The 72,089-nt window shown below is 37.7% G+C and overlaps 1 protein-coding gene across 2 annotated transcripts; it reads right to left on the reverse strand.

Moving 5' to 3' along the window:
- Positions 1 to 2,972: 2,972 nt before the first annotated feature.
- Positions 2,973 to 57,568, reverse strand: nAChRalpha2 (nicotinic acetylcholine receptor alpha2). 2 transcript variants are annotated; one of them, XR_012452648.1, is made up of 9 exons: positions 57,074 to 57,568; positions 28,865 to 28,909; positions 26,940 to 27,049; positions 17,002 to 17,182; positions 16,391 to 16,544; positions 6,634 to 7,204; positions 5,951 to 6,143; positions 4,988 to 5,379; positions 2,973 to 4,956 (listed from the first exon to the last, which is right to left on the reverse strand). XR_012452648.1 is itself a non-coding variant. In XM_074104256.1 (8 exons), the coding sequence occupies exons 1-8, from the start codon at positions 57,269 to 57,271 to the stop codon at positions 5,182 to 5,184; spliced, it is 1,650 nt and encodes a 549-aa protein (XP_073960357.1). In that variant the 5' UTR covers positions 57,272 to 57,568; the 3' UTR covers positions 2,973 to 5,181. The 2 variants fall into 2 exon arrangements, 1 of the variants encoding a protein (XP_073960357.1); XM_074104256.1 differs by having other exon boundaries at positions 2,973 to 5,379.
- Between the last annotated feature and the right edge of the window lie 14,521 nt (positions 57,569 to 72,089).

Genomic DNA, 72,089 nt, shown 5'->3' on the forward strand with positions numbered 1-72,089 from the left:
CAATTTATCAAAGCCTTCACCCTGTTCTTGGATATTTTTTCATCATTTTGTTTGGAAAGTTTCGCTTCATAATTGGTACAGCCTTTAGTGTAAGGAGGCGATATGAGAGGACAAGTCAAACTTCCGAATGATGTATAAATACTGTCTATTCTAAAGTCTTGTATCTAACTTATATAGTTTAAGTTGTTTAGTGTGTTGGCAGAGTGTGTGTGTGAGTCGCAACTCACACTACATTCGTATAGTTGACGTGTTTCATCTTAATATTATGGAGAACTAGCTGTTGGTCGCGATTTCGTCCGCGTAGAATTCTTTTATCACTATCCAGATTCGAGATAAAAACTATCATAAGTCCCTGGCGGACTCAAGAAATGAAATGAAATGATATTTATTTTATTTGCAAAACATCATGTTCATGTTGGTTGAGATGTTAAAAGTATAATATAAGATTGATAGTCTCAATGACAAGAATTACCTTATAAGAGTGAGTAGGCATGCAAAAAATATTGAAGCTTACTTAAATACGCTCTCCTCCTTTATTAGAATCTGTTAAAAATCCGCGTATAAATAAAAAAGACGCCCTTCAAGGATCCCAAGGATTCTCAGCCGAGCAAACACTGGGCCATTAATGTAGTTGACATTAGCTGTTCGTGTGCTGAATTGGAAAACGGGATCAAGAGAAATTTCCCGCTCGGAGTGCATGCCACTTGCATTTAAGATTTTTTTAGAGGTGGGAATGGGGTTTGAGACGTGTACTTTAATAATGATTCTTTAAATGGCCTTAGCAGTTTTTAATTGGTTTATTTATTTATTTTAAAAGCAAACTGCACGCAATGGCAATTTCCCTACTGTTATAAAAATGTAACTATGTCAGCCGATAACTATGCAAACGATCTGAAACTTCAGAGCCTTCTAGGACTTCGTAATGGACTAAAAGGGTACTTTATTCCAACTATCCAGGTAGTAAGACTGTCTAGGCTTGTCGGATATATCTGTGCACTTTGCTTTCCAAAAGGTAGTTCCGCACGCCAAGCCACATTCCCTATTTTGTGTTTGTAATCATAGTAACAATAAAAACTTAAAACGATAAACTTGTGATATTGTAATTTTGTTTTAATGTTGCATGTTGACCCGTTACTTTCAAATAAGTCATGCTGAGCTGAGTCCTTTTGGCATCACACTACAGCACAACGTCTCTAATTTTTCTCTCTTCTTCTATTTATGTTTTTGTTGTGATGTAGTGTGTTTTTTATGTCAATAAATGTTGTGAGTTTGAGTTTGAAGACAAATAGTTAGGTGCACAGATATTTCCGTCGAGGTAAGTCGGTTCTATAACTTGGAATACTTTTTTCTCCCAATCCCCAAGTATCTGGACCGTTTCTGGAAGTTTGTTGGGAAAGTTTTCATTTGGATCGAACTAATTTTGAAGTCAATACCGCGAATTAAGCGGCGATCGGTGCTGATGAATAATTCAACGTTTGTTCGCATCACTTTGATGATGTGGTTGTTTTAGCATTTGCTGTTTTAGTTGTGGGATGCTAAACATTGACAGTTTTCATATTTTAGCGTTTCAATTCACAGTTTAATTGCTTATTAGACAATTCATATGTTTTAAATGATATTGCAGAGCTTGTCTAATTTAAAATGATGCGTCAATCACTAATTAGGTACTAAGAATTTTTGAGCTGGTCACGATTTGAATGGGTCCCGACTGTTGAACTTTTAGTTAGCTACTTAACAGTTGTAGCCCACTAGACTTGTTTTTTTTTTAGTTTTTTTAAGGCAGTCGGGTTTTTTGATTTTTTAAATTTATTGTTTGTTATTGTTTTTTGAAATTTCTGAGAAAATAGTGGATAAAAAAATTATAACCCGTATAATATTTAGAATGGGCTAGTTATTAGCTTCCATTTAATACCCTACTCGATAGATTTGAATAAAAAAATATATATTTGAAAACTCACAATTTGGCGCCAAAAATCCGCCATTTTGATTTTTCAAGAATTTCATGTGCCCAGTGTCACTGGCGTCATCAAGACGAATCCAATGACGTATCATTTACCTACCAAAATCGGTTCAGCCGTTGAGTAGTTACGAGAGGACATAGGAATAGACATACATTCGCGCAGTCGGGTAAACATAACCCTCCTTCTTCGCAGTCGGGTAAAAAAGTTTAGTCTCGCCTTGCCTACACATCATCTTTACCATCATCATCATATCAGCCGTAGGATATATAGAGCTCCAGTAGTTCCTTTGGTTGTAAGTGGCCTGCATCCACCGTCAGAACCCAATCATTGAACTATATTATACGAGTATTCTTAGTCTGTGATTTTTACCCAACTGCTACAAATTAACTTTTTTACATAAAAAAAAACGGCCATGAGCGCGTCATAGACACCCGAAATAGGGTTCCGTAGCCATTACGGAAAAATTAAGTAATATTTTTCTAAGGATTTCGTATTTTGTACGGAAAATCTTAACCATCATAGTTTTTCTTGTAAGTTTGATATACTTCCTACCATCCTGATTTTTATCAAATTTTTACACCCACCCGTTTAGATTTAAGAGGGGGGGGGGGAAGGCGATCAATTTAAATGAAAATTTGCACTTTAAAGTTGAATATTTTGCAAACAAATCACTGAATCGAAAAATCGTAGTAGCAACTCCCTAATGGTTTTAAAATACCTATCTGACAATACCCCACACTATAAGGTTGGATGAGAAAAAAGAAATCACCCACACTTTAACGTCTATGGGAGGTACACTAGAATTATTTTTTGATTTTTTTATTGTACCATTTTGTCGGCATAGTTTACATATATATTCGTACAAAATTACAGTTTTCTAGCATTCATAGTCCCTAAGCAAAGCCGCGGACGGACAGACAGACAGACAGACATGGCGAAACTATAAGGGTTCCGTTTTTGCCATTTTGGCTACGGAACCCTAAAAAAGTCTCTATAGTGAATAAAACAATATTAATTTTTATTATTTATTATAGCATCAGTACAACGTTAAACCGCTACGCCATAAACACCTGTTATAACTAGGTATTCGGTTAGACAATCATTTATTATAAAACGATCACTTACAAATACTTATTACTAATAATATGTAGCATTTTGTGGATAGGTGGTTTCAAGACTGAGGCAGTAACTATAAATTTGGTGCCAGGTTAACTAAGCTCATACTAATTGATTGAATCAGGCGTTACTTGGCGGAGGTCCATATAAATGAACTAAAAGAATTTCTTTGCTCACCCGCGAATAGACGCTGTCAATGTGCCAAGTATAATTGCTTTTTCTAAAACTTCCACTTGAGGGTCTTCTCTATGTAGTATACGATTGAAACGGCTGATGAAAAGTTTATAAAGAATAGTATAGAAAATTCTTATCCTACTAAATTCATTAATATTACAAGCGGTACTACAAACATTAAATCTAACACAGCCATATTATGGAATAAAAATGCTTAATTTTAAAACGACTTACAAAAAAAAAACAGATACATTTAAAAAAAGAATATCGAGATCAAATAATTAAAACAACATTTTACAATGTCATCTACATAGACGTGTAATTGTAACTTGTACCGAAGAAAATTTTCGTAAATGTTATTTGAATAATTACGTCTAATAACTTGCCATCTAAATTTTGAGCTCATTGCCTCAACTTTTTTGTTGTTAACAATTTTATTTTAAACACAGCGATCACTTTTGATTGTTTCTTACAGATCGTAGCATCACCAGGTATATTATATACCTAGTGCCATCCACGAAGACGCGTGACTTTGTCAAAATTACACATTAACGACATTGTAATAAGAACCGCGGCACGCGTCATCGTGAATCACTCTACCGTCCTTAATAATTATTTAACATTACACAGAGCACTTGGTTCACAGAATTAACACTAGCAGGTATATAAATGCTATCGTTCGTGTTTTCGTCCATAAGTGTCATCGCTTTTTTTTTTATTCATCTGGATGGCAAAACACAGACAGACAGACATGGCGAAACTATAAGGGTTCCGTTTTTGTCATTTTGGCTACGGAACCCTAAAAAGTCATTTTTTACCCTTACGTTGATATAGGCACAATAGTTGCCAGTCTGTGTTTTCAACTCAAGCTTATGGCTCGAATCATGTGAAATTACCTACTATACTTACATCTTAATATTAATTCTGTGATCTTATGAGAAGAAATTCAGGAGGCTTATCTTATATTAACGTGAACTTGTCAACTACATAATAACGAATCACAGCCTCAAAAACTTTGGCTTGATAATAAATACTACTTAATATCGCTACAACATGCACATTATACTAGAATTATTTGTCAATTTGAATGATTTGAGTTTGACACTTTTTTTGAGCTGTATCTGTGAGACAAATGAATTGTGCGATAAAATCTGATATTCCAAGTCGTACAGTCACCAGCACCAATATCTGACACAACAAGCGTGCATAAATATCTGATAGGACTCTATTTCTAGGGCCGGAAGGACGTGTCAGATTTTTGCACGATCCGCTGTGGCAGATATTAACGCTGGTGACAAACTGTATGTAGCATAGAAATTTAAGTTTCGAAGTGGAACATTATAAATTCCTTACCCCTTATCCCAGTAGCTTCTATAATGAGTACAGTGATGGCTTGGGTACTGTGATAATGATAATGTTACATTGCGGGTCGAACATGGAATTTTATCTACGGTATGGTATGGAGTAACCGCTCATTGACTTTGCAACCCGGCATTTTGACGTTCGACATTTGACGTTTATCCATGAACCAGTTATTTTACCTACTACTCCGCGATCATACATTTGAGACAGCTATTATATATCTGTGTGTAACTTGCATGCAAAAACCACACCGTCGCGTCACAGACAAAGCACGGTACGCGAGGTACAGGTTCAGACAGGCATCGTCGCCAAACTTGTGCTTGCAGGCTCGAACGTGTTGTACCTCATTATGATATAAATTCATTCATATGTACCGCTTCCATAATAGACCAACATGTCATATAGACTTATCTATTACCAAATAACACACAAAACGCTAACACGTTTCGAACTCTGCTTGAGTCCCAACGAATGACGTGTCACTGAAACTTCACATGATTTTGTAACTGTCCACGGATCTCATTAAAAAAAGGTCTTAAATGAAACAAAAGATGAAGTAAATAATGATCTAAGGGTCGCCACTGTCAACGGGAAGAAACTGCTGTTGAGCCACTGATGATAATATCATGTCGATTGGTTTGGTGTCATCGTAGAGGGACGGGGCTTCGCAGAGGATAGCAAAGGTGCCAACGATGGAGGCTATGGTGAAGATCCAGAGGAACAGACGGTCTAGTACCATGGCGACAAAGCCCCAATCTTGGTCCTCCTGCAGAAAAAAGAATAGAATATTGCATAGGTGGGTTGACTAAATAATTCAAAAAATATTCAAAGAGCTTATCCAAGTACTGAATGAGAATGTGAGTGTGTTAGATGTGTTTGTTAGTAGGTAAAAAGATTACAATTAAAAATAGGTAAAACAAATTAAACTAATAACGGTTAGCAATGTTAGTAATTAAAACAACAGACTTCACATACACGACACTTTCCACGAAATCTTGTAAAGTTGATTTTGAAGGGCTCACAGCATGGTTGCTTCTGAATTGTGCTGATTCAGAGTGCTTCCAAATTATTGTCTAATCTAAATGTATTTCTTATAAATAGTGCACTTCTATGTATGATCCTTATATTTATAAAATGTTAAGCCTCTAGCTCCAGTGGTTAAAGCTGTGTGTTGTCTATCAGCCAGTCAGTCTTTTGTCGTTATAAATGTACCTACTGTGCATTTTTTTTACCACTTATAACCCGATAGGAAACGGCTATATTACTTGGCTATTTTAAAGTATCAATATAAGCAGGGACCATTACTAAATCTCTCTTATCTTCGTCTTTATACTCACCGCGTTAAACTCATCCTGCCTCTGCATGTGGTGCTGAATAAACATGACGTTGTGAATCGCCTTTTCTAGTTCAAATGGGTACTTCTTACGGGGGGCAACGTCGCTCAGTGAATCGTCGAGACCAGACATGACTGAGGGTAGACCATTGTAGCCGGCGCCCAGGCTGCCAAGAGCACCGACAAGCCCACTGAATCTGTTAAAAAATAAATTTTGATTTGCAATTCATAGTAATGAAGAAGACTGCAGGGCAGTTCGTAGTCGACAGAACTGGTTTCTATGAAGGTTGGCGATAACTGCAACGATAGTCACTTTCCGAATGAACTTCATACAAATTTACAAAAACCAGTACCAGTTCGTCTTTTGCTGCTGCATCTACATTTTGTGGTCGCTTTGGAATCATACCTTTAATTATGCTGATCGGATGAGAGTTTTTGTGCACAGCATCATTTCTTTAATTGAGTACAGAAGGATTCTAATGTTCATTGGTTGCCTCTAAAAATTTATGACATGTCTAAGGCGTTTTTAACTGTAATAACAAATAATAATTATAATAAATATCATAGGACATTTGACACTAACTGACCTAGTAAGTTTATAATAATAATGATGACGTGACTGATTCCACACATCTAAACATAACTCATGATATTTATTAATATAAAAAAGACAGCGATGGCGTGTACCTGTTGGTGGCGGTAGTTGAATGCAACCCATTGCATCCTCCAGGCAAATGATGTCTCAACGAATCCGGGCTCGACGCATTCGAATTGGTCTGCTCAGCCGCGGCCAAAGCATCTTTAAACTTGTTCTTCTTCATGCTTCTCCCAGCAATTTTCTGCGCTGCCAAATCCCTCAGCAAGTCTTTGGGAACCCTCATCAGCAACAATTTCGGCAATTTCGTTATAAAAAACTTTCTAACCCAAGGTGCCATTTTGTGCGTACTAGGCTTTCGGTAGTGGACGTTCAGTATTATAATTGTTATGACAACTGACAAACCTACTAGCAACATAGTGAAGAGCAAGTACTTTCCCAGTAATGGTAACGCTAGAGATGTTGAGGGGATGATTTCGGATATTAGCAAGAAAAACATGGTCTGTGAGAGCAGAATGGAGATGCTCAGAGCTATCTTCTCTCCTGAGTCTGCTGGTAAGTAGAAGACAAGGACAGAGAGATAAGAAATGCCGACGCACGGCACGATTAAGTTGACTGTGTAGAATAAGGTCTTTCGTCGCAGGGTAATGTTGAAGAAGATATCTGAAACAAAAAAAAATTATTGAAAGTATTGCTGATGGCATGAGTGTAATTAAAGTAAATGAATCTTGCAGAGTCTTACCATTATAAATTAATCTAGCAAAGTTATGTAAAACCACTAACATTGTCACTTCAAACTTCAATATTATATCTAAACTGACGTTAATGAATCTTAGCTAAAATCAATTTTAATTAAACAAATTTTTGGTTAAATAAGCGACTTCATAATTAGTCCATTCGTATGGGAGCTATGATGCCACATGCCACAGACAGACACGCACACAGATAGTAGTCAAACTTATAACACAACAACCAGGTGTAACAAATAATACCACGAAAAACCTTCCAACACCAACTTCTGCCAAAATCCTCAGCACCTAACCTCGCTCCGCTTTATTTCTATTTCTATTTACTCTCAATCCTTAAGACGCTATTCTTATGCAGTCCACTAACAAATGATTCCAGTCGTATTTTAGCTTGATCATGATTAAAGACATGCCTTTGCGGGACAAATTGTCCCTTACACGTATTTACGTACACCATGTGTGAGCCGACTATTAGAGAGCGCTGTCACACCGCAGCGAATGTACGAGTATTTATTGCTAGGTAATTTAATCTTATTTATGAGTCGTTTACATTTAAATGTGGTAGATTTGTTAGGACGAAATGCAAAGTTGTTTTGGCGAAAAGTTTCGTGGTGACAGCGAATGTTCATTTGTTTACTGGAAATAATTCTACACTTATACAATTTTTAGTTATATTAGAAAAACTAATCAGTAGTAATATTTTTGAATCACATCAGATTAACTTGACTTATGGCATAGCAAGCTTAATACGAAATAAAAAAACTTTAGGAGACTTATTTTTTTATTTTTATTGAACTATAATATTACCTACTAATTTTTATATGTTCAAAAAAATGGTTTCGGAAATAAGTGTGGGAAAGAGTTAAGGTAGAAATTCCCTAAAGATATAAGTTCGCCATTGGACACGAATATCAATGTTCTTTAAACTATAAAGCAGGGGTGGCCAAATTGATTAGACCCAAGATCTACTGTTTACTGACGAAACCCTGTGCGATTTACCAATTACATACTTCTTGAGATCTTAAATAGCAGCATAGTTCAGTATTTATATTTTTGCCTTGCCACGATCGACTGGAAATAGTCGCGACCGACCGGTTGGCCACCCCTGCTGTAAAGTGTGTACACATACACTTCTTTCGTATTGTTACCGCTTTTGTTTGGTTGGCTTAAGCGTTCTTAGGGCCTACGGTAGCTGACGCTGTTTGCACGGAACTGGTGGACAAAAAAATTGCATGAACACATGAACAGCGCTAACTGCACGCATCTCGTGCATCGGATTGTACCAGCAGGGCTACTACGAAACTCGAAACTCGAAGTTCGTATCGTACCGTCCCTCGCTCTCTTATTAAATAGTATAAGTGTCATATCGCACGACACGAACTTCGAGTTTTGAGTTTCGTAGTAGCCCTGCTGCACCTGCACCCGCAGGCGTGCGATCGCTCCGTGCACCCGCGCCATCTAGCGTAGGCCCTAACTTGTGTTACAGCACCCGTTACAGCTCGGTGCCACCGATGCCAGCATTACAAATAAATTGCGTCGGCTTGCGCCGTCCCGACCGCACTCGCCTCACAAACTGCGCGCAATTTGAGTCGCGCCGTAATGCCGACGATACGCGTAATTGATACTTAAATGCGAATTACGTTTTATCTCAACCGGAGATAAATGGTGGAACGAAACGTTGAAACAGAATTTGGAAAAAGGTAAGTTACCTTTGAAGCCTTACTTTAAATGAGTTGCAGACGTCTTTACCAAGGGAATTAGCTCGTTGAAGTGGCAACGGGCAGGCCGAATAGCACAGGGAACAGATGGCCGTTGGGGCCGAAAAGTTCTCGAATGGAGACTGCAGAAGCGTAGCGTAGGAAGGAACACCATCGAGATTGACGGAAAGCCGCAGGTTCACAGTGGATGCAGGACGCTTCCAACGAAAACAACTGGAGATCTATGGGGGAGGTTTATGTCCAACAGTGGACGTCCTACGGCTGATATGACAATGACGATGATGACTATTAAAAGACTACTCATTTCATCTTAAAATATTACACTCCAAACTTTGTCGAACTTCATTGAGCATTAGACGACCCATTTCATTTCGAGCTTGTATTCTAAGATTTCTTTCATCATTGTCATCATTATCTTTAGCAACCAGAAGACGTCTCCTGGAACCTTCACGAGTATTGGCTTTGTGTTACCCCAGCCTAGCGCCGCGCGGTATACTAGATCGTCCGTTAACCTTCCGGGTGGCCACACAGCACTTTGTCTTCCGGTATACAGACTCTACTTTAAAATCTCAGATCCCCATCATCTATTCTAGGATTAAATTATCTCTAATATGATAGGTACGTGGGAGTTGAAAAGCGTTAGCGTTTTGTGTGTTTTTTTGTGATGGTTGGGCCTGCGTGATATAATTTTGTTTTATGTAGAAGAGAAGGAATCAGTTCCATATCCTACTAATTATACTAATACTAGCCGTTACCCGTTCAATGCAAATAAAAGAATTTCATTTCATTTCATTTCATTTAGAACTGAAACTCAAAAATGTTTTTTTTTTTCATCAAACCCATACGTGTGGGGTATCTATGGATAGGTCTTCAAAATGATAATGAATAGAATAGTTTGCGCGAGAGACACTTCCAAAGTGGTAAAATGTGTCCCCCCCCCTGTAACTTCTAAAAAAACTAAAAAATATATAATGATGTACATTACCATGCAAACTTCCACCGAAAATTGGTTTGAACGAGATCTAGTAAGTAGTTTTTTTTAATACGTCATAAATCGTAAAGTAAAGGTAACTTTTATATTATGTTACTTGCTGCTACGGAACCCTTCATGGGCTAGTCCGACTCGCACTTGGCCGCTTTTTATGTCAATAAATGTTGTGAGTTTAAGTTTGATGTAGCAGTGGTGCGTGGAGAAGTTAGGTATAAATATCTTATTTAGTTGATCCAGGTTCCGAACAGCAAACTTTCAATTCATTTAAGAGGTTCACTAGGTATACTAAAATTAAGTTATCTCCGATATACCCTCTTCCCGCCGAAACTAAGTTCACGTAATTAATCTACTTCATGTCCATGTCTTGCGTAATTAATGTCTGTATCCTGTATCGTACCTCTACGCGCCACAATCTTAGAATCCAATATAACGTACCTAATCTAGCCGGGACTTTACTAAACCGCTTGTAATTACTACCAAACCCCGTACAGCCCTCCACCGACCCCTAAATGCCATTGAGCCTTAATCCATTAGACATTAGAGCCAAATCGTGGACAACTTGCCGGGCTAGGTGTACTTTGGGAAGGAATTAAGCGCTTCAAATTAGAACTGTCCTTCGATAGTACGACGGAAAACAGTTGTATTATTATTACGGGTCCGTTCGGAAGTTAAGCGATTAATGTTTTACAGGTGTAGTAAAGTTCTAGCCAATAGACATTCGTATTCACATATAGGTATTATAATAGTACATTGTGTCTTAAGGGCGGTAAATAATAAATTACGAACGAGAGTCTATTAAAAGCCCGAAGTCGAAGAGCAGCTATATTATAGAAATTAAATAAAGACAAAATAATTACGAGACGATTGCCGGCGGGTGACAGGTGCAGAGAGAGAAGAAAGTAGTGGGGGAAGCCCACAGATTGTACAACTTCTAGATATAATTAAATATTATGCTTTTGTTGGTGTTGCCAACATCGATGTTCGTAATTCTAGTACCGCCCGTGCGACATCGTGTGTGTTTTTCATCACATTTGCGAGTAAAATTGTATATTTAGAAAAGAAAAACTAATATTTATACAAAAATTGCCGATACCGGTCCCCTTCCCGCAGCTGCTTGACGCGCGTGCGCAGGTCCTCCAGCAGGCCGTGCAGCAGCAGTAGTATTAGTACGCGCAATGACTCATTTACCGACCTTACCTACCGACAAGAACAAAAGGTCGAGGGTTTTATTTGGGGGGTTGCAACCAAGGTAGCCTGCATGTTACGACACTGTTTACGAACAAGTGTGATGAAAAGAATATTGTAGGAACATTGTGAATAGTGCTCTTGCTGAAGGGCAATTTTGGTTCTCTCTTCCTCTCTCAAAAATAATCTGACTACTTACTTCTACTACATCTTCTTCTATTCTTACTGTACCGAACAGAAAAAAAAAGAAATTGGTCGTAAAGTTTTGAGTCTAATGAAAAGTATATGTCCAGTAAATCTGGGACTATAGGAAAACGGATAAACATACCTAAATAAATACATATTAAACACCCAAGACCCGAGAACAAACAATTGTATTATTCATACAAATATTTGCACCGGCCGGGAATTGAACCCAGGACCTCAAGCTTCGTAGTCAGGTTCTCTAACCACTTGGCCATCCGGCCGTCAAATAAACTCTACTTGCGATGACTGTGCTGCATGCAAATTACAATTCATTTAATTACCCGTACAGAACATGCATCAAACAAAGCGACCACGACAAACACATTCTGATGAGACGCTGGAAACGTTCAGTTTTAAAGTCACACTCATAATGAAATGGCAGCGGAACGAAAGTTAGCTTAATTACGAGAAAGATACGCGCTCGAACGCTCAAAGTACTATACTAGCTCATGCAGACAAACAAATAAGAGACGAAACGCCGCAATTCTTGCTCTCAAACAAACAGCCATTCGCTTTGGACAACGATCCCATTCATTCCACGTCGGTTACCCCGTAAGTAATATAATAAACAACATAATTCACGTCTCTGTTAACACATTTTGAGTTCCTAACGACTCTTTTTATTCAACGCACCTTCATCCCAACGGCCCTCGTGTGCTCAACTTTTTTGTGGTCTCACCGGTTCCACCTTTTCATATGTTTTCGTTAATAGGCGTCGGGTTGAATGTTGATCAAAATTAAATGATTTTGTTGAATTTTGTTGCTGCTGTTGTTTGGGGATGTGCTTTTGTATCTTTGTTCTTTCATATATTATTAATCGATGTTGGCTCCAGCCTAGTGGATAGGAATGAAAATAGAATATCTTACTAATATTATAAACGCGAAAGTTTGTATGGATGGATGTTTGTTTCTCTTATACGCAAAAAATACTGAACGGATTTGCATGGAATTTAGCATACAGGTAATAAATATATACCTTGGATTAACATATATAATACTTTTTCTCCCGAAATAATGTATGGTTCCTGTGGGATCAAAAAAGGTTTAAGCTACATAACAATTCTGCGCGAACGAAGCCGCGGGCAAAAGCTAGTAAATAATAAGAATGGTTGAATGTTCACCCATATTTTCCTTACAGAATCTTTTTGAGTTTGACCACTATCATCTTCTTTTAGTCACTTGTCAACTATTGGAGATAGCTTAAGCTTTCATTAGTATCTTACGGCTAATGTTATCAAACTCAAACTCACAACATTTATTGACATAAAAAAACACACCACATCACGACAAAAACACAGTAAAAGCATAAATAGAAGAACAGAGAAAAATTAGAGACGTAATCTTATTAAAATGTAAATGACTGTTAATCAGCATTCTTTATGCTAAATATATTGACCCGGATAACTCACGTCTTAAATCTAACTCGTCGTTAACCGGCAAACTTAATATGAATGTTTCGTGTTAACTTTTAGCTATTAAAATGTAGGATTTTACTAAAACGTAACTGAATGAGTAAAAATAAACATTACGTTAAAGTTTATCCGAAAATAAGGTTTAAATAAAAACAAAGTCAGGTTAGAACCATTATTATAAATTATTCAAAATTTATATTGTGGTTTTCACTGTGAGGTTTTGTTATGAATGTGAACAATACGGTATTTACTATTGTATATGGTATTAATAAATATTAACAACTATGATCAGATACCGAAAATAATTTAATCTAAACCTTTTTCAAAATAACACTTTTAAAATTTTAAAGGTTTGAAATTCAAGATTAGACAGAGAAAGACATACTGGCATGTGACGTCACACGCCAGTACCGTCATACTTGCTGCATAGAGAAAAGCGTTTGAAAAAGAGACATGTATATAGATTTTTCAAAAATCACTTTAAATCCTATTTTCAACCGATTTAAATTTTCTCTTCGCTAAACACTATCTGTATATCTATATTTTCATAATAATATTAAGATATGGCAAAATCAGGAGTTGTCAAATACCGTATTGTACAAATTCAAGACTCTCAACCCAGTGCTGAAATTTCAAGATTTTTCCCTATCCCGTGAGAATATCGGGATAAAAAGTAGCCTATGTGTTATTCCAGATGTCCAGCTACCTACATACCAAAATTTCATGACTCTAAGCCTTGCGGTTATTATTTCGAGATTTTATCTCTATTGTACCTTTTTTGACAAATTTTAAACTTAAAATTGCTAAAAGTGGCTCCGAAGCGGTAACGTTTCGTGTGCTCTGCCTTCCCCATTTGGGAATACAGGCGTGGTGTTTGTGTGTGTGTATCCTATCCCGTGGGAATATCGGGATAAAAGTAGCCTATGTGTTGTTATTCCAGAGGTCCAGCTACCTACATAACCAAATTCATGGCTCTAAGCCCCGAGATTGTTATTTCGAGATTTTATCCTAGGTATCCCGTGGGATAGCGGGATAAAAAGTAACCTATGTGTTATTCAGACGACCAGCTACCCACATACCAAAATTCACGGCTCTAAGCTCAGCGGTTGTTATTTTGAGATTTGATCCTATCCCGTGGGAATATCGGGATAAAAAGTATTCTATGTCCGTCTCCTGGCTCTAAGCTACCTCAACTACCAATTTTCAGCCAAATATGTTCTGCGTTCTTGAGTTATAAGTGGTGTAAACTAACACACTTTTCTTTATATATATAGATTGACCCTGATAACTCACGTCTTCAATCGAGTTTAGCTCGACATGTTTCATGTTAAGACGTGAGTTATCCGGGTCAATAAAGTTAATATGAGTGAGTCTCACGGTAGTTTCACGTTCAGCATTCTATATGCTAAATTTTAGCCACTTTATTAATAAACTGTATGTCGCAATAGGGCCAGGTTTTTTGCCGCACAGTCAAACAGCCTCTCTTTACCTATGCAACCAAACCACACCTGTTCCTACCGACATTCATCTATCCCGTCTCAGCCCGGTCCGCTTATCCGCGGCGGTAAATTACTTGAAGCGTTCCTCGAAGCTTATCTATGCTAAAACACTATGTTTACTATGCTGTGAAGAACCAGTAAATGCACTGCTTTAAAAACCGCCGAGTAAAAAATTAAGACAATAAACCCCTGTTTTAACTGATATCCGTGAAATTGGATTTGACAAATATCTGTGATGCCGTCAATTTTATGTTTATTTGACTGAACAGAGATAATTAGCAAAAAGATATATAGCAGATAAGGTAACAAAAATCACAAAGGTAAAACTTAATAAATATTTTCAACAAAAATTGGTTTCAATATGATCAGAATACCGTTTTAGAGTTATTGACGAAAAACTATGCTTCTCATCAAATTCAAATTTAAATCATTTATTCAGTAAATAGGCCGCAATGGGCACTTTTATACGTAATTTTTTAAACTACCATCGCTTTCGGAAAAACCATCATTGCCAAGAAGAATGCGCCGCAAGGAACATGGCAGAAAGTCATTTTTTCAAAATAAAATAATTACAAATATAAAACTTAAAAACTGCAGTATCAAATTAAACAAAAAAATACAAAAAAATATTAAATAATACGGGGATGTATGGGGTCCCTTAGTTACAAAACTAAACACAAACTATATCAAAAGTAAGTGCCTAATACTCTATTGCTGGTAAACCTTTTCACGTCTAATTTATTTACTAACGCCTACGGTTTTGAGGGGGGTCATTTTACCGCTTTACAATATACAGATATGAAATTGGCATCGCTTTGCACCTAACCCGCTTTTTTACGCGTGTGGCTCAGCTGTTTTAATCTGTTCGGTTATATTGCTAATGCTCGCCTTGCGCACGGGTTTTGTGTTGTTTTATTACCGCTTGATTTAAACCGAAAGCAGTGATAGTGCTTTTACGACCCTCAATGCGAATGAACCAACTACTTGTGCAGCAGTTCCACGCCGTTAAAATTGCATTTGGAAGCCATTTCTGTTGTTAACTGAAATTTGGAATTTTAGTTATTAAGTATTGTCTATTTTTAGAAAGAAAAAAAGAGTAACATTTATTTACATATGTTCGATACACAGAAAAAGATATTAGAAAGAGAGAATGAATGTCCATCTCGTTGTTGGACGTCCTACACTGCGCTTACCGATTCACAGTCCCGTTCATTCTACTTTACAACATTCCACTATTGATTTTTGCTTTGGGGAAAGTCCACAATTTGTTGTATGAAAATGGAAAAAAAATCAAAGATTACTTTTCATTGCTGATATTCAAAGGTATATACAAGATGCTAATTTGAATTAAAACCATTAATGTTTTAATCAAAATAACCCTCTCTCAAGTTATATTTATACCTACTTAATGATTAAGCCTCTATGCGACCTAAAGTGTTAGTTATTATAGCTTGACAAACCACAAGCTTGTGCCGAATGCCTGGCCACGGCATGTGGATGCCGCGAGAGCTCGCCGCAGGTTCTCTTTGACTTGTGCGCTGAATACCGGCTGGCTAGCAGACATTTAGGCGTTAATGTTCACAACGAGAATAATTCTGCAGCAAATTTTGGAAAATCGATCAGGACGAATACTAATCAACTGAGGTAATTAAATAACAAATTGTTTTATAGCAACAAATATGTTTTTTTGCCTGCAAGCTAGACACCCTGAACTGGAAGCCTCAAACTTAGTAATACCAACCTTTAACACAACTTTTGACATTCATAAGTGCTTGTATAGCCTAAATTGAATAAAGATATTTCCTTTCTTTGACTTTGACAATAAAAGTCTTTGATTTCGCTGAATAAACGATTTGCTAATAAAAAACTTTATGTGATTAAGTTAAGACTTGTCGTCAGTGAAGTCCATCCTATTCCATGATTTATGGCTTACCGAAGATCCATAAGTTTAATTAGCCTCTGAGACCCATTATGTGCCAGATGTGACATCCCGTTATCAAAGTTGCAGTCTTTGTCACACCTTTAGGCCTATCCAATATCCTTCTCACTCACCAGGGTAAGGTTCTTGGCAGCACGGGTAGTAGCGCTCGTGCCTCTCGGCAGGCACCCCCAGGATGTCCCACTCTACAGAAGGATAGTACTCCCGGAGGTCAATGCCCACTTCCACCATGTCGCCTTTCTTTTGGTTGATGTGCTTCAAGTCGATCTGTGTGAAAAAAAAATCGATAGGTACTCTTTTTTCTTTGAATAGTCTTGTAATAAATTGACATTGCCACTTTTTCAAGTAGGCATTGACTTGTTTCCACAAGTAAGATACATATTTAAAAAATATTGTTATTTTTACTAGTCTGTACCAGTTGAATAAAATTCCGGGAATTTACTAACCCCGGAATACTAATTTGCTCATTGCTAGGGAACAGCAAATTTTTTTTTCAGGATGAAGGTTATTTTATTCTAGTCTTCTAATATAGTGTATGCAGTGATCACAATGGATACATGGTGACATTTGGAACACATGGATTTTAATGTTGATGTTAGCCACCCATTAGGTACAAAATTAGGCCCTCTCTACATAAAAAATACCTATTGCTGCTGCATACATTTGAGGGCCAGATTTTTGCTGCTCGTATATTACTGGCCAAAAATATAAACAGTTTGCTCACCTGGTCACCATCGTAGCTCCAACTCCCAAACTTCAAGAAGCACGTTTGCTGGTCAAACGGGAAGTACCGCACGTCGATTTCACACGAAGACTTGAAAATGGCTGGTGGCGTCCAGAGGACTTTGCCGGAGTGATGCAGCACTGCCTTCGTCATCGTGGTAACCACGTATTCGCCGTCAGCACTGGGAAAGCATTCAGCTATTAGTAAGTATGAAGCCGTGGTGGCCTAGTGGTTTGACCTATGGCCCAGAGGCAGAAAGCAGAGGATCGTGAGTTCAAACCCTAGCTCGCACCTCTTGAGTTTTTCGAAATTTATGTGTGAAATTATATTTGAAATTTACCACGAGAGAAGAAAAACATCGTGAGAAACCTGCACAAACCTGCGAAGCAATTCAATGGTATGTGTGAAGTTCCCAATCTGGAGTAGACCCGCGTGGGAACTACAGTCCAAGCCGGCATTTTGAGAGGAGGCCTGTTACCAACAGTGGGACTTTTTATACATTATTGTTTTTATCGCTACAATTTATTTGCGAGCAACGTTCGTTAACATTTATTTTAAGAACACCTGATTTTGTCAAGTGGATACACATTAAGTTAAGCTATTGCTAGTGTGTTTACAAATTTTGTTTAACTTTTAATTATGGAAAAAGACTCATAAAATTCAGCAAATGACATTGTATTTTTTTTCCAAACTACTACACAAGACGAGAAGACGAAGCGTTGGCAGGCCTCCCACCAGGTGGACTGACGACATCATGAGAGTTGCGAGAAACCGGTGGATGCAAGTGGCGAGTTGTCGTTCATGTGCCGTTCTAAGGGGGAGGCCTTTGTTCAGCAGTGGACGTCTTCTGGCTGATGATGAAGATGATGACTACACAAGCTTCAATAGTACAGGTGTATTCATTGTGTTAAATTTTTGTCCTACTTTTGTACTACTTGGATCCTTTAAAATCTCATTTTACCAATCTTAATTAGTTCACGAACGATTACTCGTAGTCATAAGCATAGGGTTTATTAAACACGACATGTTCAAAGTGTGCGGTGGAAAGGGGCCGAATCACTTTGCGGGCCCGCACTTTGTGTCCGTGACATATAGTTAATGCTTTCCTAAACTCTGATTTGCAGAACCCTTTGAGTCATAAGAATATGATTACGATAAAATGGTTTATAATTATCTCAAATGTGTCTCGGCCTTTGTTCATGTCCTAGTTTAGAGCTTAGGCTTGGGCTGCAATTGGGTACCTTAAGTTTTCAGGGATGGTCCATATTATATTTTTAATTGATAGCAGACTTATAATGTAGCTCACTCCTGTAGATAGTTTTTTTTTTGCGGGCAACCGGTTGATACAAGCGGCGAGTTTTCTATCATCGTGATTTCCGAAAGCGCTGCCAGTTATTTTATACAAAAAAAATAACTTAAATTACCTATTAATTTAGTTTAATAATAGAGGTGTGAGCCCAGGCCTAAACCCACGACCCTATGCTTGAGAGAGGCTAACTCAGTAATGTAGAAACGCGGCACCTACATCCAACAAGATTTATTAGGAGATAAAGTAATCCAATATTTATTAGGTCAAGTGCCCGAGATAATTAGGTGAATGGTCGACAGACGAATCTATCATAGTTCTCACGCTATAGTTCCGAAATGACGGATCGAGTTAATATTTTATGAAAAATGAATCATTTCGCGAAGGAACAAGCGATGTTAGGTCGTTTATGACAGTTCCCATAAACCCGTCAGGAGCTAACTCACTCGTAAAGGTCGGACATACGGACCGGTGGCTGACGCGATGGATGAGAGGTGAGCGGGTATTCATTAAGATCATATGACAATAGTTTGCACAATTTAGTAAAAATGGTCTGCACTGCAACTCATTTTTAGTCATAATTTAATTCACGACGGTGGAAGCATTCTAAATTTCCACTGAGCGTAGATATAGTTACTTACATTTTTAGTTTTAGTTTTGTAATTAAGTGACCTATTCATCCAGGGGTATTATTATTGTTCTTTTCATGTAATTTTTTCTTAAATTTTATACTGTAGTTTTTAAGTATTTTATTTGTAATGATTTCATTTTGAAGACAATTACTTTCTGCCAAGTTTCTTGCAGCGCATTCTTCTTGGCAATGACGGTCTTTCCGAGAGCGCGTAGTATTAAAAAAAAGACGTGTAAAAGTGCCCATTGCGGCCTATTCACTGAATAAATGTTTTTAAGTGGAATTTGAATTTATGACTTATTGTGACAATATTTTGTCTCATTAATAGGGTTAATGGTTCATCATCATTCTCATGGTTGAAATTTTATACAAAAAAAGCCAAAAGCCTTATCTTTGTTTCTCGCAGTATTCTCATAATCAACGGTTCGGTATCTAACCCGTATAACACTCCAAAAAAATATATCGTCATATCAGTCATAGGACGACCACAACTGGACATAAACGTCCTCCATAGATCTCCAGTTGTACCAGAAGATGGGCAGCAGCGTCTTCTTGGCAACCTCACTTCCTATACTGCGCTTGACAACCCGCTTGCTAAGCGTGGCAAGTATTGACATAAAACAGATAGTGTTCCAGGTAATGGTAAACAATTATGGCCAACGATGTTAAAATCTTTTCTTAAATCGTCAAATAAATGGTCCAGAGTAATCGTTTGTAAAACTCAAGCGAAGAGATGCAGCCGTCAAATATATGGGAAAAGTTTGTCAGCGTTCAAAGTTCTGCGAAGTGGAAACTCTATGATTTAACCTTTCTTGTGATCATAGTAACATTTGTCGACATACCTTGCTCAGAGTAACTTAATTCTATCTGTAAGTTAAATTAAAGTAAAACTTGTTTGTTTAAAACAGTCACAAGGATTGCAGGTATGACAACAACTGAACAGAGGAATCAGAAAAACATTTTGTCTAAGTATGATCTCGGATCCTAGGTAAGAATGAGATGGTGCTACAGAATTTTGGCAAAAAAGCGGAGGTGAAATCATTTTTCTCAAAAAATTCCGTAAAAGTTGACATTATTCTTCACATATCAGAAGGGGAAGTTCAGCGAAAAATTAAAAGTTAAAAAAGATTGCAGGCTCTATAGCTCGACAATAATGTCGCATATAAATTCTATTATTGTCGAGTCGCAAACTTTTTAAAAAGTTTATAGGGCCATGAAAATGTTGGGACAAGTCGTACTCGTATACAGCCAACTGAAATGACCGGTATCAGTAATTTTGTTAGAATTCCGGACTTTTTTTATTCGGTCTGAAACAGCTTGTGGTGATTTCGGTGGAAAAATAGACCTGCAGTTTTTTTTTATAAGAAAGGCGGGAAAGTAATATATTTTGAGTAAAAGTTTATTCTAATTTAGTTTATTTCCTTCACCATTTTTGAGAAACCGTTTAAAAATACTCATACTAAACCAGCAATTGCCTACTTGGAAGTAGGCAAAGTAGGCATGGATGCCACGACAATAATCTACTATTGAAGACCAGTACGTTGCAATATTTTGGCCATATAATGTGAAACGCTAAAAACGAACTCCTACCGCAGGGTAAAATTCAGGCCACTGGGAACCTGGAAGAATTAGCACGAGAGAGTCAATTCACGGTAAACTTAGATTATTGCTAAATTCTGGAAATAGATGATGGCACTGCAAGAAGAAGAAGATGATCTCGTACTAAGCGGAGTTAGAACTAACAAAGGAACGTATTAAAATGATATTATAAGATGAAATGATTCTAGGAAACTATTATACATGCTACGAGTATATACATATAGTATACAAAGAAATATTTTTCATTTGTAAATTAGCCTTATTTATTTCATCGCCCACCAGGTTGGCTACAATTTTTACTATCATTTTAGTTAAAAGGATAGACAAAAATTATTCTCAATACTGTTGAAGAACACAGAAAAGTGGCCATAAAAAACCGGAGTTAGCATTATTAGTTATTTTAACTATGACTTTTGTGTAAGAGATGTATGTTTTAGTCCCACGTTATAAGGAAGGAATACTAGGGCCTCAGAACTCGCTGCAGGTTGTACCTTGTCTCCGACAGGCCGGCGCAGCGTAAGATTAGTCGCACGTGCGTCGATCGCTTACGCCATGATTAATGGCAGGCGCGCCTGTTTTGACGGCCTGATGTATCATTCCATTTCTTGTCGATGCTACACAATCAATTAGCTGATATGTTGACATCGTGAATAGTGCGTTTGCTAAGCTAGACTGTTTGGCTGTGAGTCAGTTTTCCCTGGGACATATTCTGTGGAGAAGCATACCGATAACTGTAAAGAGTAAAACGATATTTGCTCTTTTTCGTTATGTTTCTACATACTAAAATTTTTTGAAGTGATAGGACAAAATGAGCTAAATCAATCAAGCTAAATATATCTTGTGGGGAAACACTTTCCAGAAAATGAATTATTTCAGAAACTCTAGTGACAGGAACTGTCGTTTCAAACTAAAGCCTTTTAATAAAACCAATATCAAGCCAAACATGGTTTTTGTGAAAAACATTTTAAGCAAGACATATGCCTGGAATCAAGTGATTGAGGAAACGGTAGTAACGCTAATGAATGTTTTAGGAATAGCATGTTCCAAAATCAGATCACCTCTAGAGGTCACCTATTTCTGAACATTCACCATTGGTGATGTTTAACGGCAGGGATTGTAGATATGTTGCCAACTTAAAGAACTAAGATAAAATTTCAGCAATTTCCTCGGCTATCTTTCATAATAATATGTCAAGCCCAAATGTGAAAATATGTAACAATGTAAATGTAATGTAATGTATACATGTATGTGTACGTTGTCTGATGTTATTTTCTTTTGTTTGTTTGTTTACTAATCTGTCTGTTGGAAATAAAGAATTTGAATTTGTAAAGATAATGTCTAATTCTCGTAGTAGTCAATTTCAGTTAACAAAGTTTCAAATAGACTGTAATTACGAAAGCACCCATTGTAGAACTGGAAACTTCTTTGTTTTACTAACGCTGTATAAAGGCGTTAATGACTCATTCACAAGTAGATAAAACTGTTTATACTGTCGCAGTTGGAAACAAAATCACTAGAATACTACTTAGTACCAACTCTCAGCCATGATCAATGCTGATGGTCAGTTAAATTCTGCCAGTTTCCGCATACGAATTGTTTACGCTCGCTATGCTCAAGGATTTATGCGAGAGTGCTTCATGCGTAAGGAATTCCATATGTCATGGGCCCTGACACGACTCCGTACAAACTAGAGGACGAATGTGAGGGGACCAGAATATCCGGATAATTTATGGACACTTCAACCGCTTTCGCTGAGGGTAACGACTGGAGGAGTCATCGCAAAACTTTGGAGGGAAAGGTTCGTAGGAGTATTTAAGATTTGATAAAGGCATTATAATAGTCTAGAAGTTGGAGATAATAGTCATAGTTATCATTATCCCGGTCTACATGCACTCGAAGAAACTGAATCACGCACCAGGGTGGAGCCTTTGTGCTTGAGTTTGACAAATTTGATGTTGGCATCCCATACATTTGTCAAAGAAATCTTTCTTCTACTGTAAGTCTCACTATTTATAAATGAGACTTGGGACTTTGGGTTTTCTGCCTTTTCCCAACTCACGTTTCCCAAATGTTTCATTTGCCAAACTGTTTCATTTGCCAACTCAGGATTCACTCTGAAATTATATTTTTTTCGGAACTTTCATAAAACAAACCTGACCTAACCTGTGTTCTATAAAACCATAAGAAAATACACTGGGAAAAAATTTATACACAAGGCCCTCCTCAGAATGAAACATTTGGCAAACAATAATTCTCCAAAAGGCAGAACCCGGTTCCCACGCGAACCAAGGCGTTTTGACAAATTTAGACACACTATTGAATTGCTTCGCTGGTTTGTGTATCTTCTCACGATGTTTATTACACCGTAAAGCTGGCAAAATTCAAATATAATTTCACATATGAATTTTGAAAAATTCGGGGTGGGAAGCACCCGGTGGAAATCACGGCCCAAGGCCTTTTATTGTAAGGGCAGTAAATGGTTATAGGCCACAATGTTAAAGATAATGGTGATGATTGATCAGTTTAACACAACTATGCTCCAACTCTATGTAAGCGCACGTTTACACGAGAATCTAGACACCTAAGCATTATTATTATGAAATTCCAAACTTAACATCAAATCAATCATATCAGCAGAACAGGCGACTAGCTATTTATTCCGTAGATAAAAGTTGACCCACTTGTTTCAGAAGCAATATAAACGTCCCGGTAGAGCAAAAAGTCAACAAGTCCCAAAATCTCGAAATTGACTTTTTAATGCCATTAATATTGTTTTATTTTCTGCAAATTTCAGGCTTATTGCTATGATACATAGATCCAATTTTAAAAAGTCAGTAAAAATTACCTTTCTTGTTTTTGATATGAATACTATTTGCTTTTGTATTGAAGTGGGAATTAACTAAATTACTTAATGAATTATACCGAAAACATGTCGGCCAAAGTGGTTAGTTTAAGTTATTTCAGTTATTTTTGCCATATTCAGTTGTCTATGACCGTACACTATTTTATTCCCAAAGTTCACTAAAACAACTTAGTTACCAACGATTCCAAAATTTGTTAAAAAATATGAAAGCGAAAACGAATTAAGTACTTTTGTTGAGATTTCGATCATCAAATTATGGCAATATGAGCTTTTGCGAATACACTAACTGACGTCTAGGTTAATAATTTAAGAGATAAAAGTTAATAATCGCTAATAACTTGGAAAATTAAGTTTTTTGTTTCGATTTGGCAGTTGGAGCTTATATTCCGTGACATTATATCATTGCAATGAGACCACAATATGATAAATATCTCACGCCATAAAACGTTAGTTTTTTTTTTTTCACAACTTTAAACCTCCGTATCACAAAACAGCAAAATACGACTTAGCGACTTTTCGCTCTACGGGGACGAATATTCACAAAAACGTTTAGACAGTGAACACAATCGTATTCCCTGTCCCCCAAAGTCACGGTTCCGTACACACCGAGTGGCGTGAACCCGTACCGTACGCCAAATACAGCCATAATGACGCTGGAGACATAAAATATGTGCCGATTTGGGCCTTTGTTTCGTAATGTTGTCTTTTTTGTGCTGCGGCCGGTAATTTTATTACGATTTAAAGGGTCGGAGTTTAAATGCGCTAATAATAACGTTAGGGGATGTTTGTTTTTGAATATGTCATGGGGATTTTAAAGGGGATGCTACATTAGAAAATTGTCCTTGAAATAAAAATGCCATTGTGTTAAATGTTTATGCATCTTGGAAAGAAAGTATTTCATCATCATCATCATCTCAGCCGTAGAAGTCCACTGTTGGCCATAGACCTCCAGTTGCTTCGGTCGTCCATCCATCTCGTTGGTGGACGTTCTACGATGCGCTTGCCGATCCGCGGTTTCCACAGCAAAATGTTTAAAACCAACTAACCTAATTAACAAAAATTTGGAAACCCCCGACTTTGTCACTTCAAAGTTCAATATCTCAAAACGACTGAACCGATTTTGACGAAACATGTCTAAGAATCATCTCTAGAAAACCTGCTTTCCAATAAAAAACCGCATTCAAATCGGTCGACCCGCTTAAAAGCTACGGTGCCACAGACAGACAGACACACATAGCGGTCAAACTTATAACACCCCTCTTTTTGCGTCGGGGGTTAATAAAAGAAAAGTGTAAAGAAGGACAAGTGTGTATAAACGTTGCCATTCGAAATATATTTCAGGATATGAACTTGGCCTCTGCAACAAAAGTTACAAGTTACATTCTTCATAAGTATTCAATTACGTAGAATTGTAGCGCCTTTAACTTTTGTGGTAGGTATAAATATGAGGTTGAGTGTTTCTGTGTTAAAAACCATGAATAGATAGATAACAGGTACGAGAGCTTACCCGTGAGTATGCAACATTCCATACGGCCTACTTTTAATTGAAATTACTACGATAAAAGACCCTGATGATTCCTACCATTATCATTATGCTTCATCACTGAAATATTAGGCATTATGATTGGTTTTTTGGAGTCTTTTTGTATTTTTATTTCAACTCCAAAATTTATATCGAAAAGACATGGATGCACAGAAAAACCAGAAAAAGAGACCAGCGCTGGGAATCGAACCCAGGTCCTCAGCAAACCGTGCTGCGTGCTATAACCCCTACATCAATTTTGATTTCAAATCATAATTTGATTGCTTAGTAGCGAAACATCTCTTATCTGGGCGCTCACCCAGAAATAAGTAACCTGAGATATGTATGCATAGGACAAATTCGTGTCTAGATCCCTGTCCAGCGGTGGTGTAGGGGTTATAGCACGCAGCACGGATTGCTGAGCACCTGGGTTCGATTCCCAGCGCTGGTCTCTTTTTCTGGTTTTTCTGTGCATCCATGTCTCAGTATTTTTGATATTAGGCATTGTTAAATTAAATTTAAGTAGGTAAACGAGGTGCAAGTAAATATTATTAATCATAGCTTCCAATAACACTATCTTGAATATACCTAGTATATTTTACTCGAAGTATTGATAGACCCAAAGGCCGGTAATTCAGTTAGGCAAGGCTCCTCAGATACAATATTAACGATCGACCCATAGAGGATAGATCAGGCCGCGATCCAAATCGGATTACGGGGGTTGCCAACGTTAACAATTTGCCATGAAACAATTAAATTTATTAGTCTGGCAATAAGAGTCGTTTGTGTTTAAATTGCGAGTCGATAGTTCCATATTCAGTAGACCGCCGTGTGGATATTGGCATACATTGGGAATGATTTGCAATTCTAGAAAGATTGGCTAATTTGCGCGTTTGTATTTTCTGCCACAAGAAAATAGCCACTGTTTTTTTTTCAATCTAACTACAATCCCACATAAAAATTTGCATGATTAGCAAAATTTTATCTTCTGAGTGTAGACATTTTGTTTAAGCCTTTCATATATTCCAATCACTAATTAAATAATATCACCGATTAAAGAGGTACAGTCACTCAAAAAAAATATATGTTACTACGGCCTTATTAGGTCGGAATAAGAGTCTGTGTTACATTGACCTGGATTGAGACGACCAGATGGCCTAGTGGTTAGAGAACCTGACTACGAAGCTTGAGGTCCTGGGTTCGATTCCCGTGTCGGGGCAGATATTTGTATGAAAAATACGAATGTTTGTTCTCGGGTCTTGGGTGTTTAATATGTATTTAAGTATGTATCTATATCTATATAATTATATTTATCCGTTGCTTAGTACCCATAACACAAGCCTTGCTAAGCTTACTTTGGGACTAGATCAATTGGTGTGAATTGTCCCGTGATATTTATTTATTATTTATTTATTTATTGAAGGATTGGATAAGTCCATATTATGCTTGCACTCGTCGATTCCTAGGCTATCACAGAATCGTGTCGCAATGACATTTAACGTCATTCGATACATATTGCTATAGACAAATTAAATTATTCACTATGATAAGGTTCCATGGTGGCGTAGGAATCAAATTGGTTGACTGTATCGATACTTCTTTTACTTATAATGAGGAGATACGTAGAAGAACAAGAGTCACCGACAATGACATAGCCAAGCGAATTAGCTCGTTGAAGTGGCAATGGGCTGGCCATATAGTACGGAGAACAGATGGTCATTGGGGCCGAAAGGTTCTCGAGTGGAGACCGCGGATCGGCAAGCGCTGCGTAGGACGTCCATCAACGGGAGGTCTCAGCCTATCCCTAACGTTTCTGATTCGCAAACAAAAACTGTAATTTATTTGCTATCGCGAGCATCAGAAACGTTAGGCAATAGGGCCTCAGGTTAAGTCGCGGGTTCACGGTGGATGCGAGCCGCTGCCAACCGAGGCAACTGTAAGTCTATGGGGGAGGCCTTTGTCCAACAGTGGACGTCTGGCTGAGATGATGATGATGATGATCGATACTCCCACTTACTTGTTGTACAGCACGATGTCGGGAAGCCAGATGTGTTCAGAGGGCACGTAGAGCTCTTTCTGGCCACCATACTCCAACGGGTCCCATTTGAATTTATGGTCCTCCCATTCCTGGGGGGCCAATGTTACTGTTAAAAATTTCTTGACTACAATGTTGAAATCGTGAGTACAGGTTGCAGGCAACCGGTGGATGCAAGTGGCAGATTGTCTGTATCTAAACTATCTAATAAGTCCAATAGTAATCTATAGGTACTGGTACCTGTGTAATGTGTCACTGCTGTCATAAAAAAAAATCTTTCTTTCTTTCTTTTCTTTTGCTTATTAATCGCCATTAATTTTATAGGTTTATGTTACAACTACAATAATATTTTGTTAAAAGTTGAATCGGTATCCAGAGCTTTATGGCGTATATTTATTATCATTAAAGTACCTGGGCGACCGAGGTCCGCTCGGGCTGGAACTCGGTAACCGGCGTTTTCCCGGAGATAATAATAATAATAATTCATTTATTCATCAGATTACATAATTGATCCAGCTTTGTTAGTACCGTTAAAATAATAAAATACTTATTGACTATGTTAGTAAGTTATACAAAACAAAACAACATATTTACCGCCTAGCAGTCATGACAGCCTCATAGGGGAGTCGTACCTGGCCGCCACAGTGCTCATGATGGAGATAAGACCAAGCTAGATTCATTTCATCCCCGAAAACCCCTACATATGTACCAAATTTCATCGAAATCGTTGGAGCCTTTTCCGAGATTCTGATTATATATACAAGAATTGCTCGTTTAAAGTTATTAGATTTTTCCTCGATATCCCATGGTAGGCATTCGAATTCCCGATAGCTACTGTTAAAATGCTACAAAAAACTTTATAATTTTGTCAGTTATATTTTACACAACAGTGCACAGAGGCTTCAAATTTCCAACTCCTCTCACGGAAGCTAAAAAAGCTTTTTAATGCTTCCATTATCTGGATGTAAACAAAGTGTCAAAATGTTTCACTTTAATTTAGCCGGGACCTCCTTTTATCCTATGCACTGCTTTTCTAACGTTCAGGAAACCAATTTAAGCTGAAATTGCTTGCTTGCATGTCACGGAACAATATTTAGCGCTTTACACTCGACGCTTCTAGACACTATGTAGTTTTGGTGCTACCTAAATGTTTACTGCAAGTAGCGCGAGAACAATAGAATATTTTGCAACGAAATACCATTTTGGGAATAGTTTTAGTGCTGGCAGTGTTTCGTGTTTACTGTTGCTTACGTTGGATTATAATAAAGCAGAATGTCGCAAACTCGAAAGTGTTCGTAAGTGTACAAGAGGCTCATTTCAACCAATGTCTTTAAATAAGTTCTAACTTTTTTCGAGGTTCCTAATACATTTTTTCGAAATAATCATTAGTGAAAATATTTTATTCTGTTTTAGCCTAATATCTTACCATAAACGAAAGTTTCCGAGACCCTTGAAATAAATAAATATACAAGAGTGGCGCATTGAATTGCGTCGGAATGGGTAATTCAGAAACTACCTGCGTAAAAAGTTTTATTATTCTAAGGAGCCATGCCCTAAATTTTAATAAGAAAAAAAAACAACTTACTCAGTTCAAGAACTGAACCCGGTCGTATCGAAGAATAATACTCAAGGTAAACGTACGAATGCCCGTTACAGTCCCAGTAATTCCCATTTGTAATTTTATGTCATTAGCAATAGAGGTGACAGCTGTCATCTATTGGGCACTAAGCGTATCGAGCATTGTCATCATCGTAGACGAAGTCGTACCTAAGCAACAGCTAGTTATCTACCGAACAACGACTAAACTGATAGTGTCTTTTCCAACCTCGACATTGGCGGAATCATCGATAGTATTGAATTGATTGAACAGCTAGTTAGTTGATTATAATATTGTAAAGGAAACTTACATGTTCCAGCCAAACGTTGGTAGTAAGGATTTGATCCTTTAAGTTCTGAAACAAATACAAGAAATTGTTAATATAATTTTTGTTTTTAACCCCCGACGCAAAAAGAGGGGTGTTATCGTTAGAAATTTTATAAATATTCTAGTGTGTTACCAGTACGGTATTTGACTATTTTTTCAGTAAAGGTTTATTTATTGCAGGTGGTAGGACCTTGTGCAAGGTCCGCCCGGATTGCTACCACCATATTGCTCGCTAATCCTGCCGTGAAGCAGCAGTGCTTGCACTGTTGTGTTTCGGCGTGGAGAGTAAGACAGCCAGTGAAATTACTGGCACATGCAATATCCCTGGTGTTGCAGATGTTTATGGGCGGTGGTGATCTCTTACTATCAGGAGACCCACTTGCTCGTTTGCCATCCAGTTGAATAAAAAAAAAAATATGCATGCAGTCGAACAGAAACACCTTTATCTACTAACAGAGTTCTAAAGATTTGAAAACATACGTGTGTAGTGCCATATCTGTGGCACAGGGAAAAGCGTTTTAGAAAGACGATTATATTGATGATCACTTTAATTTCAATTTTGAATAGAATTAATTTTTCTCTTCGATAAATTTATATTGTCGGTGTTGACTGTTGAACTTTAAGTTAATGCTTAACAGAGTTCTATAAATATCATGGGCTATATATTTTCATAATAATATCTATTTATTATTACGTAAATATAGACAGGTATATAGATAAATACACAGGTGTTGCAGATGTTTATGGGCGGTGGTGATCTCTTACCATCAGGAGACCCACTTGCTCGTTTGCCATACAGTCGAATAAAAAAAACATAACAGAGTTCTAAACTACTAGTCATGTTTTTTTTTGTTTTTTGTTGGCAGTCAGGTTTTTGATTTTTTAAATTTATTATTTGGAAAAATTATACCTAATTACGACAGTCGATACACGATCTTAGCAGACGACGTCGCGAGAAACAGCTTATCTTCTTACCTTTCTTATTGTCTGTGATTTTAACCCAACTTCACCCATACCATTCAACCTAAACTTAAATGAATTAAAGGAATAATACTTTTCAAAAGTACCGTAAATTGTTCGGGCTGTCATCCTGGTTGCAATGAACGCACGGGTCGATCATTGGATGGTGGCCAAGCCTCACACGAAGTCTAAGCCCGACTAGAGTGGCTAGCTTAGCGACAAGCTTGGATAGCTGATTTTTTGGGGATTGATTTACCTTAAGGGCCAAAGACGCTATGCCTTTGCTTATTGCATGCTCCTCTCCCGGCTTTCCAGCAGAATGCTCTCCCGTTAAACTTTGCGAGGTGCTTGAGACAGGCTTTTTTCTTGTTACCGGTTAGTGTCTTCCTTGACCGATAGGTAGCTGCTTCATCCCAGCCTATATACGTCCCACTGCTGGGCACAGGCCTCCTCTCAGAACAAGAGGGCTTGGGCCATAGTTCCCACGCGGGCCCAGTGCGGATTGGGAACTTCACACGCACCATTGAATTGCGTCGCAGGTTTGTGCAGGTTTCCTCCCGATGTTTTCCTTCACCGCAAAGCTCGTGGTAAATTTCAAATGTAAATACGCACATGAATTTCGAAAAACTCAGAGGTGCGAGCCGGGGTTTGAACCCACGACCCTCTGCTTGAGAGGCGATAGGTCAAACCACTAGGCCACCACGGCTTAGGTAGCTGCTTGGATGACATAAATCAGGCCCTAGGAAGCCGAAAAATTTAAATGGTGTGTATTTGTGTTCCCAATCTGCATTAAGCCCATGTGAAGCCCATGTGGGAACTACAATCCAATCCCTCTCATTCTGAGTGGAAGCATGTTCCTAATTGTGGGACGTACAGTCAATGAAATTAATTAACGTCAGTGTGGAAACTTTTCATAATAATTTTTGTCATGATTTCTTTAGCACATGTATGGAATGTCAATACGACATTACGTCGTTGATACTGCAGTACCGCGTAACTAGCTCTTTACATAAGGTATAATTATCACTGTCAGAACAGTAGGTACTAACATTCTATACTGATTTGACAATGAATATTGTACCTTATGGAAAAATCTAGTTACGCGGTATTGCAGACATTGCAGTATCACCGACGATTATTAGCACAAGGTTCCAACCTGGGACGATGACGATGATGATAATTCATCCTCATCATCATCATCCCAGCCTATATACGTCCCACTGCTGGGCACAGGCCTCCTCTCAGAACAAGAGGTCTTGGGCCATAGTTCCCACGCGGGCCCAGTGCGGATTGGTAACTTCACACGCACCATTAAATTGCTTTGCAGGTTTGTGCAGGTTTCCTCACGATGTTTTCCTATGATGATGATAACTATGACGATTAAATGATATTGTAACGGATAACTCACGTCTTAAACCGAGGTTAGCTCGACATGTTTCGGGCTATTTCGTAGCCCTTCTTCTCAGGAGCACGCGACTCGGCGGCTGCCGCAACACGCACACTACGCGCCACCGCTCGTGAGAGAAGAAGAAGGAGAAGGGCTACGAAATAGCCCGAAACATGTCGAGCTAAACTCGGTTTAAGACGTGAGTTATCCGTTACAAAATCATTTCATATGAGTGAGTCTCACGGTAGTTTCATGTTCAAAACTATGACGATGTCTGTGTAGTCATGCATTGTAATACATTTACCTGACGCAGGGCGATAGTTCGTAATGTAAACAGGATTCGGGATGTTTCCGATACGATGACTCCAAGTAATTCCATGAATCTTCGGCTCGAGAGAATTCTACAGTAGTGTTGTGACTATCGAGCTGTCGATAGTTTACTAATATCAGTTATCTGGTTGGTTTTGAACAGCTTCGATTTATTTGATGCTCATCATCATCATCTTCTCAGCCGTAGGACGTCCACTGTTGGACAAAGGCCAACCCTATAGACCTCCAGCCGCTTCGGTTGGCAGCGGCCTGCAACTACAGTGAACCCGCGGCTTTAACCAGGTCACCGTCCATCTCGTTGGCGGACGTCTTACGATGCGCTTGCCGATCCGCGGTCTCCAATCGAGAACTTTTCGGCCCCAACGGCCATCTGTTTTCCGTGCTATATGGCCAGCCCATTGCCACTTCAACGAGCTAATTCGCTTGGCTATGTCTGTGACACTTGTTCTTCGACGTATCTCCTCATTACAAGTAAAAGAAGTATCGATACAGTCAACCAATTTGATTCCTACGCCACCATCCATGGTGGCGATACATATTGCTATAGACAACACAAGAAGGTCCAACCTTATCATAGTGAATAATTTAATTTGTCTATAGCAATATGTATCGAATGACGTTAAATGTCATTACGACACGATTTTGTGATGGCCTAGGAATCGAATTGGCACATGACCATGCTATATGGCCTGCCCATTGCCACTTCAACGAGCTAATTCGCTTGGCTATGTCGGGTGGTTTGATGCTCATTAGGTACATAGGTACTATATTTCTTTTAAATGTATAGTCGTTGTCTAGTCCTCTCAGTCTCAGAGGATGCCTCCAGTAGGAGCCAGAGGGGGTGTCCAGTAGTGGGACGTATACAGGCTGGGATGATGATGATTTATATATTCCACCAAAAAATTATTTTTCTCAAACATTAGTATGTTTTTGAGCAAGTTTTTTTTGGCGGTATGTTTAACATACCACCACCTTTCGGTTCAATGTAATTTCGTACATCTTGAAAAGTTCAAGATATTAAAAAAAGAAAATAATCAAACCTGATCAAATCCAGAGAGTTACAAAGTGGCATTTTCATTCTATTGCCACACTGAAGCGTTGTTTTGTAATCCAACTCTATCATCATGCCTATAATTATTGGCAACAGTCCATTACGCAAAATAGGCGAATAACTGTCCCGTTCTATTGCAGAGGATAGTCCACAAAACCGATATTATATCATCGATATTTAACCGATATTCGAGACTATCGATAGTTATCGCATCACTAAGCCACACTCGCAGCTATGCCAATGCTGGGTCCACACACCGCTTCAAACTTTTAGATAGAAAATACGTCTTATAATGTAACGGAGACTTGCCCTTTTGTATTGCTTTTGAATCAAACTGCAGCAGGTGTCCGCTTGATTTGTTTTGGACCTTTTCTTTATACGTTTCCTCCTCGAAACCGTATTATTACGGTTCTACCGTTACCACGTGACGCATGCAATATCCTTATAATATAAATGCGAAAATGTGTGAGTATTAAGTGTGTGTTTTTATATTGGTTCACACTTAAAATGGCTGGATGAATTTAATGAAATTTGGTATGTACTTAGATAGATGTCTGGAATAACACATAGGCTAGTTTTATTTTAATTTTTTATTTGACTGGATGGAAAACGAGAAAGTGGCTCTTCTGATGGTAAGAGATCACCACCGTCAACACCAGGGGGATTGCAGATGCGTTGCCAACTTAGAGGCCTAAGATGTGATACCTCAAGTGCCAGTAATTTCACCGGCTGTCTTACTCTCCACGCCGAAACACAACAGTGCAAGTACGGCAGGATTAGTGAGCAAGGTGGTGGTAGCAATCCGGGCAGACCTTGCACAAGGTCCTACCACCTGAAAAATCTGATATATCCACGGGATCGGGATAAAGTCTTGAAATCTCAAACGCTAGGATAAAAGACATACTTATTTATTATGAAATTTAGTGTGGGTGTCGTATATGCAGACATTAATGAAATCCTTGTGTAAACTGTGGTGGTAAATTGTGGATAAGACTAGCACAGGACGGGGAAAAGTGGGGTGAAAATGAAGAGGCTTTTACTCAGCAGTGGTCCACCCACTGGGCTGTGGGCTGATTTGATTGGATGACATCCACGATGTAATTTTTAGGGATTCTCATGGGAATTTCGTAAAATTTCGGGATTTCAATTCAATGCGGAATCTAATAGTTTACGCGTGAAAAACCGAGGGTATAATTTATCTCTCAGCTTTTTTTAGCTTTAGGTAAATTAGTTTTAATGGTACAGTCAAGGTCATAAACTTATGAGCAAAAATTTGGCCAAAAATATCTAAACACGTTTCTACGCCGATACATCAAATTTTTGCTCACAACTTTATGAACTCGACTGTACGTGTACACGACTACGTGGACTGTAGGTGACGTCATAGTGACATCACATTAATTAAAAAGGAAAATCTTAATGACTTTTCTTTGGAAAAGGTTCCATTTTGGCTCATGAATTAGACCTTGACCGTATGTACGTATACATAATATAATATAACACAAACCTGTTCTTGCGATTATTTTGAGATATTGTAATTTTGCTGGTTTCACCACATTATTAAAACTACCTGGGCGACCGAGCTTTGCTCGGGCTAAAACTCGTTAGTAAGTGTTTTCCCAGATATAAGACCAAGCTAGATCGATTTGTCATCCCCCAAAACCCCTACATACCTAATTTCATCGGAATCGTTGGAGCCGTTTCCGAGATCCCCCAAATTTACTTATATATTTACAAGAATTGCTCGTTCAAAGGTATTAGATAGATGTGGTAAATAAATGTGAAACAGTCTCTTTTCAATTTGACTAAATGAACAGGAACGGCATCACAAGATTTAGGGGCTGTTTCATCATCAATTGATTAGTGTTAACTGGCGGTTAGGTGTGATGCCGTCTCTATTTGTTTTGTTCGAATAGACGAAGAAGGCATCACATTTAACCGTCGGTTAACGCTAATCAATGGATAGTGAAACAGCCCTTAATGTCACATTAAGTTTATCAACGAGTGTGGTGAAACAAGTTCTTAGTGTAACCAACCATTCGTTTGCCGTAACTTTTAGTTGACTATCATTTGACTAGAATTTAAGTTACAAAAGATAACATGTTATAAATAAAAAATAAATATCATGGGACACTTGACACCAATTGACCTAGTCCCAAACTAAGCAAAGCTTGTACTATGGACACTAGGCAACGGATAAACATACTTATATAGATAAATACATACTTAAATACATATTAAACATCACAGACCCGAGAACAAACATTCGTATTATTGATACAATTATCTGCCCCGGCCGGGATTTGAACCCGGGACCTTAAGCTTTGTAGTCAGGTTCTCTAACCACTTGGCCATCCGGTCGTCAAAACGTTATGTAGGTATTGTAATAGAAATCCGTAGAAAATACACACAAAAGCCATGTGACTCTTGCTTTAGCCGTCGTCGCATTGTAGAGGGTTTGTTATGCAAAATTTGGTATTGCATGTTACGAGCTATGACTGCAGTGAGAAGCTATCCTTATTTCTGTGAATACTTTAGTATAAAATTTAGGTAAACTGGAACCATTTCTATGGAAACAAATCAGCAATGACATCTATGTACCTTACAGCACTGGACTTGCTGTTTGGAACAAAACGCGCGGTGCATCAATAATCAGTATTACAACCCCTGTCACGGACGTCATCAAGGTAAAACGTCACAAATACGCGCTGTGAACAGATTTTGTGCGCCGTTTTGAGGTAAGAAACATGCAGTCTATACATACGAGATATCGTAGACGTCGATGCAAATCAGTGATGTCAGTCGGGCACACACACCGATGAGTAGAGAGGCTCGTAGAGACTTTTTGCCATCGTAGAGTTTGTGATAGTTGGGGCTGTGTGACTGTGTATTGATTCAAGTGGTAGAGGGCGGGGTTTACATGTTAACATATGTATGTCGCACAGAGGTAGTTGCGGTGCACGGTTAGTAGCGGAGAAAGCAGTTAAAATATAGTTCATTGATTTTGATTATATGTATATAATACTTATGCTATTCACCTTAATGCCAGTAGGTACACCGCCGTGTAAAGCTACACTACAGGGCTAACATAAAACTTTATCATTAAAAAAAACCAGAAGTAAAATAAAGTCACCATGACAGTCGTATTTCTTAACGTGCCCTATCTAATTTCCATCCAGTGTTTCTCGAAAAATGTAAAGTGTAAAACTGCGATGCTTAAAGTAAAGGAAAGCTAAATGACTAGTGATTTGGCGTAATGGCACCCTCAGAGTCATGTACGAACGAACCTTAACGCTTGTTTGTGAATAAACGCGTTTTATAACACCTGACGCAGTAGACATGCCAGTGACAGTATGATTAATGGGATTAAAAGAAATCTAATATAACTTGAGCTCTCCTGAGATATATTTGCTAAAATTACTAAGATTATAAGTTAGGAACGGTCTAATTAGTTTCGATGAAATCGGAAGATTTCATCGGTGTGTTAAACCGTTTCATTTAGTAATATTCTAATTGAAATTTAATGATATACAGTTAAAGCTGGTAATAGTTGTCAATGGGTTCTCTGGGTTACACTGTAACCTAGGGTACTCAAAAAGTACACTTTTCCAGAAACAATTTTTCTGACATGTATACTTTTTTTTTTTTTTTTACTTTGCGGAGGTCCATATCAATGAACTAAAATAACTTAACTTTAAGTTCGCGGTATTATTATTATTATTATTATATATTATTTTGTTTAATTTAATTTTTCTGTATGATTTGTGAAAAACAATATTATGCATTATAGAAAATTGACAATAACTTAAATATAAATATTTTACTCGCACTTCGCAAATTACATAAAACACAAAAAAAGAAGTATTAAGTGTGTGTAAGTATGTATTTGCGAAGTCACGAAGCGGTCTCAGCTCAGCATAGTGTTGGCCGTAGAGGCCAAAGCTCCCGTAGTGACCGCTTGGCGACTTCAATAGTGCGATGCAGAATGTTGCAGTCTGTGACGACGAGATAGCGTTAGGAGTCGCTACAATATGTTGTACAAATACGACTCCTTTGAGAAAGTGCACCTTGTATCATCTGAGACCGTGCTCTATCTGCAACTTTAGAGAAAGTACAAATTTTGGGAAAGTAGGTTTTAGTCTAGGCCACCATGTGGAACTTTGTATAACTATAGCATGAGACGTGTACTGTACCGCGTATGTTTACTGCGACAGCCGTCGACACTGAGCTGTTACGATTTTACTGCCGTCATTTCTTTAAAACGTGGTCTGTTTACTGTCTGCAGCAAAATTGGCTGTGACGCGTCGCAAACTGCGCTCACTTTACGCGTACACACGGGCTTAGCTCGGATTTTATTTTTATTCGACTGGATGGCAAACAAGCAAGTAGGTCTCCTAATGGTAAGAGATCACCACCGCCCATAAACATCTGCAACACCAGGGGTATTGCAGATGCGTTGCCAACCTAGAGGCCTATATGATGGGATACCTTAAGTGCTAGTAATTTCACCGGCTGTCTTATTTACCACGCCGAAACACAACAGTGCAAGCACTGCTGCTGCACGGCAGGTAAATGGTAAGCTATACTAAATTAATTCTGTATCAACCTAGAAAAGCGTTTAAAATAAATTCTTGACCACTCGTCATAAGAACACACCAATAATCAAAATTTACGCTCATCTTCATTAATCCAACCCTTCGTTTCAAAATACTTTAGTCAGTTCTTCGGCCAGTTCAACAAGGTGCTGACGTCATAGTTTTATTACAAGCTTCTTTTTTACCGAACCGCCAAGCCGTCGCGCTTGAAATCTTGACCGCACCGCTAAATCTGCTTGTAAATGAAACAAGCGTTTTGCATTTACGCCTCCGTAACAGTACATAAAAACGACGTAAACCCTTGCCGGAACCGCTTACGTGGCAACTGCATAGCAATTAAGGCCCAAGGTGGATTGTAAACGTCTATTCCGTTTCAATTAAGAGCCCTTTACTACTAGACTCGTTAACGACTCGGTTATGAGGCGGAATGCCAGTTAACCGGCGAGAAAAAATTAACGGTGGTGTAAAGGGGTGCTCTGGTATCGGTTATTTTGTGTCTGAAAGGATCCCAGTAAAGCGGTTTTATTTCACTTAATTGCAATAGATTATCTGCACTGTTAATTTGATTAACTAGGAAAACAGAGAGAGAAACAGAAAGCAAATGACCACCAGTAACATTAGTCTCTTATTGCGTATCATCATCATCAGCCTACAGCAGTCCACTGCTGGACATAGGCCTCTTCCATGGAGCGCCACAACACTGTCTTAAGCCCCTCGCATCCATCCGCGCCTTATTGCTTACCAAGCAGAAACTTGGCCTATGCATTGTTTTGATGTTATTGGCAGTTTCGATTTGCACAAATATGCGACGTGAGTTGGAAAACACATGCCTTTTGCATATTTCTGACTAATCTAAACTTGCTCAAGTAAATCGCTACGCCTGTGGCTTTATTATGCAATACGTACGCAGGTTTTAACGTTATTATTAAGTCACTCGCATATTAATCTGTCATCTCCCAGGATAACAGGATCGAAGGATTTTAGGCACAAATTTGTGCCTCTGGGAGAGGACAGGTTAATAGCCAAGATATTATACCGGAACCTGATATGTATCGAACCAATCACGATTCCTTTTCAAAGAAATCCGAACGTGAATTCGCGTGCTAGCGCTCTCCCAATAATTATTACTTTTGTACCAATATCACCGTAGTTTCAATTCAAAGCTTTAAATATAGTTTTCACACCTCTCCTTCAGAAAAGTAACTTTTCCTCCGTGGCGAGAGGGAGCAAAGTGCAACTTTTCTGTTCAAGGCTTTTCTAAGTGTTTTATTGCAAATGCCATTTTTTGAAGTTGATAATTGTAAAGCCACGCCTTTTTCTATGCTGGTTGTTCTTTAATAATATTTAGATTTTTTTTTCAAGTTTCTTAATGCTCGGTGTGAAAAGTTGTATGAGCGACTCGGGAGCAAAATTATTTTCATCTTGGGCGTTAACACTTGAATCCCTCATTACGCTCAGGATTCTACTTAAGAATCCCTCGCTACGCTCAGGATTCTATTGTAGAAACCTTCACTACATTCTGGATTCGCCCTCGCCGTAAATACACCATTTTGTGACACAAATAACTATTTTATTATAATTAAATCGTCCCACTAGCACAGCAAACTCCTTACTCGTAAATTTGACACATTAATTTTCATACAAAATTCTATCCCTGTTGTATACAAACCAAAATACACAGCTCGTTCTTTGTGACATAGCGGGCATTCCTTCCTCTGTCGGCGCGCGAGGCATTTTGGCTCAAGTTTTAGTTAATTTTAATGGAAGAGCTTTACTCGTTAGATACAAGGCGCTGTAACAGTGACTAGTACGAATATTCGGTATTACTAACGAGCGAAGCCGCGGGCAAAAGCTATTACTAATAATTGCGATAGTTTACAATCTTACTGATCTTCTTGTCAATGATGGTCTTTCCGAAAGCGCTCGTAGTATAAAAAAGTGACATGTAAAAGAGCTCTCTGTGGCTGACAATACAATGACTTTTTATCTACATGCATATTATAACTTCCCTATTATATGTTCAGAAACGACTATCAAATGGCCTTTAGTAAGAAACCTGGTATCTGCGGGTGCATCATAATGTTTACATTAAAGTATCGGTAATACTTTTTTTAACAATGCATATCTGTACATATTGTAGAAAACTTATGACATGCATGTAGATAATAATTATTATTATAAATAAAACTTTAGTTTTTTTATTATCTGTTTTATTTAAGCTTTGGTAGGTACTTCAAACTAGTTATCAGTAACACTAACTTAAAAATACAGGCCATATCTGAACATATTATAGAAAACTTATGATATGCATGTAGATAAAGTTATGTATGCGGCTATACATAATTTGGCATTAAAACACTCGTGCTTTAATGCCTCTCATTATTCACCAGCAGCCACATAAATAACTATTATTGTACACCAGAAATAGTAAACGATACAGAAAACAGGTACATAGAGAGAAAATTACAACTTAAGCAATAGGCGGCCTTATCGCTGAAGAGCGATATCTCCAGGACCTTTTTTACAGATCGAAGGAAGGACTAGTTTGCAGCAGGCTTACTTACATAATAAACGTTTTGATTTTGATTGCATGCATACGTGTGTGTGTATTGTGTGTTTGTAACGTACGAAGCTAGATCTTGGCAATATATCTGGACTTTTCTGGATTAAAAGAGAAATTCTGAAATCTCAACCTAAAGATTTAAAATTTTATTCCGGTTTTGTTCATGCAGTTTCAATGAAGCCACGATGTCATTTTTGAAAATTCCAATGCTAATTTAGTAAAATCCTATGATTTAAATTCAACCGCTAAACTTGAATGTTTCACGCGTCAAAATTTACGGGTAAAATCTAGTTTGAAAGTATGATCAGTAAGGGATATTTCAGTTGGTTGAGTAAGATGGTTTGAAATCTTTTTATTTTCACCCAACTGCCCGAAGTATTTATATTTCAGTCTTCAAATAAAAATTTATATTTATTTCTTAATAATGCCACGCTGGGTTGTAATAAAACTATGAAAAAATATTGTGCTCTTTCAAAAATGGTCGTTATACCTAACTAGGCTTCTTAGAAGGAGCCACTTCTTGCGTAAATACCGTTAACAAATTCGATATCTTCTGCTCTTTTTATATAAAAATGTGATACCATTTTTTCCTTATTACGCTTCAAGTCGTGTAAAACCGCTCGCATGTAATATCTTAGCTTCGTAATGCATGGGCTGGCGTATTTTTTATTCATAATGAACAAGGGTGCTTCATTTTCTCAACCGTAATGAACTAATAATTGAAAATAAACAATACCCGGGGCGGTGGAGCGAAATGGGAATTTCTAACGTTCATTACAACCTATTCTTTTAATTATGTTGTAACTAGAACATATCGAAAAAATACAAAAAAAATATTTGAAGTGAACGCAGATTCTTATGATTTTTATTTAAGGGGTTTGCTCCTGGTTAGCTCATGAGCAATGTCCCGTTAGATGGCGCTGTTATCAATAGTTCCTTTTTTCAGGTTTTTTTCGTAAATTATGAAGAATTATTTCACCAAAAACTAGTGGCGGGAGTATCTAAGCGTAACCGATTTTTTGACCCCACACTCGAAATGAAATATTCCGCCAAAGCCGCAAACGAGGTGCTTTACTTTGAACGTCAATTGCGGCCGTATACGGACACTAGGAGCTCACGCACACACTCAAATAGACAGCGCCAGCTAGCGAAAGTCTATTGCGACACTTAGCTACCCGATCGGGGTACTCCTTCGAGTAATATTCACATTTTTTTATCGAGTCACGAAATTTTGTACCAACTGTACTTTACTCGAAAATTTTACTACGACCTATAAAATTTATAGGTATTTTATTGATAATTAGAAGCAGGGTCTTGGATAACTGTTCGCATATTATAATACGAGCCAAACGCCTTTCAAGTGTTCATAATATGTGTACGATAAATTGAGAAATTACCAAGATTCTGACCACGGTTTCTTGTCTTGGTTGATGGTCTTGCTATTATTCAGGTTATATTTATAGTTACTTTTCGTAGTTACTACTCTTGCTAATGTGGTCATGGTCGTCGGTTGAAAATCGGTAGCAAATGTACAGGACGAGTTTCTTGGGAAAATAGTGCGGTGGTTTGTCCTTACCTTCCACGCCGCAGAGCTGGAGTTTGGAATTCGTAGTTAGCAATAGAGAGCGCTGCCACCAGGGCTCTTAGTCACCTTGTACGACACGCACAGAAATGCACAGGCAATCAAGTTTATCAAGGGCATCCGTAAGGCCAAAGTCCCTTAAGACACTGTTACACATGCTCTTTAGTAGCAAGAAAGCATGCTACTATTGAGCAAATGCTAACTAGTAGCATGTGTGAACAGGACATGCTACTATCGAGCATGCTTATTAGTTGCAAGCTCGAGACGGGTGGAAGGGGGAAAGGTAATAAGCAAGTGTGAACGCGTTTGCTTCAGTCCATGAACATGCTCATAAGCATTCTTATAAGCATGCTAGTAACGAGCATGTGTAACAGTGCCTTTAGACATACCTAATAGTTTATGAACAGAGCTTCGTGTAAGCTCTTTCTATCAAAAGAGGTAATAAAAAGCTTACAGAGTTTACTAACCTAATTATCATCATCATCATCACTCAATTTCTGTGGTAAGACTTTTGGTAGAGAATTAGTAATCATAAGCTGCTAATATCAATTATTAATAAGTTGCTAACCATGAAAAGAGTTGACGAAGAGTTTATCTAGGCTTCTGCATCTGGATTTCTCAGTTCGTATATATAATTACTAGCTTAATCCCGCGGCTTCGCTCCCATTGAAGAAAAAAATCTATTCTGTAGTGTAGGTATTCGAATTAAAAAAAAACTTCTTGCACCTCTGCGATCCTCAAGGAGTATTCCATAATTCCAATTGTATGTTTGCCAAATCTCATGCATTTTTAGGCCATGTTTTGCCTTTATAGGTATAAATAAATACTTACGAAATACTTACATAACAGCAAAAGTTCACCCACTCGCCGATAACTGGTATCAAATTGCGGTAAAAAACTATCCCGTGCTAATTTTGTACCTACATATCTCTATAAATTGATTTTGTTAGGATAATCATAACCGATGATTTGGCACAATCAGCCGAAGACTACGAGCAGTTCCAAAATCATCTACACTCCCTTTGTTACCTTCGAGTCGAAAACAGTTGTCAATTCGTATCATATAACTACCTATTGTAAGTATTATCTGCTAGGATTTTTATCCGATCCAGCAGAGTTGTAGTCGTGCGTACTGGATTATTGGCAGTGCTTCCTTTGGATGTTCGTGCGATGGAACTACTGCGTTTTTTTTGCATTAGTTCCTTTACAAGACTAGAAGGAAAAACTGCGTTTATTTTTTTGTCTTTGTTCCTTTCGCAGTAGCATCTTCAGTTCTTGCAAAGGTACAAAGGCGGAAAATAACGCAGTTCTTTCTTCAAGGTCTTGTGAAGGAACTAGAACTACCGCAAATAGTCCGTCGTATCGTTCAGTTTAGCTGACACGTCATCATCGGAGACAGATGTTGCATCAAACCTAATTCGAAGCAGTCAAGCTCATAGGTAGCTGAAAAGTTTGGTACTTTGTCACAGCAAGCTACAGTGCTAAAATGAGCATTTCTAAAAAGTTTGTACATTTGATTTGCGACACCGATTTGGGAAAAATTTGCAGGTAGATAGAGTGAATCGTTCACTGAGTTTAAATATCATAGTCTCCCGAAATGTCCCAATTAATTTGTATGGAAAGTTCCTTTTTTGTTACCGCAAATCCATAGTTTTGGTAACAAAACAGGAAATTTCCATACAAACCAATTGGGACATTTTGAGAGACTATGTTATTACGACTCAGTATCGTTCACTCTACATACCTGCAATTTTTTATCACAAATAGGAGTCGCAAATCAAATGTACAAACTTTATTTAGAAATGCTCAAATAGTTTTTTTCACACTTCTCCTTCAGAAAAGTAACTTTTCCTCCCTACCGAGAGGGAGCAAAGTGCAACTTTTCTGTTCAAGGCTTTTCTAAGTATTTTATTGCAAATGCAATTTTTTGAAGTTGATAATTGTAAAGCCACGCCATTTTCTATGCTATGCTTATGCTTCTTTAATAATATTCAGAATTTGTTATTTTCAAGTTTCTTAATGCTCGGTGTGAAAAGTTGTATGAGCCACTCGGGAGCAAAAATATTTTCATCTTGGGCGTTAACACTTGAATCCTCATTACGCTCAGGATTCTACTTTAGAATCCCTCGCTACGCTCAGGATTCTATTGTAGAATCCAGAATGTAGCGAAGGATTCCGAGGAGGAGGAGGGTGTCCGTTATCTCACTCCATATCTCGTAGTGCTGTATACGGCATCCTATAACGCCATAAGCCCACTCATGTGAATTACTGTTGGATTCTGACAACTGTAGAGGCCTGCGCACTCCTGAGGCACTAGAATTGGATGAAAATTAATGTACAGCCAATAAGACAGTTTGACCAACCTAACTTCTATACTTACTTAGTGCCTATAATGTAATGCAAACTCAAAATCAAAATTATGATGATGCCACTATAATGAAAGCAGTGACGCGAAAGATACAATTTGTAAGCGGAGATTCTTATAAACTAGCTAATAGCCGCGTGCACCTACCATGCAATAGTCCTAAATACAAAAGTCAAGGTACCAGAAGCTTAAAAAATATAATTTGTAAATAATAGTTACACATATTTTAAAAAAGTAAGCTCACAATAAAAAATTATCAATATATGAGCTTATACAATTCTTCTGATTTTGGTTCTTGATTCTGGGTATCTGTATGCGAGATTGTCATTTTACACGAGTTTCCTTTTCTTCTGTAAGGCAACCTGACAGTTCAGTAGCAATGACACTCGAAAAAGAACGCCATACTACCTACTACAGTTATCGCGGCCGGCTCAGTCAAGAATGTCTCTAAAGCTAGACATGAGCAAAGTCTAAACATGAGTGATATTATTATCGATATGGATAGTCAATATTTAGTCATCCTGTGACATAGAGCATAACACCAACTCGTTTGTTAAAAAAATTGAACATATAATAATTCTACTATTTTTCTACTACAATGTTTATGTTTCACGCAGAAGTAGATTAAAACTATCGCGAAAAGACTTGTGCTAGCACGTTACTAGTGACAAAATAATAAATAAGTTTCGGAATAAGATGTCAAGTAAATATCGATCTATGCGATCTCCAGGGTGAGAAATTATTTATTTCGCAGGAACATACACAGGTACATGTCATGTTTGTTCTGCCCCAATCATCATCATCGTTTTCAGCATCATCACCATCTACATTATTATCATCTTCTACATCATCATCGTCATCATCATCAATATCATCATATACATCATATACATGTCTGCATTATCATCATTATCATCATCTACTCCATCTATATAATCATCTACATAATTAACATCAACTATATCATCATAATGATCACAATCAACCATCTTCATCATCATCATCATATAAATCGTCGTCATCGACATCCTAACCATCATGAAATGAAATAAAATGAAATTATTTAATCCGCAGGAACTTACACAGGTGTTACAAATATTACACATGTCAGAAGAAATATTACATAGGTACAAGTCATGTTTGTTCTGCCCCAATCATCATCATCGTTTTCAGCATCATCATCATCATCATCTACATAATTTACATCATCATCATCGTCATCATCATCACTATCATCATTACCATTACCATCAATTATCATCATCATCATCATCATCATCATCTTATCAAAATCACCGTCATTATCATCACCATCATCATAAGTTTTCATCATCATCAATTTTGTACAAAAGTTCAAACACGAAGTGATAGAGACTAGGTCATAAAGTGTAAACTTATTTGATTGAATCATATTAATAACTTCGTTTTCCTTTGCCACTCCGCAAACACAAGTGCAAGACAACTGTGTTTGTGCGACACATGTGTGTGTGTCATGCAGAAATCCTCCCTACTACACTTTCATAAAAAGTCAAATTACATATGGTAAAGGCCTAACAAATAAACATTAATATCGTAAGATATTTAGATATTTTGGTTGTTTTTGTTCTGTGAATATTTAATCGTCACTTAGAACACCAGAACACACATACATACAGAGCAGCAAATTCACGAGCTGCATGAGAGTCATGTAACACCATCAAATAATTTACCTACATACATAAACACAATTTAAAATCCTTCAATTATTGGTCGTTCGTTTTCTGTTATAAATAGAAGACTATTTTTTTAGTACTATAAAACCGTCCAATTTTGCCCTTCATATTTATTTTGCCCGCGGAGTTAAATATAAGCTGTAACAAAAAGGCCTTAGCAGGATAAAAAAAGGTCAAAATCGAGTCGGACTCGTACATACGAAGGGTTCCGTACGTACAATGTTTTTAAAACAGTTCACTTATAAGTTTTAGCAACGCCTAGTAACCAAAAAACGCTGGGAAAAAACACGTTTCTTGTATGACAACTCCATTTATTTTTTAATTTTACTTACTTTATTATTAGTATTTGTTGTTATGGAGGCCACAGTAATACCTACATAATCTGTCAACATTTCAAGTGTCTAGTACACACAAACATGTATGCCTAAATGGGGTAGGCAAAGCACACGAAACGTTACAGCTTCGGAGCCACTTTTAGCAATTTTACGTTTTAAGTTTGACAAAAACGGTACAATAGTGACAGGTTGCTAGCCTGTGGCCTACGGTCCTCAGTCGCCTCTTACGACATCCACGGAAGAAATGGAGAGGTCTAATTCTAACCCGACATCACACGGGTAGCTATTACAGTTCAAGAGATAAAGCCCTGTGACAGACGGATGGACAGACAGACAGACAGACAGACAGACAGCAGAGTCTCAGCAATAGGGTCCCGTTGGCCTAACCTTAAAAACTAAATAATAGTTACGAACCAGTAGAAGACAGACAGACAGACAGACAGCAGAGTCTCAGCAATAGGGTCCCGTTGGCACCCTTTGGGTACGGAACCCTAAAAAGGAGAAGTAACTCCCGTCAGGAATAAAGAAATATTCCAATATCGAGGGAAAAGAAAAGATTTATTCGTGACAACAGGGAAAAAAATATACAAAAATGATTTAGAAATGTGCATGTCACAAAGTGGTCACAAATCAGTCAATTTTGTTTTATTTCAGATGTTTTAAAAAATTACAACTTGGGCAAAGTTATATCAAAGGTCAAAGTTGTACGGTTTTATAGTACTTTATATATATGTACCCCTATTATCTCATCATCTGAAATTACTATAGTTTCATTCAACAAATGAAAACTACATACCTGTTGGTATTCTTGTTTTTAGAAGCTCCACTAAAATTTCCACCCACGGAACGCTAAAAGAAAGATGCCTACGAAGACTTTATTTCGTTGTGTACATCATATTTATTTAGAACAAACTTTTTAACACAGCGTTAATAAATAAATCTAATCAGTCGGATATTCCTAAATTTCTTGCATATCAACATTAAACGTTTCTTCTTTTCTTCACCTTGAATATTGCATGACAGCACCAAGGCTACTTCAGCAATATAATAATTCCAGGCAAAGTTATATGCAGTTAGTTATCATTGAATCTGAAAGGAATTGTGCATTAATAAATACAGAAATAGTATTAGCAGACAGACTATAAGATACCTAGGTGACCGATGCCTTTTAGTTACAGCATAAGGACGTAAATCAGACTATCAGTAGGTAAATTCCCTAATGTACATACTGTTGCACGCAACTCTGTCCGCGTAGAATTCGTTTATAGCTATTCCGCGGGAATTATGTGATTAAAAAAAACTACCCTATGTTTTTCTACGGGACTCAAACTATCTGTATCTCAAATTTCATCCTAATCAGTTCAACGATTTAGACGTGAAAAGGTAATAAAGAAATAAACAAACAGACTAACAAACTTTCGCATTTATAATATGAGTGGGATTATTGTCTTATTTTAAGTCATCATCATCATCGGCCTATCTTAGCCCACTACTGGACATAGAGGCGTCTCCAATTGCACGCCACTGAGCACGATCCTCGGCCACTCTCATCCAGTTACTGTCAGCTACCCAGTGAAGATCATCGCTCCACCTAGTCTGAGGGCGTCCCACGCCACGCTAGGCTTTTACTCGTTTACCCTAGCAGTTACCGGTTCTTCGGCTGATATGGCCGGCCCACTGCCACTTCAGTTTGCTTCAGTTTTAAGTAATCCTATAGAAATAGACGGACGGACAGCGTAATATCAAATTATCTGAATTAAGTCTTTGTGACAAAGTTTCTCCATGTCTTTCATTGAATAAAGTAAGAATTCGGCAGCGATGACATACGACCATCATCATCATCATCGTCATTAAAATCGGTTAGTGAACAATACTTATCTTTTTCAAAATATCCTGATATTGAATTTAGATTTTTGCTATTCCTTTCTGCCTGCATGTCAAATTTACAGAGATTAGTGATATAGAGGTAGAGTTGTAAAATTTAACATTGAATTCCATGATACCTACCCTGGGTATTAAAAATAAACTGGCCAAGTGCAAGTCGGTTTCGCGCACGAGGTGTTCCGTACCATTATCTATACAACATTAGACATTAGCAAAAAAAACGGCCAGAAAAACAAGTTTGTTGTATAGAAGCCCTCCTTAAATATTTGTTTTATTTTAATTTAATTATTTATTTTTAAAGTAATTACACAGCTAAATATTCTGTGAATAATTAATAAATTTCCGTTATTAACATCATGCAAAAAACGGCAAAACAATCACGTTTGTTGTATGGGAGCCACCCTTAAATATTTATTTTATTCTGGTTTGAGTATTTGTTGCTATAGCGGCCACAGTAATACATAATCTGTAAAAATTTCAAGTGTCTAACTATTACAACTCAAGAGATAGAGCCCTGTGACAGACGGACGGACAGACAGACAGACAGACAGCGGAGTCTTAGCAATAGGGTTCCGTTGGCACTTTTTAGGTACGGAATCCTAAAAACTAAATAATAGTTACGAACCAGTAGAATTTTATGTAGGTATTTTTTCCTTATCTTAAATTTCAGCTTTTTAGGATAAAAGGTTCGGTGTGTGCGTTGGACTAAGATGTAGTGTTCACTTCGAAACACAGACACACAGACAGACGGACAGACATATGGACAGATCAACAGACAGACGGACGGATGAGCCGACGGAAAGACATGTACGCATAAAATTAACAACTTGTGTCACTCCTAACAAAGACTTATTTTCCTTGCCTTCGCCTTGTTGCATAGCGTGCGAAAGAAATGCCCATACATACGCTCCAAAACCATAACCCCTGCCGTTTCTCACACTTATAAATAAAATAATAAATCTTGAATCACTTCATAATAGAGTACATACTATACATACTCGTACATATGCAGACAGACGGTGGGAAGCGACTTACTTCTATGGAGTGAAAATGTTCACGACGCTACTAAGAGTTAGGGAAATTTGGTATGTTTTCGTAGTAGGTTGCTGCAGACCACAAGTTTGGTACACACGATAAGCCATACTTTGGCCACCCAGTAGGAATGAAATTCTTACAGCCCTGCCTCTGGTGTTCTTGTAACAAATATTAATGTTTCTGACAAAAATGATAAAATTAACATACCCGTGTATCCAATTTTTTCATCATCAAATCGTACATACATAAATAGTTTAAGAGTTGCACTCTTGCTAATTTCCTCTCGTCCGCCAACTTTTTGACTTCTTGATTTGTGTTCAAACCATAATTATTCAAACATAATTGCTTTTGAATATCAATCTCATTGACTTGACGTTGTGACAAAAATGTATTATAATGACGTTTAAATTTTACTTATCTAGCCAGTTATAATAATAAAAAAGGTACGAAAACTACTTCGATTGTGAAAACCTTTTTATTCACCGAGCCTAGATTTAGCGGCCGTAAAAATGCCGTGATATGTAGGAATTTATTTGAGCCTCACTGTAAAACTTGATATTCATACATACACATGCAATGTATGTTGAATGTAGACCTTATTTTTTAACTAATTAGTTTAGTGATTACACCTAGCACCTTTTATTGTGAGAATAAATATGCTTTATATAAATTAGTGGCGCTACTGTCTACGTAAGAGTAAATAACTAATATCTGTTCAGAATTTGTAAGTTGAATTTAAACCACTTGTCCTAGATCGAAGCACCGCATTATAATGTATGTAAAGTATGCAATGTTATAATTTTTGCCGAGGACTGGGTCTTTTACTTAAATAATTATTATTTTAAATGACAATTTTAAAAGTAACTTACCTATTTTTGTCTTACTTACAGTTTGCCTCCTTGCATTAATCAGAAATAATAGTTTAGGCGTTTCAACTTCCGAAAATAACAGATTTAAAAACAAAAAAAGTAGATACTAGACTCAGAAACTTGAACTTGATCTCTCAGTGATCTCATGCTTTCTTCATTTAGTTGTCGTATTATCTGAGCCAAAGGTGATGGTCACGTGACCACACGAAATAGTCGATACCTATTTACAATAGTTTGATTTTGTGACATTGACTCACGCACCCATATAAGATGTCACTACATGCTCGCTGCGAACACTGTCAGTTGTACTCATACAATGGTAAAATGCATCAAAATTTACTGCATCACGCTGCACTTTTGATGCAATAAAGTTACTTTTTTTTGGATTTTGCTTGAAGAGCATATCCATAATTTACTATTCTCAAAAAATCCTCTAAGAAAACATGTCCGTGGAAGCTATGCGGGTGTCCGTAGGTTTGTATGGAAGAGCAACCCCCTTAATGACGAAGAAATGGTGACCACCACGTGACCACGTTCTTTTTATTATATTACTTGTAACTTCTCCTAACTAGCCAAAGAAATTTCCTTATTCATGGGTAAAATGCAAGTCCAATTTTATTACTGATTCAAATCTCTAATGCACTTACGAGCCTGACTTACTCCTACAAGCTACAGGAGCGCATAATGCAGCAAGCGGCTGCCAATACCGCCTAGTGTGTTCCAATTTAGTTGAAACTAATCAAAAGACGCAACTTGTTCGCCGACCGGGATTACTCCATGTTGTAAGTTAAGTTTGCTAGATTGGTATTTGTGTTTAATATGCATTGTTGATTATGATTATACGTGGGATTTTAGAAGCTCAGAAAAATGTTGGAAAATAATTGATGAGAAAAATACAGGTTAAGTCTACGGTGGGGATTTCTGAATATCCCTTCTAATGTTAGTCAAATAATTGTACACTGACTTTGCGTGAATGTTATAAATGCGAAAATGGAATTTGGTTTGTAGATAGATACACATACTTAGGCTATTTTTAGCCCGATATTTTCACGGGATCGGCATAAAATCTCGAAATCTAATCCGCTGGATAATATAAAGTACTTAGTGAAATTTAGCATGGTTGTTTATTTATAATACGTTAATAAAGACTACGATGTATTTTTTGGAAATTCCGATGGTCATTTATTAAAATCCCGGAATTTCAATTAAATTGCTGGATCATGATTTACGCGTGCGAAGCCGCGGGTATATATTAGTGTAAAATCACTTTAAAAGGCCAATCAAAGTTACTGTTTAATCGATCGAGCTACCAGGGCATCATAAACGCAAACAAGTGAACGTCAAACAGCCAACTTACGTGACGCGACGCGTATGAGCCCCAATTAATCGCAACTATTTTAACAATCCGGCGGAACACTGCCAATTTATCATTAACCTGGTTGACGGTGACGTCGGTCTGTGTTTGAAGTTCGAACGCAATTAATTTCTGTTATTAATGAAATATAAGCGAACACTTGTGTTCTGGAATTTGCACGCGCTCGTGTAAATAGCGTTTGTTGAATGTCGTTTATTGGAGGTTTCTGATTTTAGTTCTGGTAAATTTCTTGCTCTCTTCGTGTTTAATCTTTTGTCTTGTTAACAAAACAAGTATGCTTGCTTTATTTAACAAGACATAGGCGTGATTAATTTTGTTGGTGATAAACGAAAAATCACTAATTATTTCTCTCTATTTATATATTACTTGGTTTTGCCCGCAGCTTCGCCCGCGTGGAAGTCGGTTATCGCGCGCTGTTCCCTCGGGAACTGTGCATTTTTCCGGGATAAAAAGTGGCCTATGTCACTCTCGGGTCCATAAACTAAAAAAAAAACGCCAAAAAACACGTCCATCGCTCCGTTTCGACGTGGAAAACGGACAAACATACAAACACACAGGTGCAGGTGGTAGGACCTTGTGCAAGGTCCGCCCGGATTGCTACCACCATCTTGCTCGCTAATCCTGCCGTGAAACAGCAGTGCTTGCACTGTTGTGTTTCGGCGTGGAGAGTAAGACATTAAATTACTGGCACTTGAGGTATCCCATCTTAGGCCTCTAGGTTGGCAACGCATCTGCAATCCCCTGGTCTTGCAGGTGTCTATGGGTGGTGGTGATCTCTTATCATCAGGAGACCCACTTGCTCGTTTGCCATCCAGTTGAATAATAAAAAAGCGGCTCATTGTTTTCAAAATTATAACATTACACAAAGCTTAAAAAGAATAATGGAAAAAATACGTAATGGATATAAAATTTACTCATAACGGTGAGTTTCTCAGAAATCATCCGGAAGTACCTATTATAAAATAAATCTCAACCTTAACTAGTCCGTAGGTTATCTTATTATCTTAAGTTATTGTAAGTTTGTTTGCTTTGCTTTAGCTGTTAAGGTACAAAATGTACTTTTAATAAATAAATTACACGATCAAACAGTTCATCAAATTAATATCTTTGTAGAAAAATTATCACATAACAATTAATGTATTTCGTCGCTTAACACTATTCTCTTTAAATTATTCCGGGTGGATTGCTAGTAACAAGAAGATTGTAATACTATAGAGATATTGTATTCTAACAATAAACGATTCTGATTGACGCTGTATCGAATCCATTATTGCTGTAGCGATGTTGACAAATAAATTATAATTTTAATTCGTCTTTTTTTTTTTACTTAACGTATCTCGACACGCTCCCCTTTTTGAACGTCGCTCGTTTTACGGCCTATTAAACGAAATCTAAACTTCACACCACATCACAGGAGATTTCCGTCCTAAGAACAAAATCTAACTGGAAAATCGGGGGAATTGTGTCAAACCCTTAGGTAAGCCCTTTTAAAATATTATAAGGGCGCTTCAGTGGCTCATTTAAGTGTAGGAGGCTTCGAGAGCCCTCCAAGTGTCTCGGTGACAAAACCCGTTATTATGTCGCGTTATCTACGATAGAGGGGTAAAATCGGATCGCTTAGAAAAGATACGATCGAATGGTATAGGTAAAGTTTGGGGTAGTCGAATTTGCATGTAGGGTTGTTATGGCACCTTTGTTTGAACGTGGTTTGTTAATTGGGGTTGCGGAGTCGGGTTGTCAGCTTCTTTGTCTTTAAGGCAGCGAGTAGCGTGGCAGCGAGCGTTTTCTCTGTCTGCTCGCCACACCACAGAATAAGTAATAACCCCTCCTTCTTCGCAGTCGGCTAATAAAGTACAGAAGCTTCTCTTCCTTACAACACCGACGTTTAGGCATAAGAATTATATTAAATATATTGACCCGGATGACTCACGTCTTAAATCGAGTTTAGCTCGACATGTTTCAGGCTAATCCGTAGCCCTTCGTCTTCGGAGCAACGCGACTCAGCGGCTGCTGCAACACGCGCACATAAGAATTATACCTATTTTAAGTTTCTCTGTCTATCGCATAGCTTAAAAAACGACGTAGAATAAGCGCGAGCGCGTCACGTGGGCGATCCGAGGCAGTGCGCGGCAAACACTGAATATGCCACTACATAGTGGCACTAGGCATCTACCTGTAGCGGAGAACGTAATCGCGGAGTGAGCCGGGTCTGGCCCTCTACTAAGCGCAAATTAGAACTTCGTATCTTGACGTCCTGCTGACGCTAATATTACTTAGTACGAGAGTAAGAGGGATGGTACGATACGAAATTCGATTTTCGAATTCCGTAGTAGCTCCCCTGGCCGCACAGTGGTTACCTGGCAGCATATGCAATGAACTGAGAACTGAGTTATTTATGCTCATGTCAGTTACATAGGTAGATATTTAGGAGGGCCCATCTTATCTTTGAATTGAGAAAGTTTGTGAAAATGTTTGGATATTGGTTATTATAACACTCAATATCGGCTGCACAGATTTACATGAAACTTGGCGAAATATAAGATCTGAAAATTGCATACGATTTTACGAGTAAGTATAACAAAATTCCAGAAAAGATTACCTATCAAACGTAAACAAAATTCAAATATATTGTCAAGAAGACGCCTAATATCAAAGGGGTGTTATAAAATTATTAATTATTATCATTCAGGACAGGGATTTTTGGGAATTATTCCGATCCACATTGGCGCTACCTTACTTCAAATAGCGAATCTACTAAGTAAGACCTGAGAGTAAATAAGACACTTAAATAATTGTCCTGTAAACAATTTGTTTCCCTAAAATTAGAATGGTATGTATACAGCGTTAGTGAAGGCCGTATCAATCACATTTTATTAGGTTTTAGTAAAAAAATATACTTATTATTTTCCATACAAAATTAATTAGCACGCAATGTATCACTACACGATACTACTTTGTTTTTATTCAAAACGTCGCACTTGTTGACGTGACAGCTGTCAAAGAACGCTTCTCTCTCGTATCAAATTATTGTACGCATTACACTGCTGCTCGAAAACATTTCAAAAATTAATTACGCTCTGGTAGTTAATGCTAAATTAACAATTTGTTTTGATATCGGTTCACAGCACTTAAATCTTCTTCTGGTTACAGTTTGAGGTAGTATCAAAAATACACGCTGTATATGTATCATTGAGATCTGCAAGTTCCAAAGTTTTAAACGAAGAAATAAAAATCAGCATTCTGAATGTAAAAACTTAAATGACCTGTATTCAGAAGAATCCACCGCATACAGAACCAGGATTCCGTCTTAAAAATACTAAACTTTTTACATCTAAAGTTCAAGCGAATTTTTATAGTCAGGATGAGAGGAGAATAGTTATTCTTTGTTGCTAGCTTTTTCTACCAAGTTTGCGTCGTAGTTTTAAGTTTGTGGTTGCTTTTTAAAGGAATTAAATTTATTGACAACACTGTTAGGCGTTAAAAGATAAATTGGATTTGGAACAACACGATGAGCTCAAAAATAAACATACCTAGCTGTTAATGGGAAAAAGACTGCCAAGCAGTATAGAAAATACGCAAAAAAACATCAAGTCTATCTTTTCTGTTTGATAAACTGAGCTGTGAAAGAATTTAATAACAACCAAGATATGGACATTTTAAATTTAATGCCAATTAGACAGAGAGATGACGACGAAGATGATGGTCTATGACTATGACGTCATATGCTACTACGATCATTGATAATAAATAATATAAGATTGGTTTTTAGAGTCTTTTTTATTTCAACTCCTTTTTTTTACTTTTACGGTCATCCCGTAAAACCCATATCGAAAATACAAACTGAACTAAAATAATTTCCTTGCTCACCCGCGACCTTATGCACAATATGCGTGTTCATGCAGTACCTTCACCTCCACACTGTAAGAATACACACAAATCACACAAACCCACTACACAAACTACCATTGCTGAAATTAGATCCAAGCCGTAGCGCAAGGGAGATGAAACTAAATTTACCTGCTCATTAATAATAGACCCCATACTGTTGTATCTAATTATCTCCATGCATTCTAGAACATCGAGACGAAACCCCTTGCCACAATAATTTAACACTTCATACGAATCTGAGTCTGATAAAGAATGACACAGAACACACTAACAGATGTTTGGCAAAATTCGATCTATCAGGATGCTCATTCCTATATGCCGAAACATGCTCTTTAAATCTAGCATTAAAACTGCGACCTGTCTGACCAATCATATACTTTACTGCAGTCATTACAAGTGAGCTTGTATACACCCGATCTAGTTCCTTTATCCACCTTCTCTTTGTGGTTACAAAGTTTAGGATACAAAGTGTTCTTTAATACCCACAAATTCTATCAGACAAACGACCAACGTAAGAAATGCTACACCTATATTTGTTAGAAGACTGCGATGGTAACACAGCGTAAAGCATGCTATTCACTATCCGTGCCTGCTTCTTCTGAACCGAACTATTTACCATTTATTTAGTATAACCATTTGACATCGCTATCTGATAAATAGTATTTAACTCTAAATCAAAATGAGCCCTAGAAAGAGGTACAGTTAACAATCTATGTACATAAAAATGAAAAGTTGCTAATTTATGCTGCCACGGGTGATAAGACGATGCTGCATGGTATCACGGCATCTGTATACGTGGGCTTTCGGTCAATTTTGAATTGGTGTTTATTATTAAATGTAGTAATTGACAAATCCAAAAAACTTTAACGAAAAATTTTCTTCTAATTCTTTTTTGAAATTTATTTTAACATGTTTGTTATTCAAACCATTCGCAAACAAATCGAGCTGTCTCATACTTCCCCTCCCACATAGAATTAAATCATCAACATACCTATAATAATATACAATATTATTATTACCCACAATGTACCGATTCTCAAAGTAATGCATAAAAATATCTGCCATTAATGGACTCATAGGTGATCCCATTGCTAAACCATCACTCTGTAAATAATACTGTCCATTAAACCGGAAATAATTTTGCTTCATGCATAAAGTTACCAAATTAATTAATTAATTCAGCCCAAAACATGAAATTATTATTATTGATGATTTAAGTAATGAGTCAGGTAGAAAGAACGGATTTTATAAAACGATATTTCCACGACTCTACTGTTAACAGCGTAGAAGCGTGTTCAGATATTTTTGATAAAGCTAATATTTACATAATTACGTCTCGAAATGCATTGGTGGCTTGAAGAGTTCCGCGTTGAACCAGGCTTCAAATTGGCTACGCAACTTAGACTGAATTGTAAGTATCACCTGTCGCCTGTTGCGCTTATGAAATATATACTTAAAATGTGTGCTACAGTCGATCAAATTGAATTATGACCCAGGGTGGAACCTTTTAATAATCAATTTCAATATGATTTCCTTGACAAAGGTATGAGATGTCTTCTTAACATTAGTAGCACAAAGGTTCCACCCTGGGTCATGATTTAATTTGTTCGACTGTAAAATAATTCATTTTGCGATTTTTAAATAATCGAAAGTTTGTAAGTGTGTGTATGTGTGTTTATATGTACTCCTTGATACTAACACAGAACCAGATAAAATCTGGTAATTTCAACAGCTAGGATTAGAGATATGAAATGGCGCCGGTGTTTATAGTCGACGTTAAGGAATTCTATGATGCGACTTTTGGGAATTTCGATGGGGATTTAGTAAAGTCCCGGAATTTCAATTCAACTGCCGGAACTAATTGATATCAATTAGATCAATCAATCAATGATTACGCATGCGAAGCTGTGTATAAAGACTAGAAAGTAATTAATTAATATAATGGGTTAAATTGACAACTTGAACTATTCCCAAACTAGGCGAAGCTTGTAATTTGGGTGGGTAAGGATATACTTAAATACAAATGCTTAAATAACAAATTTATCATCCTATCTCGAACAAACATTTTGTATTCTTGACATACACTATCTTCTACCCCACCAGGGATCGAAACTGACCATTATACAAGTGGTCGTCAAAAAAAAGTTGGCGGCATATCAACTAAACTCAAAACACCACAAAAAAAATCAAAAATTGTACTGCTAAATATATTAAGCGAATTTTGCAACACAAACAATGACTTACTAGTTAAATAAACTTACCAAGTCAATAAGTTGCGACAGGCGTAAACCGAGTTTAACTAACACCGTATTATTGTTTTTGTCAACAGGTCGGATCAGTCTATTGTAGTTACTTAGCAAATCATCATACAGCCTCTTCGCATCGGGATTCGCGAAACACAGGCCGCAAATAAACGAAAATAAATGAAAAACCAACTGCGATTTGCTAAAAGACAACATCACTCACTGCACAGATTAAGGTTATGTTGCAAAACAATCAATAGAGTCAACAAAAAACCGTTTTTTGTCCCAATTTTAAACCATCCATGACGCAGTTGGATGGAAGCTTGTTTTTGCTAGTTTAAAAGTTGTTTTTTGATGGGAAAATTATGAGTTTTCGTGGATATTGTTTGACAGCTACACCCGAGAGCCAGGGGCGATTGTGGCGCCATTACTAGTGGGGAAGCGGCAAAATGGCGGCACTGCGCCGACTCGGCCGACGCGTCAACATCCATTGCTTCGAACCAATGAAAAACTAGAGCTTCCTGTTCATTCGACAACTTAAAATCTGATTGATGTTTGCTTACATGTCATCGTCTTTTAATTTAAAACAAATAAAAGTAATTTAAGTGCAACTTTTTCGTGTCACAGCTGTGACAGTTTTTTTTTTCTAAATTAATGGCACGGCATAGGCATTGTTCCGTTCAGCCATAACGACACGCGTATTTTCGCGTTCGAATACATTATTTACATGCCAGTATTCGGATCGATGCGTAGTACGCACGCGCGTTGCCCCATTCATGGCCGTCGCCTCGCGCCGCAATAATAGATGGCGTTGGCGTCGTTGTTAGGGCAATTAATTCCAGTTGTTATATTTACGAAGGGACGTGGTATCTGGGACACGCCAGGGCCGATGCACGAGGCTTATCTTCGCTACTCGGCAACGGAACGAAACACTCTTACGTTATCCTCTTACGAGATAACTGCAGCTTTCATTTTCGAGTTTTGCTTTAATTTGTTCATTTTTTAACTAGATTAACATTTTTTCTTGGTTGGCTCTTTTAGAAAGCTTAGTTTCCGTGAATTTTGAATAAAAAGAGATAAATTTCAAAGTTTAACGACCATCGTTTTGATGTTGAAGAGTTAGTCAGTAAGCCAGGACTATTTTTTTGTGTGTCAAGGAAACTAAATGATTCGGAAATATTTTTAGTACAGTTACTAGCACCAATATCTGACAGAACAAGCGTGCATAAATATCTGATACGACTCTGTTTCTAGCGCCGGAAGGACGTGTCAGATATTTTTGCACGCTCCGCTGTCGCAGATGTTAATGCTGGTGACTGTACCACCATAATCTGGGAACTGTAAAACTTGAGATGTCTCCAAGAGCGGAGCGAAAAGGTTTGACGCTAATGCGTTCATAAAAGCCAGCCCTGAGTGAAAAAGTTTTCGCATCTTTCAAATTTGGAATCGTCGACTTCTTTTGTTTCGCTTGTTATTGACGCCACGGTCGGGTTGAGAACAGTTCCAATTTGAAATCTTTGAATTTTTAAAAGTTTTGTAAGGAAAGAGGTTTGAAGACTGAAGTTTGCAAGTGTTTTGTGCCGCCTAGTTGAATGAACGGCTGGGTCTGTTATTGTTAGTGTTGTTCTTTACTTTATTCTGTAGACCGTTGTTGTAAACTTTTGAAAAGATCATTTACGTTTAATCTTTCCCCTCTTTGAGAGTTGAAAACTTTTTACAAAAGTATTTTTAGCTGTAGATTTTTCTTACTAATTTCTTGAAATCCTCCCAATCGTTTTAGCTTGAAAGAGAAACAAATACACACACACACCCACACACACGCACGCAGTCAAAAAAACTTTTGGATTTGTTGGATTCACAATATAAAGTTACGCTACGGCGTAGACCTCGTAGCTCGCTACGAGATTGTAGCATGTTTAAAGCTCGCTACCAGGCCGCGACTTTATGGGCAACCAACGAGTTTTTCTGTACATTGCGTGTACTGCCAGGTAAACATATGTTCGACCAGCGTCTCGGCCGCGCAATGAACAAAGAACACGCTCGTAACACCACCGGGCGTGCCCAACCGAACCATGAGTTTATTCTGTACTTAAAATACAAATATGAGCTGAAAGTAATTCCTAGACACATGAATTTAACCCTGGCAATTTTAGGGTGGTATAATTACAAATATAAATACAATGCATACGTATAAAAAAATAAAGGTATATACCTCGTTGAGTTTCGTGCCGGATTCTTCTCAACAGAGCTTCTTCCGAACCGGTGGTATGTTTGTTTTGACATTCATAAGTGCTTGTTATAGCTTAAATTGAATAAAGGTATTTTGACTTTGACTTTATAATCACGCATATCTTCCATAAGAAAGCTGTCAATTATCTGTTTATTTTTTTATTACCTATGTCAATCCAACTTCATGTTTGGCTATCGCAGAGGTAAATAATTTTGACTTCAAATATAACAGTCAAATATTATAGATAGGTATGAACCCGTACAGTTTAAGAAGTTCCTTAGTTTTAGTATTAGGTTAGGTACTCATTATAGGACCCACTGAAAATCAGCGTGGTGGCTCGACTTCGACTAATGCTGATCGGACTCCTTTTTGAGAAAACTGTCATAGTCATCATCATCATCATCAGCCGCAAGACGTCCACTGCTGAACAAAGGCCTCCCCCTTAGCACGCCACAATGAACGACATCTCGCCACTTGCATCCACCGGTTTCCCGCAACTCCCACGATGTCGTCAGTCCACCTGGTGGGAGGCCTGCCAACGTTTCGTCTTCCGATTCGTGGTCGCCACTCGAGGACTTTTCTTCCCCAACGGTTATCTGACTGTTACAATATACTTTTAGATTTAAGAATTTTGTAAACTGTTTTTTGTTGTTGCTGTTGTTGTTTCGAAATAAATTTTATTCATTTCAGTTCATAATTTATACATATTTCCGATAAGTAATAATAATAAAAATAATAAACCATTTATTTCAGGCAACACGGCCGGGCCGACACAATTAATACCTTAAAGACTAACATACATATAATTTAAAAAGAGGATTCGAAGACGAACAAGGCTCACCGATATAGCCAAGGTAATCACCCAAATAAAGCGGAAGTGGGCTGGACACATAGGCCGCAGGAGTGATGGAAGATGGGGCAAGGCCGTGATGGAGTGGAGACCCAGAACCAACAAGAAGAAGAAGAAGCAGAAGAATAACAAGTGAACTTTATTTTGATGCTAGTTTTAAGTTAAAAGGTATTATTGTATATTTTCTATTGTAGTTTGAGCTTTGTATGCTGTTTTGAATAAAGATTCTATCTATCTATCTATCAGAACCGGACGGAGATACGTTGGTAGACAGGAGATGAGGTGGACCGACGACCTGGTCAAAGTGGCGGGAAGGTGCTGGATGCCTACACTCAGCATTGGGTGGCTATGGGCTGAAGAAGAAAGAAAAATTAGGAGACAAAATAAACAAATAAATGAAACAAAAAAGCCGAACTACAAACCGGCAGTTTAATTTTAAATACGTTGAATTAAATCTGTCTCAGAATATACAAATTGGGTTAGTTTCAATAATCCTGACCTAACTTAAATCTTGCGGCCATAACTACAGTCGGATCCAGGGGACATAAAACCCACTTTAAGAAGCCCTGGCCATCCAATACTAGGCTCATATTATTTTAGTACTAGCTTTACTAGCTAAATCCCGTGACTTCGTTCCACCGTATTCGTATTGTACCTACACGTATTGATTGCAGGCGAATAACTCTAGGTACACACGTTTTTTTTTGAAAGCCGATTTTCTTCAACGTTCTTGGGTAGCGTCCTATATTCTTTTCAGAAGTTAACCCATCTCTTCCTGTGGCCCCTTCTCGTGGTGATATAACGTAGATCTAAATTTGCCCTCTCATTTGACATATAGAACCACAGGATGTTGCGGCAATAGGACGCAAATGTGTAATTATATAACACTCTGTATCACACACAAATTAATCGAACTGTTGGTCTGAACTAATCGTTTCCAGTGATCGAGCTACGTACAAATTAATTAATTATGATCTGTAAATTACTGTGTGTGATAATTTTTTTTAGTTGTCGAGTTCATTGTTGTGTTTACTTTGGACTCATCTAAATGGTTCCAACGGAAGACCAGCGTCGGTTGCAAGGTTTACATCATTCTGAGTTGGGACCATTTGGTGAAAGAATTTGTCTCGATTTCCGTGTTTCTTTTTCGTTGTTTTTTTTTATCAAATTTCTGGCAAACGAGCAAGCGGTTCACCTGATGGTAAGTGATCACCGCCGCCCGTGGACACCTACAGCATTATAAGGACTGCGGGTGCGATGCCGGCCTATAAGGGGGAGGGGTAGCTAAAGGGGGAGGTGGGGGAGGGGGAGTTGCGCCTCCTCCGGATCTCCCACTCACCGTACGAAACACAGTCGCAAAACTACTATTTCACGCCGGTATTCTGTGGGAGTGTGGCACTAACCCGGTCGAGCCCATTTGTACTGCAGCCAGCAAGTGCTTACAGTAAGGCTCTACCACATCTAGAAAACGATGTTTTTCTTTCTTTCTTTCCATCTCCTACCGGGGTCGGCTATACATTGGCATGCATTGGGTCGATCCCAGGGTAGGCAGTTGGTAATTTGTGCCGTACGGCCAAGGAGTTTAATTCTTTGGCCACCATGGAACTATTTCACAGTAAACGTCATAGTGACATCGCATTAATAAACAAGGAAAGTTGTAATGATCTTTTCCATGGTGGCCTATGAATTAAATTCCTTGACTGTACCTAGCAGCGAACCACCAGCACTAACACTGCCTACCATGCTGCCTACTCAATGCACACCATAGGCTATCATTAGTGCTATCCTTATCTGTTCCATTTTTCGGGTTCCGTACCCAAAGGGTAAAAGGATGTCGCGTTTTGGATGAGTAGAATAATTTTGTGAAAATTTTGCAATACCTTAAATTAATTATGGCAAATATGCGTTACGGGGCAATGAATGTCTGTGTTTTGAAAAAGTTTTGTCTTTTGGAAACCTTTGTCCTCCATTTTTTCCGAACAAAACGGGACCACGCAACACTGGTATGCTCGATATTTTTATGGTACGGTTTTAAGGTATTAAATATTTTTTCACGCCCGTAATAACAAACGAACCACTATACTTCAGGCAGGACCTTTGTCTACAGTGGCGCCAACTGGTGAGCGCGAAAACGGTAGCCCTCATTGTTTCAGTGCCCTTAGTGTAAGTTTTCGGTTACAAAATACGTCTCGATCACGTTCGCGTTAAAATCTCAAAATTTTGAGATTTTAACGCGTATTTTGTAACCGAAAACTTACACTAAGGGTACAGTTCATTGATATGGACCTCCGCAAAGTAATGCCTGATTCAATAATTTACTTGTATACCTCTATATAACACTGTGCATGCAGCTACAGTGAAACCCCGAGGACAGCTGCTACGTTTGATACGGCCCCAATTTACCGACGGGACCCCACGGGAGTCAATATTAATTGCACAGAAGGCAATCAAATTGAGATGAATCGACCAACCTATTCTGTGAAGCAAGTCCGACTATTAAGCCAGTTGATTATTGATATATTAAGTCGGTGGGGTTGTTTTTAGTTCATTTATTTGCATAACTTTCAGGTGAATGGTAAGATTTTTGTGGATTTTGCGTAAAATATGTTGTGAAAAATATTAAAATATTTAAAATAAAAAGAGTTGGCAATAAGGCCATTTGACCGCCCCAATCAGTTGATATACCTATGTACCATAAGCAGTCAAATGACTAGGTAGGTACGTCTTTATCGTAAACATGCTGAAAAACAAATTTTAGGGTTAATTTATAATTTTGTTTTTCAGGTTAAAATTAAATGTTTTCCTTACTATCAACACTTGGTCTGTTTGTTAAATCAATTAGGTACTTCTCGTAGTGTCAAATATTCTATCACAGGTTTTTTAAAAAGAAAAACTTTTTCGTGTGCGCCGTACGGGACAGAACCCGAGTCCACCCTACACGCGGCTAGTATGCTTATGCTAACTACACCATGCAAGAGATTTTTTTTGCCACAGTTAGCGAAAGAGCTAGTCAATGATATTTCGTGTTATTTCCAAGCCGTGTCGAAAAAGGAATTTAATTAAGACTAACGATTTGACATGCGCCAATTTTCATTTCTGCGCGGAGGCCGTTCTAAAACCTCGTATTTATTGTGACGTCCAAATTTGAATATCAAGGGGCTGCCTTATCTGACTCCGAGGCTGCGTACACAATGATCTAAATAAGTATTCGTAATCATCATAGCCGTGGTGGCCGAATGGTTTGACCTATGGCCTCTCAAGCAGAGGATCGTGGGTTCAAAACCCGGGTCGCACCTCAGAGTTTTTCGGAATTCATGTGCGAAATTACATTAGAAATTTACCACTAGCTTTACGGTGAAGGAAAACATCGTGAGGAGACCTGCATAACCTGCGAAGCAATTCAATGGTGAGTGTGAAGTTCCCAATCCGCACTGAGCCCGCGTGGGAACAACGGTCCAAGTCCTCTCACTCCGAGAGGAGGCCTGTGCACAGCAGTGGGACGTAAATAGGCTGGAATGATGATGATGATTCAAAAACATCATATCAGCTGTAGGACGTCCACTGGTTGGTCATAGGCTGCTCTCATAGACCTCCAGTTGCTTTGGTTGGAAGCGGTCTGCTTCCACCGTGAGCCCGCGACTTGAATCAGTCAAATCGAAGTTCGTATCGCACCGTCCCTTTCACTCGCGTATTAAATGACATAAGCGTCAGCGGGACGGCAACATACGAAGTTCGAGTTTTGCACTTCGTTCCCGATCAGTGGTCTCCATTCGAGAACTTTCGGGCCCCTACGGTAATTAGGGAGGCTAGTTCGAAATTCGAAAATCGAAGTTCGTATCGTGCCGTCCCTCTCACTCTCGTATTAAATAATATAAGCGTCAGCGGGACGGTACGATACGAACTTCGATTTTCGAATGACGGAGTAGCCCCCTGTTCTTCGTAAATAAATACTAATGAAAACATTCGCAAGATAGGTAACTAATTAATTACTATAGTCAATACAAACAGCAGTGTCAAGCTAATGTAAAAAATATCTATGTTAATTCTAATTAAATGTTGTGACTTTTGTATAACTGTGCACAAGATATCTTCAAAATTAAGTTAAGGAATTTTGGAGAGGAAAGGCCTAAGACAATATACCTATGGCATAAAGGAGGTTGTATCAACTAATTATGTAGATCAAATGACGCGCGAAAGAGAATAGTTAAGGAATAAAGATCGCCTACAACAAGATGGTTGAAAAGTTTATAAGAAGAATTTTTGAATTATTTTATTTAAAAAGTCAAGTGCCCTGGTTGCAAAAATTTAAAATCTAAATAAAATTTGCAGTTCACACGTCACTATAATATATCCTCTTCTCATCCACTGAAAAGTTTGGTAGAGATACATTAAAGGGGTAAGTTCGCCTTTGTATTATATACGAGTATCAACGCTTGTCAATTGTATTTGTCTTTTTACTTTGTACACTCAAAGATTTTAATTCATGATTATGATTGGTTTTTTGAAGTCTTTTTATATTTGTATTTCAACTCCAAATTTGTAACTTTTACGGGTATCCCGTGAAACCATTATTGAAAATACAAACTGAGACATGGATGCACAGAAAAACCAGAAGAAGAGACCAGCACTGGGAATCGAACCCAGGTCCTCAGCAATCCGTGCTGCGTGCTATAACCCCTACACCGCTGCTGGACAGGAATCTAGACACGATTTTTTTTTTCTGGTTTTTCTGTGCATCCATGTCTCAGTTTGTTTGTTTGTATTTTCGATTTAATTCATAAGCCAACATGTTACCTTTTCAAATGAAAAGTCATTACGATTTTCATTATTAATTAATGCGACGTCACTATGACGTTTACTGTGAAATGGTTCCGTAGTGCTTCATGAATTAAAGTCCTTGACCGTACTAAACCGCCGCGAGCGCTATGGCCACTTTTGCGCCGGGAAAGGCAAGGGGCGAGTTATTTGACTCGATTGTTTTTATAATAATTGCTTAGCGAAATAAATAGATATAGGTATAACTAACTAACGCTTACTCGCGTAGTCGCGGTCTCTGTCTGCAATAAACTGATTTTATTTTTATTTTATTTATTTATTTTATATATGGCATTGTAAACAATCAAACATTTTTGTATATTATAAAATAATTTGGTACAGTAAAATGTTTACATACTTTCATAGGTACGAGGACACATGTTTTATTCCACTTTTTCTTACAAAAACGAAAGTTATCTGGATCTTGTGTGTACTACGCCTACCGAAAAAGCCTTTATCACGAGATAAGATTTGATGAAGCGAAGCTAAGGGAGTAATTATAACTGACACATCGAATAAAAAACCAAGGTTTATCCTGGGGTACAAAACATAACGTACTTAATTATATTTTGTAGACGTAAAATTCAGATATTGTCAAAATATTTCAGATTCATTTTAAACACCTGACGGATGAAACATGTTATTACTAAAATAAAGAAAAGTATTTTGGGAAAAAATGATTTTCTAACAGTAAAAAAAAATGTTGCTTGTAACATAAGTTGAGTGACTACAAAACTAAGACTTACTAGTAGCTAAAAGTTAGGTGATGTCTTACAAAACCAGTTTTGCAATATTATGAGTATCATTATTTTGGTTCCTAATCAGTACATTTTGGCTAAACATCAAGTACCCTAACTAGTTCAGCTATCCTTTTTTTCAGTGTATAAAATGAACGAATAAGTAGAAAAATTCTGGATGAATGTCGGTCGACCATTGTGCGTGTTCTTCGGAACTTCTTGCCATGTACAGTCAACCAATTTGATTCCTGGGTCACCATCATCATCTATATACTAATATTATATATGCGAAAGTGTGTGGTTGTTTCACGTCGAAACGGAGCGACGGATCGACGTGATTTTTGGCATAGATATAGTTTATGGCCTTATGGGCCAGAGAGTGACATAGGCTACTTTTTATCCCGGAAAAATGCACGCGGGTGAAGCCGCGGGAAAAAGCTAGTAGTAAATAATTTTGTTTTTGTATAACATTACTTATCGAATGACGTTAAATGTCATGAACTAAAAGAATTTCCTTGCTCACCCGCGACCTTCTTTCTTCTAAAAAAAATATTTTAAAGAATTCTTTTAGTTCATTGATATGGACCTCCGCAAAGTAACGCCTGATTCAATAAATTAGTTAAATGTCATTAAAACACGGTTCTGTGGTGGCCTAGGAATCGAATTGGTTGACTATACAGTAAAATTGTGGAAATAACCTTCGTTAGCAGTAGTTCTAGACCAGGGGTCTTCAAACTTTTTGACTCAAGGGCCACACTGCATTTAATCTAAATTCGTGCGGGCCAAGACTTTGGCTGGTCATAGTGGTAATACATTAGTTAAAGACTTAGGGCCTGTTTCACCACTTGTCGAGTGAGTGACGGATATCAGTGATGCGATGCCATCTTTGTTTGTTTTGTCCGAATAAACAAAGACGGCATTACTTTTATCTGACACTTAAAGTTAGTCGACAAGTGGTGAAACAGGCCCTTAGTCTTCAGGGGGTACCTAGATACGAGTAACGCATAAGGACGCACTTGGTGTTGATTATGTTCATGAGTGGTTATCTATGATTATTACCAATTACCTCCCGCTTTCTTTCCGCGGGCCGGATTAGAGGGGCTCGGGCTCCGGACTTGGCCCGCGGGCCGTAGTTTGGCGACCCCTGTTCTAGACAATTATATATAAATATCGGAGCTTTCAAGAAAAGGGTTTATACCCTTTAAAGGCCGGCAACCTGACCGATGACTTTGATGATCCAATGAGTTGTTTATATAAAAGGGCGATGGTGATAATTTCCCATCAGATGAGCCTCTTGCTACTCGTAAATTCCCTCCTTCTCATAATAATAAAAAATAATTTCTTATGATGAACTTTTTATTCTATGCAAAAAAATTAAGGTATTTTTAGACATTTTCAAATTTGCTGATTATAAACAAATCAGTGTCACCGGTTCTTCCTGTTTACTGAAGCAAAGCCAAACGTAAACAACATAACAAATTCTGCAACTGGTCAAGTTTTTCATTTACACGATACCTAGCACTGACGAGGGTGGCCTATTTATCATAATATCGACAGGTGGACCTTACAACCTCGTATCTAACCCTACCAACGTATTCTAAAAGCTACCTAATTTCTGTTGGATCGAAGTTGAAGTTTGAATATATTTTTTTGTCTGATGTGAGTTAGGTGGATTATTTGGTAGTATCAGGAAAACCGTCAGGGTACAGAGTAACTCTTATTAGTTTTTGGGCCCCTGTTTTATGCATGAACGAATATCGTATTAAGAACGGCTTGTATCGACATGTTAAGGGATCATGTTAAATGGCGGGCCCTCACATTTCGCACCTTTTGTTTGCTTTGGAAATTAATTTGTTGTCAGATTTAATTTGATTAAAGTTGTTAAAGCGTGATGTTCACGCTTTGTGAAAGTGTAGGTAGACAACTTCCTCCTAAGGACTAAAGCAGGGTTTCTCAAACTTATGGCTCCACGTACCCCTGTTAAAGTTTCTAGACGACAGCGAACCCCTACCTAAAAAGAAAGTAATAAAACTGGCTGTTGGAGAAACTAAGTTTATTTTTATTTCAATCATCATGATAATGTAATGTATATTATTTATTTTAATAAAAGGTAACAAATATAGGCAAGAATCGTCTTGCCAACGAAAATACAAACTAAAACAAACAAATAACAAACAAATAAGTGTCAAATTTGGAGTTGAAATAAAAAATACAAAAAGACTCCAAAAACCAATCTTAATCATCTTGCCAGTCTTGCAGCCACCATCACGAAAACCTTGTCGCGAACCCCCTACCGTCGAATAGCGAACCCCTAGGGGTTCGCGTACCCCACTTTGAGAAACCCTGGACTAAAGAATTCAAATAATAATCACGTTGGTCTGCACGGAGCGGTTTGCTTCATCTTTCATAATGCGAACTGCTAAGGAGTGAAATTCGCTCCCGTCGTCTGTTTTTCCAGATACTTAAAAACAATCTTGGGTTCTTCAAGGCTAGAGTGATAGGCTGTTACTGAACCAGTGAGATACTCCTTTGACCTCATCTGCACTTAACATCAGGTGAGATAGGGGTCAATCACGGTCAGATTTATGTAAAAAAAACGTCGAAATTCAATCTAATCTGAAAATCTGATCATATTTTTTTAGATCAGTCAATTCTTCTAAGTCGCTACTTTTGTCAGAATGGTCGTAGTCGCTCGTTGAGAATCGGTAGTGAAACTTCATCCTAGGAAAATATTGTGGTGATTTTCCCTTGCCTTTCACATCGCAGTGCTGGAGCACGGAGTTCGTAGTTGGCAATAGAGAACGCTGCCGGCCACTCTCACAGCAGGTTTCTTACTATCGTACTTTTACTATAACCACGGAAATCGATAGCACCGTGCTATTCTAAAACCGGGCATGTTACGTATCTGGTCACTCACGAAGGCGCGCCACTCCATATTTTATAATATTGTAGTTTTTAAGAGTCCGCATACGACAAGTCTATGTGTGTGTGTAGCTTGAACATGTTCTCAGTCGCAAGCGTACCGTCAGTCACGCACACTGAGACTAAGGGGCTGTTTCACCACCCATTGATTAATTTTAACTGACGGATAAATCTGATGCCATCTCCCTCTTAAAAAAAAACAAACAGAAACGGCATCACATTTAACCGTTAAATAAATTTAATTAATGGATGGTGAAACAGGGGGTAAGACAACGTGTAAGTACGAGATTTATACCTAGTGCCATCCACGAAGACGCGTGATTTTTGCAGGTGGTAGGACCTTGTGCAAGGTCCGCCCGGATTGCTACCACCATCTTGCTCGCTAATCTTGCCGTGAAGCAGCAGTGCTTGCACTGTTGTGTTTCGGCGTGGAGAGTAAGACAGCCGGTGAAATTACTGGCACTTGAGGTATTCCATCTTAGGCCTCTAGGTTGGCAACGCATCTGCAATGCACCTGGTGTTGCAGATGTTTATGGGCGGTGGTATTCTCTTACCATCAGGAGACCCACTTGCTCGTTTGCCTTCCTTTCGTATAAAAAAAAAAACTGATTTTGGATGACGGCTCGCGTCATCGTGAATGACTACCTATACTCGTGCACATTGATAATTAGCTATGGAGGTGCGCGCCTTCGTGAGTGAACATGTACTGTACAGGCTCAATAAGTGTTTGGTCAGACGTCAATAAATTATTTAAAATAATAAAATACCTACGACTGCAAAAATTGTTTAAACGAAAATAAAAAAACAATTAAGTAGGTACTTTTGGATTACTGAAAATGATTTGGATGAATTGAAAGAAATTATAGCTGGCGGGGACAAATTTAAATTATAAATCATAACAAAAAGTGACTTGCCAGTAAATTATATTACAGCGAAATTTTGTAGTAGAACTTTTATTTTTTAGTTTAATATTTTTTGGGATTGATTTTTATTAGGGTTTCGTACGCAAAGGTGCCAACGGAACCCTATTACTGAGACTGTGCTGTCTGTCTGTCTGTCTGTCTGTCCGTCTGTCACAGGGCTCTATCTCTTGAGCCGTAATAACTAGGCATTTGAAATTTTCACAGATTATGTATTACAGTGGCCGCGACAACAACAAATAATAAAAATAAAATAAAGTTACAAAATAAAGGGAGTCGTCATACAAGAAACGTGTTTCATTCAGAGGTTTTTGATTGCTAGGCTGCCAAGATGACGGCCGTCAGTTGCTAGGGGCAACGCCCGTGACCCTGTGTTGTTTAATGTTTAACTACTTAATAATTTGCGATTTTATTAGTGCTATTTTATAAAACCTTCGGTAATTATAATAATTGTCTCTAAGACCGTGGTTTAGTTTTTTTGTGCAGCATTAAGACTAAATAACAATTTATGCTCCACAAACCTCCGACACACACTACACACACTTCACAAAAGCCAACTTCAATAAAGCACTTTACACTAAAAAATGTCCGTTATAATTCATACTAAGTAACACTATTTATTTACAAGGTTTAAACAAAACAAACAAACGTTTAAACAAAATTTAAACTCAGGTTAAGATTTATTCACTAATTCTAAGTTCGCGCCGTTCGGCCGAATTACCGCGTTCAGCCACTTTTTTTTTCGGCGCATGGCAAGAGTCTAAAGCGCTATTCAGCCTCCGACAGGGCGACAGCCAAAGAGGATGAGAATTTAAAATTGTTCTTTATTCAAAATACTTGCACCTAGTGCTTACATTTTGGTGATATGTTTTTATTAACTTGTAATGTAATGTAACTTATTATTTTCGTTCAGGTGGAATTAAATAATTTAAATAAAATATTAAAATATTAAATATTTCAACTTAAATTTGAAGTGGATATCTTCAACCGATTGAGCTGAAATTTTGCATGCATGTATAAATCCGATGACAATGCAATATTATTATGACGTAGAGCTGATCTGATAATGAAGTTAGATGTTGGCCATAGGAACTCTGTAATAAAACGACACGACCGCATCGATTTTAGTCTCATTTGATTTGTCTTGATGACTACCTACTTTTTAACCAGGGGCAAAAAGTACCGCCAACAAAAAAGCTTGTATTAGATTTTTTTATAAAAAATATTTGTTTTTTAAACATTGTACGGAGGTGCGGAACCCTTCATGCGCGAGTCGCTCGCACTCGCACTTGACCGATTTAATATAAAGTATGCAATGTTAATAATATTAATTTTCTGTGATGTAAGTTATCTTCAAATCTTGCAAATCGAGTCTCTCTCTCTCTCTCTCTCTCTCTCTCTCCTATTTTTCGTATAGACATAAAATTTGATGTTAGGTACGGTTGTGTACTTTTCGTATAGACACAAATTTGATGTTAGGTACGGTTGTGTACTTTGGCTGATAGTGAAAGTAGGTACAGTCAGCAAAAATCTTTTTTACAAAAAAAAGGTTTTTTTTGCAATCTGGTTTTTAATTTTTAGGCAAATAATTAAAACTTAAGTTCATTTAACTTAGGCCCACTTGTAGTAAACACATAAATCTCGTGTTAGCGTTAAGCTCAGTTTATTAGTGTCAAATTGTATGGAACTGTCAAGCTTAAGCCTGAATTAACTACTAAATCTAGATTTATTTTTTCCTGCAAGACGGCCTTAGTTATAAAATGTTTTAAGTGAACATTTCATAGCTTTGTACCAGGGTGGCATTACCTCTGAGGAGGTAATAAAGCAGCGTTGAGTAATGTTACGGGGTGCGTAAGCCCGGTCAAGCTCCGGACCCATTGATGTGTACCATCCCTCTATATTAGCAAATCAAGCGAACGGCCAAATCGAGAACCTTATAGTTTTGATGTTTCGATAATATAAAAATAATAAACATATTATGGTGTACATGTGTATGAAATAATAAAATTATATTAGGCGTTTTATTTAATACATTTGCTTTATACATTTAATAAAGTTAATGAGTATATAATGGACAGAGATATTAGGAAATAATTCCGATTCGCATTAGCGATCCCTTCAAATAGCGAACCTACTGTGTTAAAAATAAAGTTGTGTTAAATAATTCTGATGTGTAGATATCATTTGATAATTATTGTATATATGTTTAAAAAAAATATACCTCGTTGAGTTTCTTGCCGGATTCTTCTCAGCAGAGGTTTTTCCGAACCGGTGGTAGATTTTTTTGACGTTCATAAATGCTTGTTATAGCCTAAATTGAATAAAGATATTTTGACTTTGACTTTGAGGCGAGGAGATACTGATGATGCAGCGGATGCAGAGTTCCCTCTTTGAATATCTAAGCTAATTATCTTCTCTACTACACAGGTAGGGAATATGAGCATTTACGAGTATTCAATTTACAACCATCTAGAAACACAAAAAAGAAAAAAACTATAAATAAATGTTAGCACATCGTTTTAAACTTTCGCTATTTTCTACCGTAATTTAATACCACGCC

The sequence above is a fragment of the Choristoneura fumiferana genome, chromosome 21 (genome assembly GCF_025370935.1).
Source record: "Choristoneura fumiferana chromosome 21, NRCan_CFum_1, whole genome shotgun sequence".
In the NCBI taxonomy this organism is placed as follows: domain Eukaryota; kingdom Metazoa; phylum Arthropoda; class Insecta; order Lepidoptera; family Tortricidae; genus Choristoneura; species Choristoneura fumiferana.

What these genes read in the sequence shown, in the direction of transcription:
- nAChRalpha2 (XM_074104256.1), bottom strand. Translation starts at nt 57,271, where the DNA reads ATGTTGTCTTTTAGCAAATCGCAGTTGGTTTTTCATTTATTTTCGTTT. An exon ending in TGTCGCAACTTATTGACTTG is followed by an intron (nt 28,910 to 57,073) that starts GTAAGTTTATTT and finishes TATTTGTTTCAG; the next exon opens with AACTTAAAGGATCAAATCCT. An exon ending in GGAGCTACGATGGTGACCAG is followed by an intron (nt 16,545 to 17,001) that starts GTGAGCAAACTG and finishes TTTTTCACACAG; the next exon opens with ATCGACTTGAAGCACATCAA.